The sequence below is a fragment of the Megalops cyprinoides genome, chromosome 15 (assembly GCF_013368585.1).
Source record: "Megalops cyprinoides isolate fMegCyp1 chromosome 15, fMegCyp1.pri, whole genome shotgun sequence".
Taxonomy (NCBI): Eukaryota; Metazoa; Chordata; class Actinopteri; order Elopiformes; family Megalopidae; genus Megalops; species Megalops cyprinoides.
The window spans coordinates 27,900,354-27,970,819 of NC_050597.1; the positions used below are offsets into that span (position 1 = coordinate 27,900,354).

The 70,466-nt window shown below is 40.8% G+C and overlaps 7 protein-coding genes across 7 annotated transcripts; 3 read left to right on the top strand and 4 right to left on the bottom strand.

The window, feature by feature from the left end:
- The first annotated feature begins 3,920 nt into the window (after window positions 1–3,920).
- Window positions 3,921–9,198, top strand: sprn (shadow of prion protein). Its single transcript, XM_036547073.1, has 2 exons — window positions 3,921–4,224; window positions 7,142–9,198. Exon 2 carries the CDS (start codon window positions 7,157–7,159, stop codon window positions 7,571–7,573), a length of 417 nt encoding a protein of 138 aa, XP_036402966.1. The 5' UTR covers window positions 3,921–4,224; window positions 7,142–7,156; the 3' UTR covers window positions 7,574–9,198.
- Window positions 9,199–11,003: 1,805 nt separating this feature from the next.
- mtg1 (mitochondrial ribosome-associated GTPase 1) lies at window positions 11,004–16,983 on the bottom strand. Its single transcript, XM_036546953.1, has 11 exons — window positions 16,829–16,983; window positions 16,402–16,466; window positions 15,675–15,779; window positions 15,493–15,579; window positions 15,175–15,231; window positions 14,792–14,882; window positions 14,550–14,611; window positions 14,283–14,379; window positions 13,660–13,741; window positions 13,437–13,549; window positions 11,004–11,658 (listed from the first exon to the last, which is right to left on the bottom strand). The coding sequence occupies exons 1-11, from the start codon at window positions 16,929–16,931 to the stop codon at window positions 11,561–11,563; spliced, it is 960 nt and encodes a 319-aa protein (XP_036402846.1). The 5' UTR covers window positions 16,932–16,983; the 3' UTR covers window positions 11,004–11,560.
- A 733-nt stretch (window positions 16,984–17,716) lies between these two features.
- si:dkey-275b16.2 (peroxisomal N(1)-acetyl-spermine/spermidine oxidase) lies at window positions 17,717–22,637 on the bottom strand. The gene is made up of 7 exons (XM_036546663.1): window positions 22,389–22,637; window positions 21,017–21,512; window positions 20,355–20,554; window positions 19,651–19,906; window positions 19,264–19,376; window positions 18,497–18,651; window positions 17,717–18,211 (listed from the first exon to the last, which is right to left on the bottom strand). Exons 1-7 carry the CDS (start codon window positions 22,546–22,548, stop codon window positions 18,059–18,061), a joined length of 1,533 nt encoding a protein of 510 aa, XP_036402556.1. The 5' UTR covers window positions 22,549–22,637; the 3' UTR covers window positions 17,717–18,058.
- Window positions 22,638–25,888: 3,251 nt separating this feature from the next.
- Window positions 25,889–56,568, bottom strand: rassf4a (Ras association domain family member 4a). The gene is made up of 11 exons (XM_036546660.1): window positions 56,426–56,568; window positions 43,619–43,710; window positions 43,376–43,451; window positions 33,931–34,076; window positions 32,112–32,203; window positions 30,911–31,077; window positions 28,620–28,721; window positions 28,481–28,532; window positions 27,363–27,484; window positions 26,972–27,069; window positions 25,889–26,699 (listed from the first exon to the last, which is right to left on the bottom strand). Exons 2-11 carry the CDS (start codon window positions 43,672–43,674, stop codon window positions 26,630–26,632), a joined length of 981 nt encoding a protein of 326 aa, XP_036402553.1. The 5' UTR covers window positions 43,675–43,710; window positions 56,426–56,568; the 3' UTR covers window positions 25,889–26,629.
- On the top strand, window positions 46,354–48,687 carry LOC118789922. Its single transcript, XM_036546661.1, has 4 exons — window positions 46,354–46,594; window positions 46,909–47,038; window positions 47,192–47,275; window positions 47,951–48,687. The coding sequence occupies exons 1-4, from the start codon at window positions 46,528–46,530 to the stop codon at window positions 48,051–48,053; spliced, it is 384 nt and encodes a 127-aa protein (XP_036402554.1). The 5' UTR covers window positions 46,354–46,527; the 3' UTR covers window positions 48,054–48,687.
- cxcl18a.1 (chemokine (C-X-C motif) ligand 18a, duplicate 1) lies at window positions 50,594–54,508 on the top strand. Its single transcript, XM_036546662.1, has 4 exons — window positions 50,594–50,707; window positions 50,802–50,934; window positions 52,624–52,710; window positions 54,271–54,508. Exons 1-4 carry the CDS (start codon window positions 50,641–50,643, stop codon window positions 54,344–54,346), a joined length of 363 nt encoding a protein of 120 aa, XP_036402555.1. The 5' UTR covers window positions 50,594–50,640; the 3' UTR covers window positions 54,347–54,508.
- A 6,312-nt stretch (window positions 56,569–62,880) lies between the features above and the next one.
- On the bottom strand, window positions 62,881–69,852 carry tmem72 (transmembrane protein 72). Its single transcript, XM_036546148.1, has 5 exons — window positions 69,783–69,852; window positions 67,168–67,234; window positions 64,689–64,760; window positions 63,809–63,948; window positions 62,881–63,305 (listed from the first exon to the last, which is right to left on the bottom strand). Exons 1-5 carry the CDS (start codon window positions 69,850–69,852, stop codon window positions 62,881–62,883), a joined length of 774 nt encoding a protein of 257 aa, XP_036402041.1.
- Window positions 69,853–70,466: the final 614 nt, after the last annotated feature.

The following is a 70,466-nucleotide window of genomic DNA, read 5'->3' on the forward strand; positions in this document are numbered from 1 at the left end:
CGATACAATAAGCATAGACCGTAAACCAATAGGAGAAGTGAAGGGAGAGAAGATACAATAAGTGTGGACCATGAACCAATAGGAGAAGTGAAGGGAGAAAAGATACAATAAGCGTAGACCATAAACCAATAGGAGAAGGTGGTGTGGGAATAGTTTAGCTGCAGCTTCAAAAAGGGTGGAAAAATGACAAAGCCGGACGCTGAACGGTCTTTTTAACTTTTACTGAGAGGAAATAAAAGGAATACACATAACAGACTGCTTTCAGTATCTTCATTCTGACCGTTACACTCTTCTTCTTCTTCTGTTCTAAAAAAGGTTTCTTTTTCTAACGGTTTTGTAAACACCAAACGCCACCTATTGGGAATTCTGAGTAACAACACCTAACGTTAACTCCATCAATACATGCAATAACTCAACAGTAATCACTTGCCTTTAACTGTATTTTTTTTTTTAACTCTGTTTACTATTTATCTTTTTAATCCAAATAATAATGAACTAATTAATAAACAATGAACTTAATGTGTTTTTACCAAAAAGGATACAACAGGTGGCATGACTATGGAACAGGTTGTGAAAGTGGCAATACTCATAATTTACATATGGGGTATACACTTTATCAAAAATTTTCCACCACAACATCTTTCGTGAAGTAGTTGCTGGCTAGTAGTAGCTGGCTAGCTAACGCGCCTACAGTTTACCTCATACGAAAGACCTCTAATCTACTTGTACAATAACGTCCAGACCCACCCACATAACTCAAAAATACTTTTTGTAAAACATAACATGTAATTAGATACGCATACGGCATTTAGCTGATGTTAGCTGGCAATAGCTCTAGGTTTGCTAGTTAATACTTAGGTTAATGTTCGCTATTTCGTTTCGCTGTCCTTTTGTGATTAGTGGCAAAATTGTGGCTCCATGGGCTTTGAGACTCGAAGTCCTACCGATGCCAGAGGTTAATGAAGCCAGAGATCGTCTTATTTTTGAGACACTCTGGTGCGGCGAGTTGGCTTGGGATTTGGCTTTAAAGTGAACCTATCGTAACTATATGTAGCAATATATGGGAGGAAAAAAAAAACATTAAATTCAATCTGCAAAGCCCCTAAAAACGTTTGCGGTCCATCAATTTGTGTACTGTACCACAGGGTAGCCCCCGAGACCATTACACTGCACGGCTTGTACCAGCTAGTTACTTAGCGATGTCATGGCACATTGCAGCAATGACAGTGGAAAGAAAACAAACGGACAATGCTGAGTTGAACCTGGTTGCTTTGGGATGCTGACTTTATTTTATTAAAATACATTTCTTGCAGAAACAAGCGCACACACATTATATCAGACGTGTTTTACCATTTACCATGGTCATCTGCTGACGTGTCACCAGTATTGTGACGTGACTTGCGAAATTAATTTCAAAAAGTATATTAAAAGGCGCTCCTTCTGCACAGAGCATGACTTTACTTGTGGTTACCATTCGAATAACATCGGTTGTTCTCCATTGAAATTTGTTGACTAATCTCGTTTACCATGGGTCAGAAATTTTGCAAAGGACGTAAGAAGAACTCCGTGGCACCACTCCAGGACGGTCAGGACTGTGCCAAGCCACTTTCTGAAGGTACTCGGCTTACAATTTAAGATAAACTGTCACGATTGTTACCTGAAGTCCTGATTGGTGCCCTTACTTTCAGTAACAACAGCTTTTGGGGATTAATTTTCTGTTCTGTTAAATCTAGACACTGCGTTACTCTTTCTTGCTGCTGATGAAAGAAAGAAATTAAATCAGGGAGCAGGTTCCAACGCACCCGGACCTTCAGCATCAGCGCCGAAGGGGCAGTTGGCCACAGTAGAAAACCACCTCGGTGAGGCCTCCGCTGAACGTCGCGCCATCGTTCGCTCCATTCTGGAAGCCCATAAGATCCTGGCTCCCAGACAGACAAACCTGTCGCATGGGAAGAAGGCATGCTTCCACGCTGGGGAAATCCCAGAAGCTTTTTTTGTGGGAAAAACGGAGCTGCAAGATGTTGCAGTGACTGGTATAAACCAGTCACAACAAACTAAGAGTCCGTCTGTTCAGGTGAGTTTTTAGTGTAACATTTTTCCATATTGTCTGTATAGTTAAAGAAAGGTTACGTTAAGGAACTAAACTGTATGTTGAAATTTACAGCTGCATTTCTACAAAATTACAAGAAGCATCTTCAATTTAGCGTTCTTAGTTTCAATACCAATACAACTTTTTACATTGCATTAACGGTCAACAATAGGTGTGTGATAATGTGTTATGACATCTCAAACTTACAATAACTAATTAAGTGTGACGGTGAATTTCTGACATTTTTGAAGGTATGCATTGTGGATAATTTGTGTGTGTGTGAAATGCCTCAGGCACCTGCTCAAGCAAGAGTGAAAATTCTTGTCCTTTCCCCACAGAAAGCGAAGGCACGTTTCAGGTTTGTGTGCCCCAAATGCTGGAAACGACGACGTGTCATCGAGCCAATGACATCATAGGTGGGGTCAATAGACTTCCAATAGCGCACCAAAGCCATCCACCTTGGTCACTTCCTGCATACTCCACGTGAGTCAGCTCAGCAGAGTAGAGCGGTGGCTATAGCTCTGCCTAACTGATCAATTCTTACAACAATCTAAAGCTTGTTATGTTGCTGCCAGTATATTTTAACTCAAAACTGATGGGAGTGTTAGACTTCGGAAAAGGTTCAGTCGTTTATTTAATTGACACCTGTTCTGCTCTGTTTCAGATAGAGGGCGATACAGCTTTATTCTAGAAAGCCCCAGATGGGAGAGCAGGAGGTTCTGCCCCTGCTGAAGCACCTCCTGAGCTCTTACACTAATAGCAGGGCCACTGCCATCCTGTGCAAAGCCCTGCACAGTCAGATGGAGCCCAGGCAGAAGACGTGTGCCACCCTATAGTTCCCCCGTGTGGACAAAAGCCCTCAACCAGCTGCTCAGGACCCAAGTGCATCCTTGAAAAGCCTTCCACAGCTTGCCCAGAAATACTGTCAAGTATAAATAAATTGCACTAGTTCTCTAACATAGTGTAGTACAGTCGTCCATGAGCTCGAAGGTGATGAAAATGTAAATCTTGAACAGTTAATCTTAGAATTTGAACATCAAGTTGGATTAATTCACGACAGAATTACTCTGCTGGTTTATGTCAGAATAGACATCAGGCCCCTGAGGGCTAGTGAGCGTGGTTAGTTTTAACAAAGACATCCTCGAAGGAGCTATTCAAGAATGACAGATCTAGGGTGTGCTAAATCACTAACTGGACACCACACAGGGCCGTTCTTTAATTTGTTTCACCCTCTCCTGATAATCAAGGTCAGTAGCTGTTCAAGCATAAATTTATTTCACACTATTAGGTCTAGAATAGATGTGTTAGTACTTGCAAACATGTCTTAAATGCTTTATGTGACCAACAAGGATTAAAGACAATACTCAAGGGGATGCTGCTGCACAGAAATCAATATCTCAGCAAGATGCATTTTACATTTCTACAGCTTTGGTCAGTGCAGTTTAGGAGTCAGGTAGCATAAATGTGCTGTAAATGAGTCTCTGGTAAAGAACCGTAGAGGGTAAAATTCAGTGACAGAATATTTCAATAGATTGTCTAGGATTTCTCCTGAGCATTGTCCGAGTGCACCCAAGCGGGAGGCTCTTCACAAAGCTCAGACACTGGATCAGAACAGATCCAGTCATCATCATCACTACAACCATCACCAACAAAAGCACAGATCACAGTCACCATTATCATCATTACAGGCATGCATGCACATTCATTATCTTACCAATATAGAACAGTCTCACAGGTCAAAACAAAATTATTGAGGAAAGTTGTAGGATAGCCAGATTTGTGGAGGTTGGTAAGTGGGGGTAAATTTATTAATACAATTTACAAGAAACCCGAAATAATTATATAGGCTATCGTTTGCGAGCGTTCGGGAGGTGGCGTCTTCCGTGTCACAGGGGTAGTTTTTTTTAGGTTTGGAAGGTAATCCTTACACAGTGCTCCCACAGATTATTAGAGGAGGAGTGGCATAGTTTCGGAATCCCAGATATGCTCAGGTACACGGACACGAGCCTTTGCGGTTCCAGCTCATCTCTGAGGACTCACGAATAAACCGTTTCGGGGAATATTGGCCGGATACAAATTAAATTGCCTACACGGAAGTAAACAAAACACATACGGCGAGAGCATCAAATCCAAGGGTGAGTTCTTTGCTTCCATCCTTGTTTGACGTGAAATATGCAATATTGGTTTGCATTCGATTCTAATTTGTTATTTTCATTCGAGATTCTATCTGATTGTTCAAAGGAAATATTGCGCTAAAAAGATTATGCATTGTTTGCAACCATCCATGGATTTACAACACAGAAATGGCGATCATGCCAACTAGTCTCGTCATTTCATGCAGAGAATGGGTGTTATATGTATATGCTAGGCTAGTAGAGATGAGACATTTTTAATATGAACACAGGCGTGGTTGTACAAATATCGCAAATAGGCTACAAATACGGTGGCTATGCATTGTTAGCTGAGTAAAACTGTTGGTTACAATATTAGTCCTGTATGCAGGCTCACAAGGAATTTATTCTCATCAATGGTAGCCCATAGTAACAGGTAATTTTGACAGACTGTATTAGTGCACACATCTCTTGCATAAGAAATATCAACAAGGGTTCCATCTTAGACGTAGGCTACAGAACTGTCGAATACATCTATTTCATCTTATGAATAACATCAGTGCTTTTATTGATAGCGTTTTAATGGCAATCGTTCGGCATCATGCGAGGTTTAAACTGTGTGGTAATTACTGAGTGGACCGCTTACCAAATACATCAGTCAGTCCAAGAAAGAGATTTTAACAGATTTATCGATAGCCTGATGGCCTTTTAAAAATCAGTGCTGTAATCTTACTTCCAATTTACTATTATCAAAACAAAATTTTGAAAAGCAGTCGCAATGTTGAGGTATCGTAGTCGTTAAATACCTAATTATACCATATTGAATAATGAATGAGTCTTGTTTGACCATAGCCAGACAATGCGGTTGTAATTTTTCAGCCAATGAGGTTCTTTTCTAGCATTTTGTAATACACAGCGTGCTCCCTTTACTGTGACCTATTTTGAGCATGGCTTGTTGGCACGATATGCTGTTATCCGTTTAAAGATATATTTTATATTTACCCGAAAATATATAACACAATATTCACAACATAATCTATACAGTTCAGTACACATCTATACCTTCCTCGAATGCACGCATGTAACGTTAATAAATGCTTCGCTGGATGTCAAAGTCCAGGAAGAGCTCCAGTAACCCTAACAATCTGCAACAGTTTTGGGGAATTGGAGTTATTGTAATAATTAATTGATTATTAATCTTCCAAAGCACCGTAGTGAGATGTGGGAAAAATCAGCATTAAAGCAGAACACACACACGCGCGCGCGCAAGCGCACGCACACACACTTACATGCTAAGAGTGCTCAAACTAGTGTCAGTGGTCAGATATATTACCTCTTTTGGGCCATAGATAAAATTAGCAGACAGATTATACAGTCCATGAGATATCCAGGTCAGTAAATATGAATTCCCATACAATCAACGCAATAAACAATGGCTGCAATTGATGTGGGAATAGGGGTACTTACATTTGGCCTGGGGATTGATGAAGGGATTGGGGCCATGAGCCAAGGTTGTTGACCCACCCTCGCATCAAATGGACATGATAAACAGGGTAAAGAAAGGGAGAGATGGGGTGGATGAGGGATGCCAAGGAAGAGCTGGAAAGGAGGAAATGGTAAGTGGGATTTTGTAGGCATGGATGGTACCAGTTTGTCACAGTTTGGTTATTTGTGTCTGTATTGTTTGAAAAGTTTAGTCCAAAATCTTCGTATATTTGTAAATTATACAAGACATTATTTGTTTTAATATGCATTTTTACCCTGCTCTGAAAACAAGTATCACTTCTATCTCATGTATCAAAACTGCATTTGTTTTAGTATTTGTTAAGACTGTTTATGATAACTATTATCTATGCTGTCCCAAAATGTTATATAATTGCATAATTAAGATGAGTGTTTTATTATTTAGTATTTTTTCACCATATTTCTGGCATTTAGTAAATATTATTTATTTTGTAAATATTTCATGTCTAATCAAATGTTTCAAAAATTTAGAACGTGTATCAAATAATAACCCATAATAATATAGTGGATGAAAAGATAATAATTTGAAAATCCCTGGAAAACACCACAATGCCAACCTTCCAGATAGTCAAGACCCTTAAAATGACACTAGACAGTGATCTGAAATACACAGACCACACAGCAGCAGTCAGTGGGACCTGCAGTTTCTTCCTAACAAAAGAATCTACCCCTTCTTTACCAACCCATCTCCTTATCCAAGCCCTGACTCTCTCCTCGTTACCCTTCCTGCATATGCCATCAAACCCCTGAAGCTCACTCCGAAAGCTGAGTTGATCCCTGACGTCCCCAAAGTCACCCATGTCTTGCCTCTCGTAACCTTGCATTCATTCATTGCTTTCGGAGTGAGCTTCCTGTGTCTGTCTTGACCCCTGTATGGTGGAACACACTTCCAGTTCCAGTCAAAAAAGCTGAGACACTGGCCATCTTATGTCACAGAGTGAAGACCCACTTCTTCAAGCTACACCTCAGACCCCTTATCCAAGTGTAGTTTTATTCAACTTATGTGTAATGATATATGTGTAAGTGTACTTCAGAATTTTAAGTAATGAGATATAGGGGGTTTACTTCCGAGTATATGTTAACATTGTACTTGGAATGGTATAGTCCATAGGCTGTGCACATTGCATTGCATTTACGTGTCAGTCAAGGTATGCACAATCTCAGTGCTATGTTTAGCACTAGCTTGTTTATATGTGGTTAGTGGTGTCTGGTTGGTGCAACTTCTTTGGCCACTTAATTAAGTGCACTGTGTAAGCCGCTTACACAAACGGAGACCTTTTCACAGTGTCTTTTGCAATGATCTGTAATTTACTTATCTTAAATCATGGGTCCTTCAAAAGGAGCTGTGTATGGGTATGCTATGGGTAAAAACATGGAGGAAAAAATGTTGAGATGATTTGTCATTCATTTCCCTTAGAGTCGGTTTTCCAGGATGAACAGAGCTGTGGCCACCTGCTGGATGTTTATTCTGCTATCCGCCTTCTTCTGCGAAACGGTGATGTCAAAGGGGGGGCGAGGAGGGGCCAGGGGTGCCGCCCGTGGGAGCGCCCGCGCATCTCGCACCCGGTTCAAGGCCCCCCGGCGGTACAGCTCGTCGCCGGCAAGGGTTGCTGGGGCGGCGGCAGCCGGCGCGGCAGTGGGCATGGCCGCCGGGGGATGGTACGCGTCCTCCAGGTACCGATCGGATGACAGTTCCGAGAGATTCATCAGTGACAGTCAGGGGGGCAACAGGACGGACGGTGACTTCTACAGTGCCCGAACGTCAGCCTCCGCAAAGCACGATGCTTCACTCATACCCGTCCTGTCTGTGTTGTGTTCGATTAGCTTGCTGAAGTATATCAGCCTCTGAGTATGAGTATGAAGATACAAAATAGACATACATTGTGGGTTTCTTCTTTCTTTCTTTAACACTTCAGCTCAGCATCATTCTTAGAACAAACAGTAACACTCTACTTGGGGTCTAATGTGGAAATTCATAACTTAAATACCACATAACGTGAGGCTACTTCTTGGCAGTTATAATTATATTATATTGCAATTATGCAATACAGTACTAAGAATGCTCAAGACTCCCTATTTATGAAGAAAAAGTAATTTGGAATTTGATATCTGGAGGATAGTGTTTATAATTTAGTGCAGTACAAAGTAAATTACATTCAATTCAAATGTGTGCTATGAGAGCCACTGTAAATTCACCATGAATGGGATACATTACTAGGTGTCACTAGGTTTGCACTGAGAGAGTACACAACACAACAGGCACATTGATGAATACCTATGAATTTCCACAAAAAAAACTATTTTAAGTAAATGCATCACAATTTTTTTTATTTTCATACTATACACACCACATAATTTGCTTGTTAGGTGAACAGTGCTCTTTAAGTAAACAAATGGGAATAACGTCTATTTGTAATTATGTATTTAGTATTAAGACATGTCACTGCCTACTTGTAATTTATGCCACGGTCAGATTGAATTCTGAGTATATTTGCTAAGGGGATACAGTCACTTGCTAAAAGGGGATGCCAATACCACTTACTCTCAGTCACCATTTATATGTCTGTATATATCTTTTGTATGTCTAAACCTTGGAGCTAACTTCTACTCCACTCTTAACAGCCCTTCCAAACAATCTAAATTCTGCCCTTACAGCTTCATCTCTACCTCACAATGAAGCCATGGTACTGCAGTTTGAACCTCAGCGTGGCAGGGTACATGCTTTTTGTACCCCTGGTATAGAAACTTCATTCACGTGCCCTTCAAAGGCCAGATTAACATTAATTACGTGCAGTATGTAAAAGCCAGGAGGGTGAATAATTGTATTGTATTATGCATCAGTCGACAACCTGTTTAAGACAATCTTAAATTCTTTTTTTATGGGCAAGGAGGGGTTATCCACAGCCAATCCAGTGGTGCCCAGTGGAGATCTATATGTTCCTTGTGCATTCCAGCTCAGGTCTTAATTGTGTAATCACTCATATATTTGGAAGTTGAATCACCTGTTTTTCTATGAGTCAGTCAGCCACAGGCTGAAAGGCATCTTGAAGTCCTTGAGCACTACATATCTCTGGGTCAGGGAGTGAACCCAGATGTTTAGTTGATCCCACTAAAGGCCCTCTTTAGTGTGTCCTTACCACCTTCGATCTGTTTTGTGTTTACATGTCTGATATCACCGATTACAATTAAATGTGCCAGGCTGTAACCACTGCCACTATGAAGTAGCAGCATATCATTTTGGGCCTGGTTCCCCATGCAATATTTTGTCCTTAAGTTACAATAGCAAAGTTAAGGAAAAAGTATATTGTGCTTAAACTCGGCCTTAATCTACTGAATAGCATGTTCCATACTTTATCAATAATGTCAGAAATAGGGCACCTGCTCATTGCTTGTCCTTTCCTCTGAATATTGTCTTCTAAACATTATACATGGTAGAATGCAATGAAACATCAATAAGAAGAGAAATCCATAAATCCAAGAAACCTTCCTGAAATACAGAATTTACATTAAATGTATTGCAAAATCTATTTAGAAATTTATCATAATGCTGTTTGCACATTTAGTATATCCAAACATCAAGTATATTTTGTAAGATTTACATGTAATCTATTTAGATAAATTATATATAACTTCTAATATTTACAAATAATCACATTGTAAGAAATTAAAAAGTGTTGTAAGGTGAGAGTAAGTAGTTTAAGATGACAATTGTTTGCTATTTAAATGCTTTGATTACAATAGAGCTTCGATCACCCAGTTCATGTTTGTATAACAAGAAGCCCAGTTTTGTATTTTATTCTTTTACAAATGTATTCAATTTGCCAATTTATTAATAGGTGCTCTGTTGTGGATAGAAATGATGATTTAAGATGTTGACAAGTGTGAGTTCAGTACCATTTAAAACAATTTCATGTGAACATTTGTTGTACTGTGGTCTAAATGTTTTGTAAAATACATTCTGAACCCTGGTGACATAGAATGTCCTTCCTGTCCACTTTTTCTCTAAAAAGACCACTTGATATCAAACACTTCTATCCCTACTATTAACATTCATATTATTGTTATTAAAACAAGCCTTTTAAAAACCCCAACTGTAATGAATTAAACATAGTTATATTTCAAGGCACAATAATATTTATCCCTATTCTAAGTATCTGTTTTGTCCAGGTGATTCTTATTTTCACAGCATTTTGTATATTTGTTTTGATTTAATAATGAAATGGATTCTTTTATCTGAGAGGTGTGAAGTGTTTGGATTGGTCAAAGAGGCTGTGCCAAGGCCATGTGCGACTGTCCACCTTAGAAATGACATATATTCACAGAACTACACATCTTAGTGGTTTGTACAGCCAGCCTTTACAGAGCTAAAATCATTAAAATCATCAGAACCTATGTTCACACCCTCTAGGTCAACTATGTCCCTCTCACCCAAGCCTGAATTCAGTAGATATTTGCACATATCATTGTCTTGGTGGTACACCTGGTACCTTCTTTTTGTCATTTTGGTGACTCTGAAACTTACCAAACTGTGATTGAAAAGACAAGAAAAAACACTTGCATTTAATTCAAATTCAAAGCTAAGGACAATCTGGTTGAATCCAGGGGCTAGTTTTATTTAGCAAGATTCAGGGTTTTAGCATGGCAAAACATATTACGACCAAGAATTGATTAAGGGGTTGTCAAACAGCACACAACCTCATTTTGGCATTCATTAATCAAGCATTTTATTCACAAATAAGAAAATATGTGATGTCTCTAACATAATAAACCTACCATTCTATTTTTTGCATCATAAATTGACTGACTTTGTAAGTGCTGAAGTTTGCAGTTGCCTATGCCCTAGATTTAAGAACTGCCCCTTATCTTTAAAACACACACACTTAGGACAATTTGAAGGATGGCCTGAGTAGGCAGGTACATCTGCAGTTCTACACTCTCTGTGACCCCAAAATCAGTTATAGCTTGTGAAGGTATTACAGCTCTGGGAGTGGAGAGCGAGGAACACATTCTGATTTGACTGGAAAGTTTAATCTTGGGTATCAGAATATATAATGAAAATCCAATAATCTGCAGAGCACTACACCTTACTCACACAGAATGGGGTGGAGGCAGACTTGGAAGATTCTATTCTATTACACAACTATGGGAGAAAAAAAATCATTCATGCATATTGCACTACACAAGTGCTTTAGACAATTTTTATTTTTACATGTTCACCCAATCTTTCTTTGATAAAGATCTAGAAAGAGAAAAAATGGGATTGACCTATGGCAAATGAGTAGCCCTGGGATTATTGTAGAAAGCGAGTGCCTCATATTCTGAGCAGTATTTAACCTATAAAATCAAGTATCCTCTATGAGCAACACCAATATCCTTTCACATTAACTTTGTGAAACAGCATCAAAGCCTACAAAATCTAGTGATAACACAGGCCATGGTCTGGAATAAAGATTCCCATGCTCCTTTGCATTTACAGTTTTGCCCAATAACTCAATAATACCCTTAATGAATTTAATTTACTGGACCTGTTAAAAGTACACACTTGTTGCATTTGTTTTCACTTTCCAAAGAGGTGAAATTCAGCTGTGAATATCCAAACCTGCCATAACTCATCATGGTATGACAAACTCTCCTCATGGGCCTACATCCCACACACACTGACCCGAGACAGGGTTTTATAAAAATAACACCTTTTATTATTGCACTGTGCCTCAGCGCAAATGTGTTCCGAGCACTATGTACAAGGTATTTTAATCACGTGGCCATCTCGTGCTGAATGGGGACCTTTTAATGGTCGAGTCCTCTTGCTGCTACTGTGATCAGCAGGGCAGCCCAATCAGTCCAGCATCACTCTGCCGAGCTCGCCTTTCCGGAATGCTCTGATGAAGTCGTACGCCGCTGCGGTGTAGTTTGGCATTGTGATGGTGATGTTCCCTGAAAAATAATAATAATTCCCACCTTGTTTATTTCAAATGGTGGGGTTGGGAGACTGAGTTTGTATCCAGAAAGCTGCAGTTTTCAAGAGAGTCTGGCTGCAGGCTCCACTGGTGGGACATGTCCTACCAGTGGAGGTGGCAGTCAGTGGAGGTGGAAGTGACGTAACGTGACGTGTTTTTTTTCCGTGTTTTTCATTGGTCAGTCGTGTTCGGAGGCTTGATTGGTCACAGAACAGTAGTGTTTATACAGAAAAGGGGGAAACATTTAAATCTTTAAAACCTAATTTTAATCAAAATGTATTACCAATAAAGATTACTTTTACTTATTAGCATGGACAATTGAGGAAAACATGTCAGTAATCTGTTACTTAAACACAAGCATGCAGATAATTAGGTTGTTAGCGAAACATTTGGGAAAACACAGCAACAACAATGACATTGCAAAGTTGCATTTCCCAGACAGTGCCGCTGCAATTTAATAAAGCCAATTTCTGCTTGTGGTTTTTGAAAACGCTGGTTTATGGGACTACAATTCTAGTACAGAGCGACATTTCTATAGCATCAACAATGTGGGGGCGGAGGGACGACACCATATACAAAGTGTCACTTTAACAAAAGCACGCAGTTAGTCGGCTTATTAGCTGATGATGTTTTAAAATGAAATGAAAAGAGTTGTAAGCACAAGAGCAATGACAATAATAATAATGCAACAACACGACCTTACAAATGCATAAGGCAAGCATTGCTAGGCTACCAATAGCCATTGTTAGGCTAGCGACTATGCTCCTTTTCCCCAAATTAACTGATAAAAACACTGGAGACTATCCTTCATGTCTAGCCAGCAATTACATGAGACATGACATGGCCAGTCAGGCGATCAATAGAAACTAAGCACAATTACTCTTCATCTCCGATTAAAAACATTGAAAATATCGGCTGTTACGAGGTAAACCGAGAGTCTCAAGCCTCAGAACACAACTGACCAACGAAAAACACAGAAAAAAACATGTCACGTTACGTCATTTCCACCTCCACTGACTGCCACCTCCACTGGTAGGACATGTCCCACCAGTGGAGCCTGCAGCCAGACCCTTCTCGCAGGTTTGGATACTGGGCGGAGCCCTGCTGCTATACCCCTGAGCACGGTAGCAGGCCCAGACTGCTTTAGTTAACTGCTATTTGCATGATGCATACTCCACATATGCAAAGACAATATGTCAAATACAAGGTCCATAAGTCACCACGGATAAGGGCGGGTATTGAAATAATATTGTAAAATGAGGAAAAGACGAGCTGATGCAACTTAACAGCAGAGCAACACATGAAGAAAGACATAAAGAGTGCAAAAAGTTGTGTTGGCAAGTCAGTAGGGGGTAGACTTTTGGATGTGATGTTAAACTGAGGTTCTATCTGGCCATCTAATAATCCCCCAATTTAACTGACTAAATAACTCCTTCCCTCTCTACCTCAGTTGATCTGTGGTGAACCTTCTGGTGCAAAGTGACTGCTGTGCATCACCCAGGTGGGTGACACACACTGGCGGTTAATGTGAGTCAACCTCATTCACTGTGAAGTACTTTAAGAACCTTCAAAGGTGCTAGACTAGCATCATCCATTATTATTATTATTATTATTGTTTTTGATAAAATACAGTGTGTATACACTGTGCACCCATAAGAATACAGAAAACATTTGGCAAGGATGTGACAGTTATATTGGGGACCGTGTAGGTTCAGCATAGCTGCATATGAAAGATGGACGAAGGGACTAGCTTACCTACACCTGTGATGGCCTTCACCCTCTGCGTTTTACCCAGCTTCACAGCAATGCGTTTGAGGACATTCTGAATGTCGTCGCAGGGCTCTCCCAGCTCATACTTGTCCACGTAACTGGAAAGACAGTGAGAATTCAGTTCATCAGGAATACCAGGTGTAAAGCAACACGCAACTACCTTCTAGTGTTTAAGAGTATAAGAATGTCTTCTGAGGGGAAAAATTACCTGAATTTTTCAAGTCTGTTCAAGGAATAGAGTAAGTAGTCTGCAATGATGTCTTCACCAACTAAATGATCCAATATCGTTCCTGCAAATGGATATTTGAACCAAAATGTGTCATAATTTACATTACATGACAGTTACTTGCTTGCTTACTTCCAACAGTGAGTCAGTGCTTTGGCTATTTGGGATTTGTTTCATTATTGTACATATGGAAACTGGAAACAGGAAACAGTAAACAGATTTATACTGACTGTTGAGGAGTTTCTGCAACATTGTCTCTTTTCAAATTTCAAATTTAAAGGATACATTTACCCGGGATTTCAGTGGGGTGTCATTCAAAATGTAGAGCAGTGTAACAAAACCCCATTCTAATAATACTAATTCATACATTGCATTCAAAGTGATTTCCAGAGTAGCCCTGAGCTGAGATGAAAAATACAGTAAACAATATAAGAACACAATGAAAGCTATAGTAATAAAGACACAATAAAAGCAATAAAAAATAAGAATAAAATAAAATACACAGCAGGTCACAAAGCCAAAGTGAATAACAATGTTGCATAATGTATATGTCCAATAAATCTAAAAACCAGGAACACAGGAAAACCATGTTACCAGATGCTTACCGCACAATGCTAACTTCATTCCTGTTTCTATGCTCTCGATTTTTGGAGGGAGCACTCCTGGGGTGTCGAGCAGGAACACAGGAGGCCTTTCACAGACCTGTGTGCACAATTTAGGGTATTGGTGACTCCTGTTTTTACCAACGCGGAGACACACAAAACTGACACAGCAAACCAAATGATCCCATTTTGTCCCCCGCACCATCTCCAATAGATGACACTGCAGTCAGAGATGCTTCAGTTAAGAGTTCTAAGTTTTTAAATGCTCACCTGGATTCTGGTTAAGACTGCCTTGGTTATGCCAGGTTCACCTCCAACTTTGGAAGCTTTGCCTTAAATGGAAATGTTACATGAACAACTTTATTCTCTGTACTTTGCAATGAATACATATTTATTATGAATCATTATAATTTCCAAATAAGTTAGCAGAATGTTCATTGTGCAGATTGTTTGAGTATGATGTATGAAATATGTTAGGTAAAAGGTCTGACAAAATCACTTTCTTCACATACCTTTTTTCAAATTAGTTCTTCTTAAGGCATTAATCAGTGATGACTTCCCAACATTTGGTACGCCTATCACCATCAAGCAATAATTTATGTCCTACAAAGCGTATAAACATGATATAATAACAGAACACTTACAAAAGAATGCTACAGAAAGAACAGAAGACTTCAAAAAAACAGTGTTTCACAAGTACTTACACAGTGAATAATTCATCCAACCACCCAGGACACCAACTTCCACTTGGTGTGGCTGACCCAATTATACAGTACTAATTCATAACATATTTTGCATGTGTTGGATCAAGGCTGAATGTAGAATAAAACCAGCAAGCTAATTTTCCCATCAGGGTAACTGCATCCCACAGCCTGCCCACCCAGGCAAACCTCACCTCCTCCCTGTGAAACCGAGGCCTGCTCTCGATGAGCTCTGTCACAAGGGGAACTATCTGGAAACAGAGCACAGGACTGCATGATGTTATACAGACAACACATTCAGTTGGTGTGTGGGTGTGTATGTATAAATGGCACAGTATGACCAACTGAGCACTTCCTCATTTAAAACATAATTTTCAAATGTTATCTAGCCCCTCCAGGCAACTATGTTAAAGCTCAAATCCACCATTAAATTATAATCGTATGGTAAACTGCTATTGTTTCCAGTAAATGGCCCTTTCTGTCTTTAAGGTGCTTCTCTCCTCCTGTGTCACCTTCTTGATGCTATCGTCGATCTGCCTCAGGCTGTCTGTGAACAGGACATTCTCCACACCATCTTTCTCAAGTTGTTTCAGAACTTTCTGCCAAGAGAAGGAGCATCATCAGGGCAAACATGTTTCATGCATCGTAACAGACGATGCCCACATCAAACTATGGGAAGAGTCACTATTAGTACCTGCTTGCTTGAAGGATCTGCTAGGTCCATTTTATTCAAAATCAGCAGATGTGGTCGGACATCTAAACTCTCCTGAAAGAGTGGGTTTCTCCCAGAGAATGGTATGTAGAATGTAGTTAAAGAAGCATCTCTTAGTAGGATAAGTAGGCCTATCTGCCATTCAATATTCAGTTATAATTTGGATCATTCCATGAGGAATGAAGTTTGGTCTAACATTCTTGGATACCCATACTGGGTTATTCTGTGTGAAATCAACTAGAACTCTTAAAAAACACGAATCATTTTTTGAGTCAAAGTATTATTAAGTTGCTATAGTTTACAGCTGTCCAGGCTGCCTTTCCAATATACCTTCTGATTTACTTAGTATGCAGACACAGCCCGTGTTTCACATTAAAGCTTTCGTGTTTCTCAGTGCATTTGTGGCGTTTAAGATTTGTTAGGAATATATACTGAGCCAGATACACTGAGGCATTCCAAGTCCTCCAGTATGAAAGAAGATGGAAGCTTGTAGGTACTGCGCTCGGCCTTCATCACAAATTAAAGTAACTCCAATTATCTTCTACTCTTTTCAGAACTAAATCAGAATAAAATCCTTTCACACAGAAAATGAACATTAAAAAATCATTTTTACGTGGCTAATGGAGGCGGGGAAGCTGACGACCAAGCGAAATGAATGCAAAAATTGCGAAATCAAATAGACGCTACAACGTCGTTCATCAAAGGATATTCTGGCATCGTGAATTTCTATTATGCAGTCCACTTTCTTCAGATTCGCTTTCATCTGTTTCATCCCTAAAAAAGAAAACACAAAACGACTGAATAACATTAAGACCCACTTTGTCTTGTAAACTAACTGTTACCAATGTCTTGCTTGCCTGTAACTATCCATTCATGCTTAAAAAGACATTCCGTGTCTCTATGGTGTGTTTTGCAGTGCGGACACAATGGGGAGGTCAAGAGTCAAGAGGAGCATTAGGCTCCAAAGAAACAAAATGTGGCCAAAAGAACTGCCATCTGACAATCCGCCGCCGATTTGATCACAATGTAAAACCACAGCCTTTGCCCAAACTAAATACACTAAGGTAGCCAATTTAGCTAGCTAGCTAACTGTCACTGGCTGGGCTAGTTAGCACACGCGTAAGAACATAATCTACCTTTTGCCATATGACCAGGGAACCAATGGGCAATTTCGCGGTCACCGAAATCGAAGACGGCTCTGAATTTAGAAGCATTGCGGAGTATTTGTTGTAGTCTCATTTTTTTTTATTGAGATAAAGTTTCAAGACACTACTCATGCCGTTGTCACATAATAATACTCCCGGACAACATCGTGAATTGAAAACCCGCGTTCCTTTTTAAAGTGTTCCCCTGACGTTGTCGTTTTAGCCGGAACAATGCAGCTTTCAAGGCCAAGGGTAACGCGTCGTGTATTTTCAACTACAATTCTATTATTACTTTCAAATCGCAGTAATTAAAATACTTGTGTTTTGGTCCTATTTTCTTTTTCCTCCCCCATGTAACTCTTCCAGAGTAAATGCAATGACCCACTTGTGACCATACCTCAAAGTCGACAGCCATTCAACTTGACAGCCTTTTTATTTGCAGATGTCTCTCTTCTTCAGCAAATTTCCATTGAGAGTAGTTCAACCATTGCGACTGGCAATCTTTCTTTGGCTAGCTTTAGCAAATGACTTCACCAATAGGTTTTTTGCATAATGTTTATTTCACCAGTCAGGAGATATGTTCCAAGTGCAATTGATTCAACACAGAACATACTGCAGCATGATTTCTAGACTGTTACAAGTGGATGAAATGCAATGACGATTATGTTTGCAGCAGTGACAGATCAGTTGTTAACGTATCCTGAATAAGCAATGTAAAATTATCATAAAAACCATTATAAAAATAATTTCATTTTTGACAAGACTCAGACTTCAATTACCTTTCATTCATTTATCATTTACATTTAATTCATTTCAAATCTGCAGGAAATTGTTCATAACATTGTATTAAAAATGTCAGCACACACAAATCCCTGGAATTTTGAATACTTCAGAGGAAGGACACTTTCTGAAACCTCTGAATGGGCACTGAGAGCTGATCTCCAACAAGTGATCAGTGGTTTCTCACAATTGTCATTCAGTATGTACTTCAAGCTTGAATTTCATTTAGCATTTTCCAATCAAAGTCAGTGAGCTTTTGAACATCAGGGGAAACATTTAGTTGGATGTAGTAAACACACACCAGGTAAATGACCCTTACTACTTACTTTTTTTTATCTTTTATTTTCATTAAAACCTGGATACGTCCAACTGACTATTTTCCCTGGGTTCTCTGTTGTCATTGTACCACCCTAGATGCCTTTTTAAAACAACATCCTTTGCTCACAGCTTGGAGCTAAGAGACACTGAGTAAGAGGAGGGAGTGTAATGTGAAATGAGCCTTTCTGCTTCCCTCCAGCCGGACAGCAGGGCCCCGTGAACCGTGGAGAAAAAGGACTGGTTTGTGGCCTCCCCAGCGAACAAGACCTGCAATGGCTTAAAACAGCACAGGATTCAATTTATAAGACATATGTAACACACACTGCAGTTATGTGCATAGTTTTAGGCTACTGCCTTGGGCAGCAGTGTGGTAGAGTAGTAAAAAAACAGAGCTTGTAACTGGAAGGTGACTGGTTCAATTCTGTGTTAAGGCACTTGGCTTTGTGCAAGACTTAACCCCAGTTGCCTGGGTATTTACATCAGTAAATGACATGTAGAAATTGTAACCCTCTCTGGATAAGACCACCTGCTAAACAACTGTATCGTGATATGTGATGATACCTTTGTATTCGATCCCTTCAGAGGTAGTGGCTCTGCCAGGATGTCAATGTCGTACCCTGAGCATCCCTTTGCCACATACGTGTACGAGCCGTAGGTGTAGGGGTCATGATACCACTGAGAGCGCAAAATCCGCTTTGGGGTGATGGTGGGATTTCCTGCCGCAAAAAGAAGACAAAAAAGGTGAGACATAAGTGATAAAGTTCTGGCTTGGTCTGTAAACTTTAGACTTATCGCCCTGACTGTATACTTTAGAGACATACAAATATTAGTTTCAGCTGTCTGTGTATTTAAGGGTTATATAAGTATTAGTCACAGTGTAATTTGTCTGTATACTTCAGGATTGCAAAAGTATTAGTTACTATCAGTTGTCTCAGTAATTTAGGGTCAAACAATTATTAATGAGTTTCAGTCATGATTTGTAATGCTCTGTGTTCTATTTGCACTTTGTAAGGTGCATTTTGTAATGCTCCCTGCACCTGTATCTTGAAATGCTGAATGTCATCTGTAAAGAGAGTGTCTTACAACAAAAATACATAAATAAATGAAAACAGAGAATTTTTGTACAGTAATCAAAAGCAAGTGTGGGAATTGCATTGCCACTCATCACAATTTGAAACAAACATGAATTAATAATAAATATACACAAAACGTCTAGAATTTTATCCCACTGCAGTAACACCACAAGGAGCTTAAACTAGTCTAATCAATCAAAAATGCATAATCTTGGTAACTCCTGGGGGCTAATTTGCAGGCGTTCAGAGGGTTACCTGTGAACCTGCGGATAAGCTGAGTAATTGATTGCTGCACTTCTGCCTCAGAGAGAGACTCCATGTATTCAGATTCATGGCCAGCGATCCAGCCACATAACAAGTGACCATACCTGAGGGGAGGGTAGAAACAGCAGACAGCATACCTGAATTTCTTGCCCCTTCCCTCTAATGTCACACACTCAAAGTGGCTTTGGATTCATGCCAGAAATAATGTGAATAATGTCAATATCATCTAAATATGCCAGTCCAACATGTGATAACAGCAATGGTGACATAAACAATCACAATGGAGTGTGCTCTGTTGCAACAGTGTGGATGGGAATTGTAGTCAAGCAGTAAGTGGTGCTTTCAGATTTTGGTGACTAAATAGGTCCTGACCCTCACCTCTCAGTTGGCTTGAGCACAGTGAACCCAAACAGTTTCTTAATCCAGGACGTCTGCACATCGGGCACCACGTCCACCAGGTCCGTCTCATCCTCCCACACGAAGAAGATGGTCTCACAGTCCGGGTCCCAGAAAGGTTCATTGAACTCCATAAAGATCTTGTTGTTGGTTCCGAAGCCCATCCGCTGTATGGAGTGCACTTTGTTGAGGGGAAGCGGTGGGCTCAAGAGCGTTTCCTGGTGCTTCTTCAGGTAGCCTTCAAAACCAGAAGAAAGGTTTCCAAGTTTAACCTTGATGCCAAAGGACTAGTGCTTCATGTTATAGTCTCTGCCATGAAGGCCAAAACGGTGTTATCAACATGCCTACCTGTCCGTATATCTGTGTGTGCATGTGTGTACATATTTGATGATTCAGGAGACACAAAGAACTTCTACCTCAGAGGCATCTCAGAAAAGGCTTGGATGTGATCACTCATGGATGACCATGACCTACTTTTTCAAGCTGAGAAGATCTCATGGATGCTCTGGTTTGCTTTGTGTTGTTTATTTATGGAACAGGTCTTGTCAAGACTTAACCTTAGAAAAATATAAAATAATCATATATATGATCATGAAACTTGTAGATATGTATGTATTGAGCATATGGTTCACAAGCAGAGTATGTAGACACTTCCTGAGGCGGAGGCCATGCTGCGGACAATGTACCCAGTGGGACAGTGACGATGACATGGTCCGCCGGGAACGTTTCTCCGCTCTCGCACTCCACCAGGACGGGAAAGGTCCTGCCTGAGGGACTGCTTCTTTCGACGGAGCCATTCCAGTGGATGCATTTCACTGGCTTGTTATAGGACACAATGTCCTTTGGCAGTTCTTTCATCATGCAGTGGATTAAGCCTTCATACCCCCTGAAATACAAAGAAAACAGACCATGTGAGAACAGTATTATAATCATCATTTCCATGAAGATAACAGCAAATTGCACAACACTTAACTAAATAAGTAAATATAATTACTAAATAAGTTAGCAAGAACATGGGGGGCAGCTTTGAGGAATAATTTGAAAATTAACAACCTCCTCCAGTCCTTAAATTAAATAATACCATAAAGTATTCACCAATTTCATCTACTTTTTATGCTACTGTCCTATGTTTCCCAGGGTCATCTCTCTTAACACCTTTACAATTGACCAGCTAGCATTTACTGGTCCTGGTCTGTGAAATCAACTTTTTCAAAATGGTTGTCTTTATTAAGGTGAGACTATTTTAGCAATCTGTACATTTCATTACCCCCTGTGTATCAGTCCGTCAGCATCTTAGGACTGTAAGAAACCTAATGAAATGATTTATCTTTGGGACAGTAACACTCACCCAGGGAAGGTGCAGTCCAGGCCCGGCAGGGTCTTGTACATGCCAAATGCCCCCAGGCCCACGTCATCCATGGTGTGGGTCCCGCTGATGGAGCACTCCAGCTTCAGCAGTGTGCTCATCATGGCCAGCTGGAGCGCCCTGGTGTCCGCCGGCTCGTCCCGCCACTCCTCCGCTGCGCGGTGGGGTGCCTCCTGCTTGACGTACTGCCCCACGCTGGGCACAGGCTCCTGCCCGCTTGTGTGGAACTCCTGACACTCCTGCAGAAGGCCCGTAAAGAGTGCGGAGGCGGGCCCCGCCAGCTCGGGGCTCAGCCTCTTCCCTGAGCTGGAGAACAAGTTGGGCACAAAGGGCGGGTGGCCGCCAATGTCCACGGACTGGTTCTCTTCCGTCATGGACTTCTCATCCAGCAGGTTGTACTGGCAGGCAAGGCGGAACACTGGGTTCTCCTGGGATGGACCGTGGATCCAGTTGGCGCCAATCTCCACGATCTTGTCCCCTTGAGACCGCCACCGTTGGAAAATGCATGCATTACATGGGGAACATTTTCCATGCCAGGTTACATTGCTTAAGCAGATTTATTTTACATTTTTGTTTTGCACGGTCCCTGACCTAGCCAAGATGAAATTGCAAGATAAAGTGATAATAACACTGAAACACTGAAACATGATCTGACATTCTACCAGGGCCACACACTGAACAGTCTGAATAGCTGACACTGGGCATTTCACAGGAAGCCATCAACTGTTAACCTGAAATACACTGGAGAAGGATCCTCAAAAAACCTTCGCCTCTAAGATCTTACACAATAGGCAATAAAATATTGTTGAACTTTGATCATACAATTTAGAAGACAACTGATGCAACTGATCTAAGCAGCGAACAACATTAAGCGCTTCTACCACAGCTCTTGCACAAGGCACGTTAACAGTCAGCCTTTGTGCTTAGTGTTTGCATACCGTCTGCCCACGGGCAGAGCCAAGTTAGTTTAGCCGCCTCCAACGCGAAATATAATGGTACAGCCAGAAAAAGGACTACATTAAATGAATATGTCAGCTTGAAGATATAGCCTTTGTCGATGATAGAAGCGGAAAATAGGTAGCCAGGCTAAAATAAAACCAGATCATGTCGATGTACACAATTATGGATGTAGCTAAACATGATTTTAGAACAGCCGTTAGCTAAACGGCTATCATGACTTGATCCTCACATGTCATTCGACTGTAAAACACTATATTTCAGGATTATAAATGGAAATCATTTTCTGGCACACATTCAACTCCGCGGCATGTATGTCTGCAGCAAGTGTAGAGGCTTACTCAAAATTGCCGTTTTACGTGTTCAGTTTCCATAACTCAAATTTTCGTACACTTACCCAACGAGCCTGTTCGTATTCTTCCACCGCTTCGGCCGGTTGCTTCAATTATACGCACGTTATGAAAACCATGACTTATTAGTTTCTGAGCGGCTCCAATGCCCGAAATGCCGCATCCAACAATAACGATATGCGAGTCCAAACCCTGAAGAAATGCCATGACTTTTTTTGTCACATAGAGAACAAAACTTTGCTAGTCAGCAAGCTAACTGGAAAGGAAGGATGTGACGTTACTTAAAACGATCTACAATCTGTTGCTTTTTTCGGTTAATTTTTTTTAATCTACGCTATGTACACATATCTTAAATATCGCCTTAGTCTGATTTTTTTCGTGGACTTTCAGGCCCTTTCCCAGAAGATAGCTAGCTACATTTGCTAACCACTGCTTTGCAGGGAAATAAACGCCATCACGTGACAAGATGCATGCTGTGTGTAGTCCTACGTGTACTCTGATCGACCTCACTGTAACCGTAAATTATTTGACAGAATCTATCAATATTTAACTTAGTAGGGTAATTTATGATTCGGTCATCAACATTAGGTCTGGCATATTTTTGACATTAATATTGACATAAGTCTGTATGTTACTATTGGGTGCAAATTTAACTTTAGCACTGTAAGCTTTCCTGTTTTCGAGTGATTAAAATTTAGGCTACTGCCCAAAACGAAAAAAAAAACGGCTAGTCTCTAAGAGCAGAAAAAACATACTTCATGCTCTTCCGCCTTTTGCACGACTCTTGACAAGACTATGAGAAAAGTTGCAAAGCCGACACCTTTCTGGAAAATAAACAACGTTACCAGAAATGCCGTTTACATTTAGCAATGTATCTTTTTAATTTCATCCAGTCAATACAGGGCCCTTTCATTGCTACAGTTTTGTCGCATTTTCAAGTCTTGAATACTGTGCCAAATTATAAACCTGTTTTGTTCATATTTGCCATTTGCCAGATGAGGGCGCTTTAGAGTTATTTGTGTTTACTGTAATGAAAGTTTCCTTTAATACACGAGGGAAACCATCAGGCCCGGCGCTATGGGGGTGCTAAGGGTTGCATTGCACCCCCAGTTGTCTCCTTATATTCCGATGTCTACAAAGTGTTTATTATGTAATAAATAAACGATTACGCTTTTTGAATGGAATCGAGCTAACAGATTTTGGTAGGCTAAATGACTGATGGTAGGCCCTAGTTAAAGGTGAAAGACAAGAATTGATTCAATGCTGGACAAAACCAGATCAAGTGAGGCAGGAGATTGGAAGCACCTGTTCAAGATGGCTTTAGTTCCCGGATGAACTCAGTCTGTTTGTATTTTGTGCTAATGCAAGGGTACATAGGCCTACACATCGAGACAGTTGTCTACTGCTGGGGAATATTTATTGTGTTGCCACATCAAAAAGTAATTCACACTCACATGCATTCACATCTCTTTGTGGTTTCAGAATAAAGATATTACCATATAGGAATGTGCGCTTGTAAATGGTAAAAAAAAAATCGTTGAGTTGGGTGTAATGAGTGTGGTTTTGTTACTGCCGTCGCGAGTTGGGAGAACTGCCAATCTCCTCATGTAACTGCATGCAGCCGCTGCGCTGGGAAAGCATCTTTGCCCGCAGCTATTTTTAGGCTGAACTTGAACTTAGCTATCTTAGCGCGCTCAGAGGCTTGAAACCGCATCTCTTAGCCGTTGAACATCTCGAATGTCATTAATAACAATCCTACTTTCCAATTTCTTGTACTAAATAGATATTTCCGCAAAACTGTTATTTTAGTTAATGTAAATCGACTCACTTTTGTCAAACTTTATGACTCTTAAACAGTGGAGTCGTTGGGTCCGATCATTCGGGGCTATAGCCCCGAATATTTTCGCCCTGAAAAAAGGAGGTTTATAGAAAAACAACAGACAGACCGTTGACTTGCAGCGTCCGAAGGTGTGATAATATTTATTATAAAGTTAAATATAACCTCCCCAACTGACCGATGCCGATCTCCCTTCAAAAAAAAAAAAAAAAAAAAAAGTCAAGCCCCAGGCAAACTTGACTTAGCCCCTGATCTTTTCAATAGCTAACGCCCCTGCTCCTAAACGAATGAATGTGCTCTCTGAACATAAGCACTCTCCACTGATTCAAATATTACCTTAAGTGAGTCTCATCAAGAACAATCACGATATGATACAATGGATGATGCCATCATAAAGGGCGAGTTCATTCACATAAAGTTCATTCTCTGAGAAGTCATCAGTACTCCATTTTACCTTTAAATGTATTGGTTTCAAGTTTTTTGTAACAAGGCCCATTTTCAATGTATCCAAAGAAAACGGGTTAATTCGACACTAGTCACATTAAACGTATGCGTTCATTACAATGCTGATAAATGAGTCATTCAATGTCCAACTGAACACGTAATCGGAGGTTCTCACAGAACAGTCCCAAGAGCCTTTTTAGCATTGCTGACATCGCTGCTTCCCAGTGCTGGTTCTCTGGGAACGAAAGCGACCTCCAATAATTTCTTCTTCTCAAAATGCCGCCCATTGTCTAACACTGAAAGGCAGGGCGGCAAGCAATGATTTCACCTCTTGCTTACAAAGCAGTACTCGGAATAGCTCATGGGAACCTCTTATGAGGGTCGCCTGTTTAACAATAACATTGTCAGAAACTCATTGTGGAAATAGAGGAAATAATAAATGGTAACATTCTGTGCTGGCGTAACAAAGGGACAATATGGCCCGAGATGTTGACACACAATACGGGAATAATTAGGAGAAACCCTTAGCTCATTGCGCCAATAATAAAACGGTTTAAGATCGCAATTGTTAAGCATCTATGTGAACGAACGGTTTTGGTTGGTCTCCGTACTACATACAGAACAGAACTACATACGCATTTAGTACAGATATATATTTATGAATTTAGAACTACATAAGCATTTGTTTCGTGAAAACTGTCAACATCAATTCGTCAACATTGGATTTTTGTTCACATTTTCATGTAGAAAAAGCAAAATATCTTCATTGCCCTTTTCCTTTTGCATATAAAGGTTTGCATATACATAACGGTGGCCGGTTAGGGGTATAGTAAATTTGTTCGCCTCAAGTCACACAAGAACTCCAATGACTAATTGGTTTATATGGCATCTTAAGATCTAATCAAATCTCATCATAACAAGATTAAGCATCAATGGGGTGGACAATATAAAGATTAATGTATTGTAAGGATCAGTTGTGTGTTGACATCTAAAACGCAAAGGAAGATTATATACAATGTGGAGGACATGACTTCACATAAAATCAAATTGTAGGAAATACATATCAATAAATCTTTATTTAACGATTTTCCTTAAAAAGCTATATTTACATCTGTGTAATAGATAATATATACTATATAACAACATATAATCATAGCTACAAATGCTTAAACTATACCTGTGGCTTCTCTAAGATATATATACAGACAGAACTGTAGAATATACAAGCAAAAGCCGAGAAAGACTTGTTTCAAATTTAGTGTTGATAACCATTAACTCTGTTTGCTCATTTTCGTATTAGTGCTGCAGGTAAATAAATGTGTCATGGTCATATAGGTATGATTCCATGTCATTCAAGTGCTTCGAGTTCAGACAGATAAGCTGGTGGCAATCTCCAGGGATACCCAACAGCAGCACCTTTATATTGCTCTCTATCCATCTATAATAACAACAGTGAATGTTATTGCCTCTCCTCCTGTGCATCCAATTTGCAGCATTCTTTACTGTTTAAAGTTAGTCAGAATGGATTGGGGGCTGGCTGTGTTACTGCCAGCTGAGGTTCTACATATTTAGAGGGAAGCTGTGATCACATGATGATAGACCAGAATCTCAACAACCCTTGGAGAAGAGATGTTTTAACAGCATGTCAGGGAATACTGGTCTTTTCTACTACCAGCATTTTCACTTCCATTTCAGGTGAAACATCAGGGCTTGTTTGATGATCAGGCTTTGTGATTCACCCTTTTACATCAACCAGTGGTATTTGGGACTGTTACTTTCCTCTTCACTCAGACAAGCAGTCTGGCAGTTGGTGAAAGTAAGTATTTTGGGGAAAGTAAAAAAAATATATGAACCTTTCTTAAATTCTTAAATCAGAGTTAAAGTCAAACTGCAGAGGGTAGGCACTGAATCTTCTGTTTTAAACAGTGCCAGCACACGCTCGTGCGCCATGTCCCCTGGGTTTGGCCATTGGAGCTCTGCAGATTCGCTGATTTTAGACGCGCCTCTTCACACCCCATCAGCAATCTCAGCAATGTCCTCCAGCTGCTGTAGGATCATGGACTTCAGCGCACTGTATCTGCCAAAGGAGGAGCCATAAGAGAGGGAGAGTCACCTCTTGAGGATGAAGAGGCTAAAGAGAATACTGACAGAACACTTGTGATGGCCACAATCTACAAAAAAACATCAGGTTCTGTTCTGTGTCATGTGGGGGATAGACATTTTTATGGTGTTCATGATGTACAGAGACTAAAAAAGCAACTTCAGCCAAATGCAGGCGATATTTAACCTTTATGGTTGCATGAGCAATACTGCGACTGTACAGTGCAATGTTTTAGTGCTGTGACTTACTTTCTTGTCAGTTTTGAAATTTCTCTCTCTTCTTCTTCCTTCAGCTTCTCTACAAAGCTGTCCAGCACAGGCATTTCAAACTTTATATACTGAGCAACCTGAAATAAAAATAAAACAAGTGACCATTTTCAGCTTCATGATGTAAGATACACAACCTAAAAATTAGGGAGTTTTTGTGGCAAAACAGAATAACAATAACATTCCCTTTTTACAAATACAGCAGTGTCTGCTACAACCAAAAACCCATTGTTAAAAGCCTAACAGGAAGCCATCAGCCTCAGCTAAAATTAGGTAACATCTGCATTTGGGCCAAAAAACAATTATTGGGCTACATTATTAGAATACAGTACATGCCATTTTTAGCAATGAGCTGAAGTGGCCCGATACTTACATCGTAGGTTACCTCTTCTCCTAAGTCCGTTTCCATCAAGAATATTTTGGCTATTTTTTCACAAGGGCCATGCAGGACACGAACTACCAAAGGATACTCTGTGTCTTTCAGTTTTGTCCTTTCTAGAATAAAAAAGCCAGATTTAAGGGTCTGATTCAATCTAAATGCAATGTGTTTTGTCCTTGGTGTTGAGAAACAAACTTAAGCAAGTATTATTCCTTCTGTTTCTAACAGCTTTTTTGTTCATTTCAACAGTCAACAAGCCAAAAAGAACAAAGAGCAATGTTGGCAGACTAAATCTGTACCCAGGATAAAACAATGTCCCTGTTGTACAATATGCAGAATGCTCTAAACACAAAAAACACAATAAAAATGTCCATTTATAGTTTATGTGTAAGAAATTCTAAGCAATCCTAATATACGTATGACATGTATAGTGATGAAATCCAGGCCAGAATACTCATACAGATGTGAACACAACATGAGAAATTAGTCCTATTGAGGAACACTACTGAACCAATCAGGAGCATTGAGGAACACTAATGGATCAATCAGGGGCATTGAGTAGTAGTACTGGACCAATCAGGAGCATTGAGGAACACTACTGGATCAATCTGCACGACACAATCAGCAACGATTAGATACAACCCTCAAGAGTAATATCTCAAGGAAAAATGTACCACCCAAAAAATAAAAATTTGTTTTGCAGACTGCAGATCTGTCTGGAAAGCTTTCTAAGCTCTACTCCTGGGTATACTTATCAAATAAACTGGTTTGCGTTCCAAACAATCTTAATTGAGACTAAAACTAATCTGTATTGTGAATTTGTTTATTAGGTGGAGCTGAATGAGAGTTGTAGAAACATAGTTCATCTTTTTTTCTGGAGCAAAAAAGCACCTCTAACAATGCATGTTTTTGTCCCAAAGGAACCGTAGCAGACAACTGAATTTCATTCTGGGTTTATACCTCTTGACAGTGAGCAACTGAACTGAGCCAAATTAACTGAGAAGGGCAGATGTAATTAAAGACAGCACACACAGTGGAACTGGAGAGTTGGGTCTGACAAACGCTGAGCAATGTTTAAAAAAAAAAAAAAAAAAACCTTGAATCAAGCCTACCACCAGACTCATGCACCACGTAGAGAGCAAACTCCTCCGACTTATTTTCAACCTACAGAATCAAAAAGAAAAATAAATATGGTTCACTCCAGAAATTGCAATGTCGTCATTTCAAGGTAGAATGAAGAACTGCACTCACGCGGAATTTGTTGAGCAGCAAGTTGAGGACCTGAACAGTGGTCATGGTGCTGTTGACGCGGACGTTAGTGACAGAGCCATAGGCTGGCGTGAACACAGATGTCTGAAACACAAACACAACAAGGGCATCCCTGACCTCAGTTCAGCGTCTGCTAATTTCCTCTTTTATGAATTTAAGACAAAAGTGAACAACACTAACATTTCACACATAAAGTCCTCAAACTCACTGAGGTGGGTTCAACTGAACTGCTATGGCACTTGTGCTTAATGTTGGGTGACATAATTCTGTCACTGCCAAACTCCAAAGGCAAAGACACTGCATAAGACTATAAAAATACAGTAGTTTTGTAAATTGGGCCAAAGAAAGGGACAAAGGGCTAGACTGAATACTCCCCTAAGGCTACATTTTGGGGAGGATTTATGAAATGGTATAAGTTGTTTTACACACATACAGGAATCAGACATTTAGAGCTGGAACCACTAAGGTCAGTGAAAACTGTGCTCATTCAATGACTATTTTCCAACATAAATTTTTAAACATTAGACATAAAAACACTGTAGACGTAAAAATACAGACATACTATTGCTGTCTTCAAGACAAGCAGGAAGTCTTGATGCATGACTGAAATGTTGTTGAATTTGTACTGTATGTACTACACAGTACCATTGATTGCAGAACTACAGCTGCACTGACAATGGCAGACACAAGTTTCTGTTAATCAGTGAACTTTTGTGAAAAAGTATTTTTCAGTCAATACTTAGAACAAGTATGTGAAGAAATTTTGAAAAATTGTGAAGATTTTTTTTTAAATCAGTGAGCAGATTTCAACTGATTCTCTGCTTAAGTGTCACTGACGGTCTGACATATCTTTGGGTTGTTACACTGTACTAAAAGAAATGTAGTTTTTGCTCTGAATTCCCTGTTATTATGTCAGTAAATCGGTAGTGTGCACAGTGTCATAATTCCAAGTATTGAAATGACAAAACAACACATTCTTGGAAAAACAGGGAAATTCCAGACGTTGATCGCACTGGTCTACGGTTCGGTGACTTGCACCAGCCATCAAGCTGGAACATGTGTGAGTGATCGTCTCAGCTGAAGAAACACCTGACCCTGCAGATGACACACAGTGCCATCCTCCTCACAGTGGGTGGAAACTCTCACCCAGTTAAATGGCTCAAATTGCCTGAGTCTTAACAGTAGTTTTCATTTAACGTATATCTATCAAATATCTATCATCTACACACCAACACAAACACACACTATAAAATATCAGAATGTGACATTTCAGGGTTCCTGAAAATTGTTCAGCAGTTTATCTTACAGTTACCAATAATGTATCTATTTATCATTGGGACTTTAAGTCAATGGGGACTGCTTTGCTCTAGTTGTTGATGACTATTCCTTTCTGTCTCATGTAGTGTTTTGTTAACCAGCTTGCATTAGGAAAGGCTAAAATGCTGCACTATGTCAGCGGATGCATATTATACAGGGCTCCTGAACGGCTCAGATAGTAAAAGTGCTTGTTTTAGCTGCAGACTGAGGCCCATGACCCAGCCAACAGTTACAGGGCCTACATGACAGGGAGTCCACATCAGGGTAACAAATTGGCTTTGTTCTGCCAGGAATAGGGGTGGGTAGATTGCCTGTGCTCCTTCATAGGTTTAGTAGTTGTCATTGCGGTGGTGATGAGCTGAAATGCATGATTAGGACTACTAACATTGTGTGAAAAAGGGGAAAAAATGGAAAAAAGATGTGTATTACACACAAAATGAAAATTAATATGATATCAAATTCATTCAGCTGGTCTCACAGTATCGGTAGTAATGGAGGAAGAAATGCTTATGTGAACATGGATAGTAAGCCTTATGTAATTGGCCAAATAGCTTGGGACTGACATTCCAAGGCTGCACGTGAGCAGCTGGTGGCACGTCCAACTTCCTGAACATTTTGCCGTCTGTTTCCCCCGAACTGAGAACCGCCGCTTCCTTTCTAGGCTTATTGCAAGCGCTGCAAGGCCTGCCTGCCGGCCATGCACGACCCGTGTGACCTTGAGGGCTATTAATGACAGAGGCAGGTGTCCGGGCCATTGTGCAGCACTTAGCAGTGCAAGGGAACGCCCATGCAGGAAAGAAAAAACCTATCACCCCCCGCATCCGTGTCAATCCCAGCATGCCAAGGGCGGTGAGGCTGAGGCTTCTAAAATCACTGTGGCAGCCAGCACTGGCAGAGCCTAAGATTCAGCAGCACCCCCCACCCCCGCCACACACACCTACCACGTTCGCCTTTACCTTGTGGTTGTAGAAGTGGCCGTTGATGGAGAAGCGGTGGCGTCTGACCCTCTGCTGGTCGCCGGAGCTGCGCAGCTTGGAGCGCCGCTGGACGTTCATGAAGCTGGCGTCGCTCTGCGTCCTCATCAGCTGGGGCGTCTCCTCCTCCGAGCTGCTGACATCCGAGCCTGCAGGGGCCATTGTCACACCATGAGCCCCAAAATCATACCGTATTACGCCTTTGCCTTTCAGGCACGCTTGTCTGGGGGAGCTGGCAGATTATGTTTGATGCAAAATCATTTTTGCTGCTGAGCATTTCTTTCAGCAGGTTTGTCTTCCCATATAATGCACAAGGGTAAAAGTGCAGCCTCCTGCCTTGGGATCAAATTTGTAACCTTCTGGTTACAAGCCCTGTTCGCCATACGTTATTGAAAATACTGCTGAAATAATGATGAGAGTGATGTCAAAATACACATATTATAATTCTGATAATTCATATATGTTTATCATCATGAACACTGCTTAGCTACATGAATACTGTCTCCACATAAATATCCATAACATCTCACTGACATACAACACATTCATCATCACGTAGGTGGGGTAACAGAAATATTCATGCTAATTGCTAGTTTTTCTCGTGGTACTATTGCCGTTAGGTGATAGGGGTCGACAGCAGTGTCTCTATCAGCCTAGACGCTGAGGAGCACAAGTCTATTTTTCTGCTGCACGAGGCAGCATGCCCTCCAAGTGCTTAATCCGCACAGGTGTAAAGAGCTTGACTGAAGGCTCAGACATGTTGGATCATACACGTGGCAGAGATACACATGCCGCCCACACCTCGGTAACGGACTCATGCTCGTGCATGGCCTCTCTGAGCAGCAGAGAATGCAAGTGCAGCTTGCATTCATCAAAGCAGCAGCAAAAGAAAACACTGGTTTGGTAACAACATCCCAGCTACTTCCACTGTAAATGGAACTTCCTTGGATCAAGCCACACGTCACTGCCACCTGGGGTTCACTCCCAATTACTTACCACCTTTCCAACACAAATTGAACCTAAATTTCATTCAAACACATCAGCGGATAACTGTGTAGCAACACATAGTATACTGATTAAAAAAAAAAAAAAAACAATTTCACAGATGTTAACAAGAGCCCCCACCCAAAAAAGAAAGAAAGGTGAAAATGTGAAATAATTACCGGCACATTTGTATACTTACACGTCTGAGTCGGTGAAGTTGTTTTTTCACAGAAATTGTTGTTTGATTCCAATGAGGACTGCTTTGAGAAACTTTTCTGGGTCTTTTCGTTTCTACAGACAAAACCAGAAGGTTAGAAGGTAAATATGCCACTTCCCATATACATTCAGTCTGATACAATTAAATTTACTGTGCAAACTCTATACATGACAAATACCCAATCCGGGATATGTACATATAAATTATACCAATCTACTGGCGCTTGTAAACTGTTCAGGCAGTCTCCTGTACACAGAATGATTACATGTTAGAAATGAGATGAGTATGGATAACAGATTGCAAATTTTTTGTCTGCTGGTAATTAATGATCTAAAGTAAACCCCTTCTTACAATGTTATTGATTTGTGTAAAAAAGTGCAAAATTACTACAAGTAATCAAAGACAGACTCTGAATTGTGTAAATAATGAATCCCTGATGTGAACTGAATGAGCCGAATGAACCCGTGATGTGAATTTATTTGTTTTAATTAATTTTGCGAAAAGATTTGAACAAGAAATAAAAAGAACAACTCCTGTAAAATATTTTTGTTGTGGTTAGCGTTCATTTTCCTGCCTCGCTTCACGATTCACGGTACAAAGTCTCCTAAGATGCTCAAACAACAAAGCGCTTATAGTAGATTAAAATTTTCCATGATCCATGAGCCATCCACACGTGAGGTCTACAGGGGAAGCGCAGTGCAGCTGCTCAGGCTTTGGTGCAGATCTCAGGTCAGTGGCTTTCCTCGTTCTGGAGGGTAACGATAAGTGTGACCATCTGCCAACTCTACATTCCAGATGCTCAAGGAATGTCAACATTAAAACCACAAACATAGGTTCCCAGAACAAGAACAAAATGGAAAACTACTTTGTTTATTTTTATTTGTTTTTTTTTTCTTATATTCAGGATGGTAATGCTCATCAGATCACAATCAAGACCAAAAAAGATGCTAGAGAAAAAACCAAAAAAAAAAAAACCATACAACCAAACAAAAAATATGCCGCATCTAAGTAGATTGTATCATTTTGCAACACACAAATGATTATGATGTGGTCAACCAGATAATCTGGGAGGTCGACAAAATAAATTCAATTCACCTTTTAGACAGTCCCCCATTACTTAATGTTTTTTCCCCTTTGTGCAACTGAAATTGAAGTTGTCAGTTGTACCTTAGCCTCGTCTCAATGCAGCAACCTCTGCAGTCGTGCTGAAGATGCACACATGCAATTCCTCGATACTGACAAATCGCAGGGTGCCTGAGAGCTGTGAGACATGGAAACCCTGTCCTACTCCTACTCCCAGTAGAACAAAACTAATTTGTTCCCCCACTGTGGGCTCCCAGTCATTACCGGCTGATGACCTGGGCTGTAAGGCGAACCAGGGCATCCCCAAAATTGTGTTACTCTTCCAAAAACCAAAAAGAACAACATCATTATGGGTTTTATTTGAAAATACCTAGATAATTACCTGTTAAGTCATGGTGCAACAACACCCAGGTACCTATGCCACCCCATGAATTCACGTTGTCAGAATACCTAGATGATTACCTATTCTTCTCCATCGGGTCATGGTGCCAGAGCATCTAGATGATTACCTATCCCACCCTATCCTCCACCACACCTCTCATCTCCACCCAACCTCATCCATACAATGTAGAAGGGAAATCGTTGTTCACAGTTCAGCAAGTGAAAAAAAAAAACACCTAAGCCCTTTAAATGGTATTAATGAGATAAACAGCTTAGGAGCAAACCAGGGAAGGGATGGGGCAGGGGCGGGGGTTGAAAGAGGGCGAGGCGGGCCCACCTGTTGACCCCTGTCTGTTCAGGCCTCCATGGGCCCGTGCACGAGTACTGAAACCGCTCGTTGTCATCGTGCATCTGCAGCCTGATTGGCCGCCTCAGCCCCCAGGAGATGTTGAGCAAACCCTCGATGATTAATTCCCCTTCTTCCTGCAGCAATAGAAAAATAATAATCATTAGGGTCCTGGTATCAGAGGGAGGAAATCCTGCTGGCGGGCAGCCATTCTGGCTCCGCTGCGGGCCTACGTGCTTGGAGGCAGCCGCTGGCCATGCTCTCACCATGGAGACGAGTGATGTGGTGGAAAAACCTCGGGCAGAGTCCACTCTAATCAACCTGTATACAAACCTGAGGTCACGTCTTGGGCTGGGAAGAATGCAGCACAGGACGAATCGTGCTCTACAAACACTGCATCGGGTCACGTACGCGGAATCTGTGCGATTCCCGACTGTGTGATTCGCTCTATGCCTTTATTTCAAAGTTCAAATTCTTCTTTACTGTCATTTCCACAAATTTCACAAAATGGCTATGACAGCTCACAAAAAGCTACAGTTTTGAGGATTGTGGGAAGAGTCCTCAGTACCAATATACAGTTGTGTTGCTAAGTATATGCTGTAGCCGCCATCTTGGAATTATGACATTCGTGCCTCCATTTATTCATACATTTACATTTCCTTCCAAGTATATCATAATTGATGACACTAATGAAAGACAAATGATGCAGATTATATTATTGGATTAAGAGTACAACAACTGTACACAGGAATAGCATGTAAAAGTGTAATGAGAATATGTAATTTACTGTGGATAAAGGCACCTGAAATGCAAATACACATTATGAAACTAAGCAGGAAAATGTCTGTCACTCTATTATTTGAATATCATCAACAAAATATCCACCATGCTTTTTTCTAGTGACAGAAGCTGTTACGCATGTTCTACAACAAATTCACTTTTAAATCTCTCATAAAAACTTCACTGTCTTATCTGACTGTAGCGAAGGGCGAGAGCAGTCACTCCACCCGGCCTCGAACCCGGGTCTACATGCGACTTTGACTGCGACGCCAAAGAGCCAGGTTCATTGGTATGGCAGTCAGAGCACATACTCAACCGTAGTGACAGCACTCCGTCACACTGCCCTCCTCTTCGGGAAGCGCACCCATGCGCTTCACGCACCATGGCGTCCCTAACGCATTCTCCTGCCGTACTGCTCCCATCCCAGGGTGCCCCCCGTTGGTATGGCAGTCAGAGCGCATACTCAACTGTACTGACGGCACTCTGACAATCGCAACATTGGTTTGAGAAGTCAGAACAGGTTATAACACACCTTAATACCACGGTTTCTGAAACATGATCAGCAAGTTTCCCCGACATTGTCATGACAATTACAATTTAACATGTTGGAAGTTTAAAAGTGAAAATCAAACCCCAGGGTAAGATGTTTAGTCGTACCCAGCACAGTAAATCAATAGTGCTTAGGGAGGCTAGGTTTATAAATGTTTTGCATGTCTTACATATTTTCCTTTTTTGTTTCCAGTTTTGTTTCCAAGCAGAACCACCCAAGTGGCCTTCTGTCTCCTCAGAGCCTCCCCCATGATATTTCAACAGAAAAAACAGCTGGGACAGCCAAGGTACATTTCTTATGAGCTCAATTCCACGTGTACTACCTTTAAGTGCACTTGGAAAAACTTTTGTCCCGTCTTACTTTCTGATAAAGCCGCCTTTCACCAGATGGCTTTTAATGCACAGTGATCTGACTGGATGAGAAAACTGCAGTGCTAGGCCAGGCTACGTGTTCAAGCTCGTGACCCTAATCCAATCAGGAACTAACTCAACAGATTGGATAAGTCGCTTCCGTTCCCAGGACAGGACTGTTAGACTGCTTCGGTCCTCTGAGATAAAAATACGACGTGCTGAGTCTCAGACAGAGAGAGCCCCCAACACAAAGGGACCAAAAATAGCCACCTGTGACTAGTCCCACCATTCTCTCCCCCAACTCGCATCTAATCCCTTTCCAAATATAAAACCCTCAAGATCTAAATAGCACCTCATAAAGGTGGTCAAGTTGCACTTTGCTTTACAGATGGATGCTGCTCAATTTCAGTCAGAGTATCACTTTGCCCTTTTTGTATAATACGCTGCAACCAAAGATTCCAATGTCGTCACTTTTTTACCATGTCGTTACCCTTTTAGCCTGAGCTAAAGCTGAGTAAAGTATAGTAGACCTAATTACCGAGATACTTTCATCTAACTCGTAATGTGGAATACATTCTAAAAATGTCAAGTAAGGACATTTTTAGATATGAATTGTAATTTAAGGACATTTTTATTGTTTAATTCATACGGTTATGAAATTTCTCCTCATGCAAATCGCCCCTCTTATAAGCTGCAGTGGCAACGCTCCACAGCCATTGAGTAATTGTTGTTTTCCCCCTTTATTTCTGTGAACACTCTGGGGGAAAATTCAGGTAACTGCACCTTTATTGCATTTTTGCCCTGTTGTCCCTTTATGCTAACTTATGTCCCTTATGCTAACAACTGAACGACCACTGAGATCATGAAGACAAACAGAGCAAAGGGGAAAAAAATGACCACATTAGGGTACAGGGACAACACCTCCCAGAACATAAAACACATTGTTTCAGAAATGTAAACAGTCGAGCAGCTGCTCTGATGAACCTCGGTCGGCTACCACACCAGCGTTTCCTGGACACCCTGAGCTGCACACACACACTTCCTGGTGAGAGGAGAGAGGTCGGCTCGGGGCTAAATTTAGAGCCGTTAGCCTTGGCTTATGGTCCCATAATGCCGCCACAGTATAAAAGCCCTCGCCTGTGCCGCAGGTCTTAATCACACAACACAACCTCGAGCAGGCAGCAGCTCCTGAAGTGCTGAGGTTAGAGATACTGCAGCGCTTAGTAGCATCAAGACAACCGTACACCGTCTCTTCGAAGCACATACAAAGCAGGTAGGTTTTTCTCTATGCCATTTCTTTTTTGGTAAAATTGTGGTGGCAGCAGTGAACTAATGCATTTTCTCATTTCTTTTGGCTATTTTTTATACATTTGTATTATTTTTGTGCTTTTGACAGCAAACTTGAATTAATGTTTTAATGACTCAAACAATATCTGGGGAGCCAATTCATGGGTACAACAACTATTTTCGGTTGGATATGTACTCTTACAACTTAAAACATGCTTAAATGTCTGTCATGCTGTTTTGCAACTAGGCCTAGGTTTCTCACAATCGACATGTTGCTGTCTCCCTATAGGATGAAGCCCAGACGACTACTCCTGTCCGTGAATCTGTTACCCACGATTAGCGAGACGCACGAGGATGTCTCCGCCCACGTGCCCCAGTCCATGGAGGACTACATCGACTCCATCAAAGAGCTGGCGCAGCCTGCGTGCTTCCCAGGCTGTGGACCTCTCAGGGTCCCACGGACTCAGAGGCCCCGCCTTCTCTCAAAGCACCCCGCAGCCTCCCCCGTGCCCCGCCGGCCCGCGAGGGCCCGCCGGCCGCGCGCTTCCATCTCCCCAGGCGACATCACGCTCAAATTCAGCAGCACCACAGACCCCCTGGACTGGTTGTTTGGGCAGACCGAGATTCCGTCACCGCGGGAAACCCTCCCAGCGGCTTTGTGCTAGCTGTAACCCTCAAGCCTCGCAGAGACTTAAGCCTGGAGTATGCCTAAGAGGGAGAGCGCTGAGTAGCTGTTTCTTCAACTGAGGGAAGGCAGCAGAACTGCAGTGGAGATACTCTGCTGAAGCTAAGCTTTCGGTTGTGACCGCTTGTTTGCGCATGGTGCTCTAGAGACTGAGGACTGTTGGAGAGATGGGACTGCACAGGGGGGTGAAGCAACTTTGTTTGTACTTGCGAAGCTGGATTCATATAATTTATTATTTATACATGGACTCCGGTCTTGTGCAAATGTTTACATTTTGTAGAATTCTGTTTTGTTTCCTTTGACGTTTTGCAAATTTTGTATTAAAACACTTAATGTTGAACTTGACTGTGTTTGAGCTTTCTGTAAAGCCAATCAATGAGGAATACTGGGTATTTGGACAAGTATGAGATTTTATAGTCTTTGCAAGACAACTGTTTAATCATCATTTTAAAAGCCACTATTAAAAAATGAGAGGATAACACATTAGTATTCACCATACAGGCACAAACCAGAATATTTAGCATGGTAGGCCAAGATTCCAAACACCAGAGCAGATGGAAGTCCACACTAATGAGAAAGAGGGCTATTTAACGCTCTCTCACACCTTGTCCTTTGATAAACTGTCATTACTTATGTGATTTACCTTTTTACCTTTAACTGGAGGGGCTAATAAACTAAATGTCACATAAGCAATGAAAAAAAATTGAGAATGTAAACCTAATGACCAAAGTGAAGGATAAACTCCAATGTAGGAAAAAGGAACAACAGCCTGGAGGTTTTTGTCCTGAACCAAAAGTCCACACTTGTGAATTCAACAACTCTGTTTATCATCTTGAAAACATACATTTATTCAAGTAGCCACAACTACACCAGAAATCCATCCACAGTTGTCCATAGAAAGGTCTGGGTGGACTGCTAACCGCTAATGCTAATGTCTAGAGACCAGCAAGACACACATCCCTTTGGGTGGATGAGACTGCTTGGATAAGGTTGTCTGTTTGGATAGATCTGCCACTGGTCTTTGTAGTCAACATCTACTGGTCTTTTAGGGCAGCGTTTCCCAACCCTGCTCCTGAAGGCACACCGTCCTGCATATCTTCTATCTATCCCTGCTCTACCTACCTGACTGAACTCATCAGTGGCACTTTTGATTAGCTGAGCACACCTGATTTAGTCAAGCAGGAAGGATACATAGAAGATATGCAGGACAGTGTGCCTCCAGGAGCAGGGTTGGGAAACACGGTTTTAGGGCATTCATTTGAGTCTTCTGACACTGGCTCTTGCAAATGATGCTCCCGTTCTTGGTCCCCCAGAGGAAATCACAAGTGGTTGCAGTCCACACAGAGAAGACAGGACACAGCTGATCCCTATGACATAGCCTCTCTGCACTTGGAAAACCACTCAGAATGATAATAATAACAAAAACTGTCTCCTCAATGACACTAAGAAAATAACCCCTTTTAGAGATGGATGGTCTTCATTAAAACTGAGCACTTTGGTGAAGTTCAGGATTTCCTGAACATTAAATGATATACAGCATCAATAATGGTAGCATTTCCCCTTAAAAGAGAAAAATTGGCTTACTGCTCATAGAGTTCATAAGGTTTTAGCACAAGAGGTCAGCGGTAAAACATTAATTACAGAAAGCAGAGGGAGGCCAGTTCATGCTGCTCTTTAAAAGTAATTGACGGGAAAACAAAGATCACAAAAATACATCCAAACGCTGTCACAGAGAGGCTAAAAGTATACTGCTGAGAACAGCAGTAACACAGCTAAAATCTATTCAGGTTTTTCCGCTCTTCCATATCAGTATTTTTGATTTCACCAAAACATCTGTACAGTTAATTAGGTAGCTAGTAGCACAGTGTAGCAAGGCACGTAACTGAAAGATTGCTGGTTAGATTCCCCTCTGGGGTACCGCTGCTGTACCCTTGGGCAAGGTAATTAATCCACAATTGTCTCAGTAAATATCAAGCTGTATAAATGGATAAAATTGTGAAGAATTGTAACCTATGTAAGTTGCTCTGGATAAGAGCATCTGCTAAATGCCAATAATGTAATGTAAATTCCAATAATGTAGATAATTACCATAGCTGGGTAATTTAGTGCCAGTTATGCCAAAAATGAAATACATTTCATGAAATAAAATTAAACAAATACACAAAATAACAATACAAACCAACACTAACATCTGAAACATTCATAGCATCTTTCATCCATTTTACATTGGGAAAATGTTAGTACTTTAGCATTTCATTATAATGTGCACATTCCCATTATTACACTCAATTTTACAGTTAAGAGAGAAATCAAAGTTTTACTGTAATAGTAGCCGTACTGCTGTCCAAACCCTGAGAAAGTATAAAGAGGAAGTGGAAGATGTCATGTGACACAGTAAAATACAATGACAGGGAATCACTATGCAACCCATGTAAACGTGTTCCACATTTGATATGGCATTGCTTGGCTGACTGAAAAAACTCCACCAATATGAAAAATCTGGGTCATGCATACACAGATCTTTAGTTCATTATCTTTTCAAAATGGGATAAGAATAGCACAGAGGATAAGATGAGACATCTAGATCATTTCAAGATCTTTGACCGCACAGCTTTGTCTCCAAGATTTTTGATAAGTGCTTCAGTTGTTGGAAAATTGGGATTGAATTGAGACAGTGAGTGAAGAAACAGTGAGACAGTGAGTGAATGTTTTGCAAATTAACATTTTACCTCTTGCTTATAATTTCCTGCTTCACTTCTGGACCTACTTCCACAACTGGTATTGCAATGAGCACCATTCAGAAAACAAACTCCTGCAAAGCATCTTAACTGACACAACCATTCAAATACATTTTAGTCATCAATTATAAGAAACAGTGGTGGAGGTCACACTAGTCCAAACACAGCTGTTTATGGTAATGCCTAACCAGTCAAATATGCAGCTGTTTTCTGGATCTTTTTCTTTTCTCCTGTTGGCCATGTAAAAGGATTAGCTAAGGCTAAATAAATATTGAGGATTCATATGGGAGGGTGGCTTGTTTGAGGAAACAGCATGATCGCTTTTGTGTACTGAGTGCCTCGTGATTGCCCTGAGGACCACCCCCACCCCCCTAATTCCACCCCCTTTTTCCCTCTGACCAGCAGCTGCACTGACATTGTTCTAACACCTAAGCAGGATTTCCTGACCTTCCACACAGCTAATGCCTTATCTCGCACAAACACCACACCTCACAGCCATCGTTTCTTCATCAGCAACACGACATATGGACAAGCTTTTGCACCCCTCTTTTTTTTTGGTTTTATTGGCAGCAACTGAGCAACCTTAGAAACACCACCTTTCCTCACTTACTGCCGGAGGTTCCTCCCAAGGAAGGTCAGTAGTGTTGTTTTACCACTAGATGGCGAAAGAGTACCAATGAAAGAGAACCACAAATGCTGTCATGGCCACTAAGCGGTACCTGCTCCTGCTCTTGCATTTTTTTTTTTTTTTTTTACTTTAAACAAGGTAGAACATGTTTTAGTTCAGGATGACTAACAGGATGCACAGGTGTACACAGGTGGTATTGTCCCAGATGACTACACACGATTATTAGAGGGTGAATCACCACATCTGACTAGCTCAGGTGAGAGATTACTCACCTGCTCTCTTATCTTCCCATTCACCTCACTTTCTCACAATCACCGCTGATATAGACTTACTATACATGCAGGTTTCACAATCCATTCATATCTAGAAAGCCTTCATGTCAATCCACAGTGAAAGCTAAGCTGACACTGAACAATAACAGTTAATAATGCCCTACAGTGCACTGTTTCCAGTTAAACTGGAAATACTTGAGCTAGAGCTACAGCATTTAGGGCAAACATATTTTGTCTTTGTCACTGAAGTAATTGCATCACATCACATGAGCTCAACACATATGCAACAACATCCTGGACGCTAACAAGGCAATGAAGCACAACATGCACACACAAGCCTGTTTATCTATGCTGAAGTTTGTACAAACGGAAAAAGAAAGCACCTTGTACTGGACATCTTTATCAAAACAGTGGTCTGGGTTAAATCTCAACAGTGCGCTTTGTCCATAACTTCCAATATTGACCTTAAGTGATTGTTACTTTAACAAACATAGGTGGCATTAAGTTTGGTGGCAACTTTGTTGAGGGAAAATGCTGTCTACCTGTAATAACTGAAAAAAGTAACTCATTCACTAAAGTTAAGGACAAACTTCTCCAGGATGAGTTGTTTCAAGGCAAGTGCCTCAGCTGTTCTAAGCAATTAACCATGTCTACATGGTTCATTTCAGAAATATGACCTCACAGCTAATCCTGATCAGCTCTCCTTATGTATGGTTACAGACCTGCTGGTTAAGTTATGTAAACATAAACCCACTCTCATAACTGACTCATATCCTGTGAAGATGAACGCTGATTTTATGATAAAAATGACAGTCATTTGACAATGATGCCCTTTCCACACCACAAATATGTAGGTCAATACAGAAAATGCAACTGAATCAACACTTTACAATATAAGAATGGTTGTGTGGCTTAGATATTTTGGTAGAGGGAGCTTTATTTAAATAATGAAGTGCTGTTCTGTTCTGTTTTGGCATGAAGGAAGCAGCATTCCTTTCTATGTTCTTTTGGTACAAAAGAGACCCAGGGAAACAACTTTAAAATCATTGAACTGTAGATAAGTTATCTGGGTTTAAGAACATGGTGGCTACAAATAGGGGTCTGCTGCTTCATAGATTAAACAAAAATAATGAAGGACGACCATAAAGGGGAAATGTAAGCAGTGGCTTTTTCTGGCATTTCTCACATAGGGCGCTTGGGTCAGAATAGTTCCGCCTGATTGGTTGTTCACACGGTGATTGCACAATCCGGGAAATCCCAGGTCTCCTGATGTAACTCCGTCCAAACAGCCTGCAACTCAGCACTCCCTCACACATCGTAAAGCTCTTCATAAACAAGGGAAACTTTAATCACTACTATATCAGTGCTAAATGTAGCGCTTAGAAGTCATATATATTTCCTATTATTGAAGAAAAATCCCCAAACCAGCACCTCAAGGGACAAAATAAAAATAATGCAGTGACATCAGATCTTAAGAGAATGTGTAAGAGCCATTGACAAAAAGTTGAAAACTTATTCATTCCCACTAAATGATACAATCCATAACAAAATAACAAAATTTTGAAATTAAGTCACATATGCATCTTAAATATGGAATGGATGAAAAACTAAAAGCCAACAATAAGAAAAATGTGTACCACATTTCACTCTGGATAACAGGCTTGAAAAATATCTGAGTAGAAACATCAACAGCAGTCCCATCAGCTGATTAGGAGCAAGAACTTACCACAGCTTATCAAAGAAAGTGAAGGCTGTAAATATAATGATCCAATACGTCTGGTCACAGATAGTTCATTTACAGATGTTTGAGGTGAACACCTTCATGTTGGCACATTAATCTGACACTTTACCACCCACTTAAAATGCACTGGATCAGAAAACCCACACAGCTGGCAGGTTATACCAAAGAAACTGACAATTCGTTGGACTGTGACCTTGCGTGTCCTTCGAGTTGGGAAATACCTTTTGATAAGCACTGCTGTTGCACTGCAACTGCTGATTGTTGACGGATCAGTTAGCTGTCAAATGTGCATACACAACAACTGAACAAGTACAAAATCTAACAAGTGAAACTCTGATGACGAGAATTTTAGCCATCGCTCTCCTTACACACCTGAAGTGTCAGTGTTCTCTGCTTGAAACGTACCTCTCGGCTGCGCAGCTGAAAACTCTTCCCCTCGTGGTAGCAGTTGTACGTTTTCAGTAGAGATAACAGATCCGATCTACAAGGAACCAAGTTGAATTAGTAGGTTTTTTTTCTCATTTATGGATACCGAGTATGGCTATACTCGCTCATGTTCAAGAAGCAATGGCCAAACGTGCATACTGTGTTCAGGGCGAACACATTTACATTTACACTTACATTTATTACACATCATGCAGGGCTCACCTTGCTATGACTCGATCTTCGCTGATCTTTATGAACGATGTCTGACAGCCATCCATCTTGTCTGCTTTCTAATGTGTGGCACTTTCAGACAACTTCAAAAGAGGAAGAGAGGGTTGAAGGAAGATACTTCATTGACTTCCTATGTAAATCTGTACATTACATTCATAAATGTGAACCTTCAGAGTGTTCACATAGCAGTTCCAAGAAAGTATATGAATACAATGGGCAGTGTATGCATGCATTGACGGATGCACACAAAGGCACACACAAAGGCACACACAAACACACACACAAACACACACACACACACACACACACACACACACACACACACACACACACACACACAGAGATATACTGTATATTTCATGCAACATGTCTTAATATACAGCTTGTAAAAGATAGAAGTCACATGACTTTCATGAAACATTGGCCTATTGGCACAAAAGCATGTGGCAACATGCCCCCCACAGCCTGGATGAAAGATAGGAGAAAGGAAAGTGAATGTATCTCATGACTATATGAGTCACCGGTGTCTGTATAACCTGAGGGAAAAAAGGCCATTGATTGTTCAACTGTAAATTTAGCTGACAGCTGGCTTAGACTTCAGGAAAGAACTCTCTCCTTTCAATGTTAGACAGTTTCATAGTTTTTCTTTTCGAATGATTGCCAAATGAAAGTAAATCTTAACATGTGATCCTGTTTGAAATAGGGAATTTTGGACACTGCTGCAGTCTGAAAGGTTATCCTGGGTGACAGTGTATTTGAGAAATTATCTTCTTCTAATGATTTTTAACATATTCCAGGGGACAATGTTTCTGTTTGTTTTATGTAACAGTGGAGCTAACAGCAACTGATCACAGTACATAGCACAGGTTAACAATGATATCCCACACACAATGTTATCATGACTGAGCACCCTTCAACTCCCAAAGGCTACAGTTTTGACAAATGAAGAATCAAAGCCCCATGTAAGGGTTAAATGAATGCCATTGTTTTGCCAATGCACCCCATTGCTCTTATACTTTGGAATATTCACCATACAATGTAAAAGCTTCACACTTTCCCCACGTGAGTAGTAGTTGTGTGACCTCGTTCTGGTCAGTTTTTTGTGCTTTTCCACTTTTCCAAAATATAAATAAAATAAAAAAATAAAGAGGATTTTTGTAATTGCCACTTGTATGTTTGGCTCTTCTCACCATGAGAACCTCTGCACTTGAATGATCAACCTGTAGTAGTGTGAACAAAGATGCAATGCAGACAAATGCGATCCTCACAGACTCGCAATCCACACGCACCCAGCCAGCGGCTAGTTTTGGCACTACAAGTCACATATCACGCTACAGCAGAGTGGGCACTCATTGGAGGACAGGCGCTGCTCCACTCAGGTCGTCCAAGTAACTGGCAGGCAGCTGGAGAATCACAAGGCGGCAAGCAGTGTTACAAGGAAGCCCTGGCCAACCTGCCCACCGCCATGCCCTGAACACATGCTGCCCCTGTGGGCTCTTAGTCACTGCTGCAGTCAGCATGGCTGGTTTCAAACCTGGCCAGCAGGGTTCAGGCGCCTTGCCACCTGAGTCATTAAGTTTTGTTCCGGGCGGTTTTAGTCGATGTGTATTTTATTATTTGATCCAATGAGATGCATGTCAGGCAGACAAGACATGCGAGGTGCTAAAGGTTTCAAGAAGCAGAGGGATTAAACTTTAGAATTATTTACATTCAAACTTGCTCATTTAAGCATTCGGATCGATTACTTCTACACTGCTTTCAAGGTGCTAAAAGACCAACTGAATTTTCATCAAACTGTCAAAAAAACAAAAAGAAAACAACTCAGAATTGGTACGACAAATCAGACAATGAATTCTATTTTTCCTTTTCATCCAACACCCAATTAACAGTACTAATTATGACATGCTTTCTGAGTATGTGGTGACGGCTAGCAATGAAAATGACAAATTTCAAATTGAAAGACTATGGCACTCCATTTCACTGACATCAAGTAACATCCATGCAATCATTAGGGTCAGCGAGGAACCATCATGCCAAAATACAAATTTATATTTGAACATTAAGAGTTTTTATGAAACAGTAAAAGATGCCCATTTGAAAGCAAAAGATAATTCACACTCTTCTCCGGTATCTCACAATATGAAACAAAAGTAAATGACAAATAGGAAAAACACCCCACAGACAAAATACCTTCCATTAAAGATAAATTTAACAATTACACTGTATAGCAGTTTAAAACAAATTGCATGCAGTCACCAAAAATACATTTCAAATAATATATTAAGAAAAATAAAGTATGAGTAATAGTAAGGGTAATAAAAGGGATGTATCTACTGTGCTTAATCATTAATCATGCCAAAGTGTTCCTCCTGCCAGCCGGTGCAACATCGCTGCTGCAACTGCCACCTTTTGTTTTTAATACCCATGTTGCCACTCTACCAGACATTGTTAGAGAAACGTATCTGACCAGTTTGATTAAAGAATTCATAACCCGATAAAATACACGGACACAGTGACCTAATTAAGTGCGACATGTTTGCCATGACTTTTACAAAAGACATTAGAGGTTTGCAAAGCCAAGGGAGGTATGATTAAACAACAAACCGAAGAGAGGCAGATTAACAATTAACCGTGCCTTCCAGCTGCAAAGTTATAACCGGCTTGTTTTCGAGATTTTTATTTAGTTTAACAACTCCGACTTTGGGCTTTCCTTCGCTGAGTAAGTCTCTCTGCTCAGTGGGGAAATTCCGCATGGATTCTGTTTAGTGGGAGAACGACGACAACGTGTGGGAGGCTGGAGGAAGCGGCGTGGCTTCAGAGCAGGGAAATACCAGCAGCGCGCCGCATGCTGCCTATAAAAGTAGATAGAGCGCGTTTCTTTTCCTTGCCACAGATTCACAATGAAGTCCGCACTTCATGCCTCCTGCCTCTTACTGGCCTTCGCTGTCAGCACCCTGCTCTACAAAGGTAAGACCTAAGTTATATGCGCCATGCTATTATATAAAGGGCGATAATTTTATGAGGGTCGTGTGGTTCACGTTTACTTTGACAGGTTGCCCGGTAAGACCTTCCACAAAGTCCCGCATAAAGGCTGCTTTTTTACACTTCCCCTTATAATATTAATCTCTTTTTGAAGATGATGTCTCTGAACTGCAGTATTTAAGAAACTATTTACAGACTAAGGCGCAAGGCATTGCTTAAGAAACGGAAATCTGTTGAATAGAGCATGCAAATGGAGCAGTCTTTGCAAGGTGAAAACGTTTCCTTTCCTGTCGTCACAGCTCACGATGGAGACAGCATCCATGTTCCAACAAGATGCTGGTGTCCAGAGACGACCAAAAAAGTCAGAGGCCCCTTTGCAGATTTTATGGTCATCAAAAAAGGAACACATTGCAGTAAAGATGAAATCATGTAAGTATTACCATTTTGCTTTGCCTGTTTCATTTCAACAGCACTGTTAAAATCAGTCTAGTCACAAGTTCACAAATCCCTTAGTTGTAATCTGAGAAAATCCCACATGGGTAACTGTATAATGTGGTACTTAGTTGTTTGTGGTCATTTCAGACTCACACTGAAAAAGGACGGCGGTACTGCTTGTCTGAGCCCAGAGGGCAGACAAGGCAAAACTCTGCTCAGGTGCTACGACAGGTAAGGGACTAGCCGGTGCAACACTGACACTAAAGATGAACACGACACCAAAACTCTGTGTTGTTAATATGAAGTTAATCACAAACATTCCATTAAGTAAACAGGTCTGAATGTGCAAAAATGTGGTTCTGATTAATTCCAATTCTACCATTCGGCTTGAAAGAGCCAAGTGCATTTTCAGTTATCGTTAGTTAATCAACCTGTGTCCCCTGTAAACAAGGAAAATTGTATAAGTCTTCCAGATTCCAAAATGGCATCTTCAGACCTTCTTATTAATATAAATATTGAAATATTACCACTGTTAGGCACCTTTTTGGATACCATCTTTTCAGTCTATATGAATTGTTTCTTGCAAGGAAGCCAGCTGTCACCCACACTATACATATTTAGAGGAACTACCTAAATGTATCATTGGTGTGGTTCTGGCAAAAATTTTAAATTATGCAAGTATTTCATGGTGGTTTGTGTAATTTGCTTGTACCTTGTCTAGCCAACTATTGAAACTTGGTCATGCTGTGCTTATAATATTGTTGACTCCTTATGTGGCTTTTTGTTTGTGTTATACACTGCCTTACTTGGTAAGTCGCTTTGGATAAAAGCGTCTGCCAAATGAATACATGTAAATGTAAGTATACTTGTAATTTCATGATATTAATGTGTCTTCCTTCTTTCAAGGATAAACAAAAGAGAAGGAAGTAAAAAGAGCTGCCTGCAAAGGAGGCGAAAGAGGACACAGCAGAAAAAGTCATCTGGACAGACCCCAAAAGCAACTTCCTGAACCCCCAACATGTCAGTCATGTGACTGATGGCAGAGAGAGGAATTCTGGGAGTGACATCTGACTGCATCGGCATGGTCACTCCACTGAACAGTGTCCTTACTTGAATGTTTAGCTGCTGAGGCTTCCAAGGCTCTGTACTCTACTGTGAATCCAAGAGTGAACGCAGTTGCGCAGCGTGGTGTACTGTATTTCTCTGGGACCTGGTCCTGTAACCAGGGGGTCGCGGCAGGATCGATTCCAAAACAGGGCATTGCTGCAGGCAAAAAAATACCTGCTACTTCAGTACTGCTTCTGCAAAAGTACCAAAAGAATGTAACCTAAATTGCTCTAGTACATATCCAGCACTAAACGGGTACAATGCAAGATACTTTATGTAGGGGTTTGCTAAGGTGACGAACAATGTAACATTCATAAGCATGAAGAGCAAACATTAGAATTTTTAGAATTAGAATTAGGGTTGTCTTTTTCCACTAATAATAGGCCAGTTTTATAACAAGAGACAGAAGGGAGAAGTGATACTGTACAATGGATGTAAACACTAATTAACAACAAAGGAATGACTTTTGTACTGTTTTACATTCTGAATTATTTTGCTATTCAATGATTTCACATTATTATTATTTAAAATAAATATCTGAACACAAATTTTGTGCATGTCTTGGTCCCAGTTCATATATTTACATTTACATTTATTCATTTAGCAGACACTTTTATCCAAAGCGACGTACAAAAGTGCATATAGTGGGCAAACAGGCACAGGCACAAGGGCAAGATGCATGGGCATAGGTTTACATTGGTCGGTAGGGACATGTCCCTACCAATATTTTGGGAGGACAGAATTGTCCCTACCAATATTTGAGTGAACTCGTTCGCGTTATCTTTGGAGTGAAGTCATATTAGATAATTCCAATACACCTTTGGTTGTTGTGTCCCTACCAATGTTGCGACCAAACCTACGCCCTTGGCAAGATGTGTACAGGTCATACAAAGCAGATAGTGCTGAAGCTGAGCACAAGGTCAGTGTACTGAGACAGGACTAATCTGATCTAAGGGTACATATATCAAATACAATCATTGGGACAATAAAGTACCGCTATACTACCTAGGCAAAAAACATGCTACAAATACAAGGTAAGAGATAGAGCTACAAGTACAAGCCAAGAATCTAGTTCTACAAGGTCAAAATGGCAAGGGTGTCAGTCCAGGTAGAGTCTAAAGAGGTGTGTCTTCAGCCCATGTCTGAAGGGTTGGATTGAAGGGGTTGTTCTCAGGGGTGGGGGAGTTCATTCCACCATTGGGGCAATGATGGAAAATATATTATATAAATTATATAATATAAATATAAATTATATAATATAATAATTATATATTAAATATATATAATTAATTTAATTTAACTAAATTCGTCAGATCTGCACAACTGACATGATTCTTCTCCTCTTGGTGTCATTTTAGATTACACCTATGGTTGCTCTAGAAAGAAACCAAATCCAGAGGAAGTGTTTAGTTAGCTACAAGGATTTTGAAAACCATCCTGTTAAGGCCACTGACTTAGTGTAATTGGTAAGTCCAATTAAAATGTCCAAGAGTTACAGTTTCAAATATTTCAAGACAATTCAGGTAACTTAAGATTAATTTCTATCCCTTAGCTTGCATGGATTAAACACTGTAAGGCAAACTACAATGGGGCTAGTTCCATATCAGGTTCCAAACAGTCAATCCAACAATAATAATAATAATAAAAAAAATTCTGCCACAAGAATGAATAGCTTTGCTTGAACATCTAGAGGCTCAGTGTAACCACAACCCACATCCCTTTCATTTAAGGTTTGCATTCTATGGACCATACTGTGAGAAATTTGATTATATATATTTTTTTTTTTTGAAAATGCAAAATCACATTATTTTTGGTTTACATTGCTCTGATAATTCCAGCATCCTTTACTTGTCAATACACACAGTATCACTTTTTAAAGACATTACCACCAAGTCATAATGTGTGTACACAAGAGTTTAAAATATCACTATCAATTTGATGTGACAGCACAGCAGGCTTTAAGATTTAGTTTTAATAGTGCGGTAAGAGTATAACTTATTGCACAGTAGGTATAAAGATGTACTCCATCTCAAATGTGTATGTGTGTGTGTGTGTGTGTGTGTGTGTGTGTGTGAAAGAGAGAGAGAGAGAGAAGTGGGGAGTGTGGGGTGGGGGGTCATAGTGACTATGAAAAATACCGTTGAAATCCTGGAGATAGCCATAGCACTGTAACACACAGCCACTTCTGCAGGTAAGCCATTATTAAGACATTATCTACAAAGCAACGAAAACAATTTTAACCAGGAACAACCTAGTGGAAACAGTTCTGCAAGTCGATGATTAACTCCCTTTTCTATCAAGTTATCGTTAAGCAACTGGCAAGTGGATTGTCTAATCATAAAGTAAGGGATACAACCACTGCCCGTGATTTATCGTAAACCATGTGATGACAGTTCTGGATATGGGCATTCAGGAAGTAAAGGAGTATCAGTGAGAGCTTATTGCCTAAACAGCCCGACACTCCGCCACGGCAGCCTGCAGAATCTGACATGTTTTACTATAAGCCCATCGTGTTTTTGAGCGTGTTCCTTTTCGTCTGCCACGAGTTAGGCAGAGGTAAGGCAATTGCAAAGGTTAGGATTACGACTCCCTCCGTCTGAAGTTGCGGTAAAAGCCGTAACTTTGGTATTGTATTACTTTTTATTTCCAGATCACAGGACAGCGGCCGCATCTCTGCGCGGGAGATGTGAATGCGTGAGCAAGGTCGACCAAGTACCATGGAAACGCATCAAAAAGTTCACAGTGACAGAAGGAGACCCACTTTGCGGAGAGACGTCGATAATGTGAGTAGCACGGGGTACAACTAGAAATAGTGGGATTCGGGCATCCTAGGCCATGCATGCATGGGAGAACTACAGTTGACGAAATATTGGAATTACAGGCAGTACAACCACAAAACAGCGATTGCTAGACACTTAAAAATGACAATGTAGGCTAACTGATTCAGTGTTTTCAGGTAACATCAATTAAGCCATGTTATGTTGTTGTAAATAGCTGTATTTATTTATTTTTAAAATCAGATGTAGGCTATTCTTCATTTAAATTTAAATGCCACTGTTGTTTGTTGGTGTACACGCCATATTTCGTATTGCATCTAGTGTAAATAAGACGACAGCCTTACTGCAAATAAATGGTAATTTGGTGGTCAATGATTTGCAGTGGATAATGAACTGACAGACAGTTATTTGGTCCTTTTTCCACTGCGGGCGTGTTAGGACATGCAATGACTCTCGTTCGTGGGAACGAGTCAAAGTGATCAGAACACCCACTGTAGACATGCACCTTCTTGTCAAGACAATCTGGAAAGCCACCCCACATTTTGTCAAAACACAGATCCTCGTGGTTTACAAGAAATTGCTCAATGATGTTTCAGACCAGGACTACTCAGTAGCGGTCGTGGAAAGCTGCGATCCTGCGGGACTTCCGACGTCTATCACACAGGCACCTGAGAATGGGCACTAAGGTGGTTCGAGCTCGGATATCCGTTAAACTGGATCTCTGAAATGCCCGTCTGTAATGTAAACCGATAGACACTGCAGCCCTCGAAAACGGAAGGTCAAAATCCGGGTTCTAGAACCGTTCAAGATAGTTATCGTTTTATACTTTATAGCAATCGACTATTCCGCCATCTCTGTGGCTATTCTGCACGATTGCAAAAGTTGTTAATAACAGGTTTAAATCCATACCGTCTTGCGAGCCTTAATATTATACGATTCACATAGTTGAACATATTATAAATCGAGGTCCACGTGACATTAATAACTTGACAGCATGATATTGACTTTCTGCGGTTTCTTTTTTTCCATTTTAGAAACTACTTTCTGGAATGGACTTAGTTCAGAGGCCTCAACAGTAACAAACCAAAATACTGCAAATCTTTCCTTGTTTAACATCTACTCTCGTTGTCTCCTGAGGAATTTCTTCATTTCCACATAACCACAGGCAGCTGCACCAAACAACAGCTGAACCTGGATCAGGAAGAATTGCTCAATGTGAAACAATGAGTTCGGTGTCCACGGCAGGGATGTCTCTGTCGAACACGATATGCTGCTACACATACCAAGCGTTTAAATATTTGGGAGGGTGTCCAAACCGATCCCTGGCGGTCACGGTCACAATTGAAATACTCTTGACTGCCGCAGTCATAGTGTGCATGTATATATAAGTATGCACATCCATGTGTGTGTGCATGTATGTATACACGCCATCCCAATACAATCTATATATACGCACGGCTGTCTGTCGATAACCCGGGTATTATTCTCAACCTGTACATACAAAGTTTATTTTCAAACTTTGTGTAAGCGTTTAGAAAAGACAAAACACAGTATTCCTCACCAGCCCAACGTATATTGACTTTTCAGTACACTGAATTCAGTTGCACGCACAACTCGCAACATGATCTGCATTGTACTGCAAAGCAGCGAGAATCATAACCTGCGTGAAATGACTCTGTGCGCCTTCCTCCCCAGACTCCAGATGAAACGCAAGAATGATCCCCCAGTTTGCCTGAATCCCGAGTCAAAACAAGGACAGAGACTGCAGAAGTGCTGGAAGAAGTGAGTAATTAGTTACACTGATAAAAGTTCACAACAGCTACATAACCTAATGCAAGTCATTGATGCCCCTACACAGACATTAATATGCAGCCTATACAAGAAACTTAATACGCTACGAATGTTATGGGGTTCTTAAAATGTACTGATCTCATTCATAAACACCTAATGCCTGAGTAAATATATAGGAAACCGTCATACAGACTGACATGTTGCGAAACACTCGTATCATTAATATCATGTGCAGGAATTAATACTGTCGCAGCTACAACATGAAAACATAAATGCATTATGAAGGTCATATAAAACATACAACAGTGATGTACTGGCCTTCTAATGGTATAATATATAACATATCAGACCTGATATGGAACGGAACACCTTTGAGCAACATTAAAATGATGCACAGTATCTGCAGATCATTGACATCAATATTCGGACATGTAATTATCGCTGTAGGTCTAGGACTAGTTTGGAATGGCAAACGCTGACATCTAGTGGCCAAATATTGATTTCCAACTTTTTTTGTATTGGCCCTGTATGTCTGTATGCATCTCCAGAAAGCAAACTGCCCGTTTCATTTAGAATTTTCACTCAAGGTGGACTGTGTCCATGGCTAGGTCCAACTTAAAACTGGTTTATCTGTTTCTCAAAACCAATCAGTATCTAGCGATAGAAGATATTTGTATAGATACGCTGTGCTCTTACCAACTAATTCTGATTAGAATCAAAATTGTATACTAAATGAATAGGGTTAGGACTGGAGATGGGCTATCTGATCTTACATTTGCTGTCAAGGGCAGAGAGAACTTGTAGCACACGTGAGGCACTGACGCTTTGTTAGTGTCCAAAACTGACCACCAGAGGGAGCCTTAGGGACAGTGGACCATCATCTTTGATTGCACTAAGTTTAATCTGAATTGATCTTGTTTTGAATCACCTCTAAAATACCATGTGGTAGAAATTACGTCTGAATTCCTCTCATTGTGGAGGCTGTAATTCAGCAGGTTATTCATCTCTGTCAAAACCACAAACACTGAAAACTAAGATGATTCAATCAAGACAATGGTTAGTTTGATCAGATTGTTATTGATGGGCCTCGAAGTCCAGCATTAGCACTGGAATATATAATATATCCTCTGTTGTTATTAGCAGAAATAGCATATACTGAGCAGTGTTTTTGCAGAGTGAAAAGGGGTGCATTTAGTAGTTTTCATCACTTATTTCTCAAATAGATTTTGCTCTCAGCTGAGAACTACTGTCTCATTGTGGAACTGTACACATCCTGTCCCCGTATGGTCGCTATACTTACTGTATGCACTTTTGTACGTCGCTTTGGATAAAAGCGTCTGCTAAATAAATAAATGTAAATGTAAATTTCAGATGCAGATTGCATCTCATCAACGTGGTACTCTTGACCCAAGGGACTTGACTTAGGGGCTGAGCACTAAGATGGCCCCTGTGAGGCCAAATCTATTACACTACCTTAATGCCAACAGCCTGTGTACCAGAGTGTACACCGACAACCTCTAACCTTTAACCTTTGACCATCTCACTTTACAGAATTAAGAAGGACCCTGCAAGGAAGGATGTGTGCTTAAAGCCTGGGAGGAAAACGAAGAAAGCCAAGACCCATTAATATGACCCTGTAAGCAGCAAATGGGGCACCGCAACACGCTTGTAGCACGCCATTAATCACTGCTGTTACTGCTGCCTTTTCACTAGCACGTGTGTTCTTTATATTACATGCACTTGTTATTTTTCTACCTGAATTTTATATTAAAAGAAAAACAAAAACTAACACGTTTCAGCTTATTGACTGGTTCTCCGTTTATGTCATAAATACAGTCGGTTGTTCAGTCTGTTATTTGTTTTAACCTGATTGGACAAGGGCATTTTCCACCCTTTGAAATATCATCCCTTGCTCCAGTCCATATAGTTATGCTCACCCAATCGGTTCACTTATGGGCCTTTAACACCTACAAAGCACTTCCATTTATAATGGTAAAGGAAACTATACATTCACACACGTGCATACACGTGGGCACACGCACGCACATGCACGCGCACACACACACACACACACACACACACACACACACACACACACACACACCCCCAATTACCAGGACAATGGAGGTAGCTCGATTGTGCTCACACAGCAAAAGCTCTTAGTATTCTATCAGGTTGGAAACAAAAGAATTAATAAAGGATTAATCAGACACACCACATTTACGCCATCACTGATATTAAAAATACCTCAGCAAAACCCATGTCAGAGAAGACAGGGCATAGCATTAGGATTCATATGCTTTTCCACACATTGCCAGAAGTAACATATTCAAATCTATAACATCAGCACAGGCACCTGAATATTATTTTTTCAGTGATGAGCACATCATACATTCAAGTAACATAAATAAAACATCAATTTAAGTGTTTTTTTCTTTTTTCAAACAACATACTCTTCAGTTCAGTGAAGCTACTCATTTCAACTGATTCCCACTGCCCTAACCATTAATAATTAAGTCCATGAGCATGGCCTCACATAAGCAGACTCTGTTCAGTATAAAAGCCTGCAACGGTAAATGATGAATTATGAACGCAGATGCTTTCTGTGGCAGTCTCACTGTGTGCAGAAATGTACAGCTACCCCTTCAACCTACACAAAGGGCACCACTGAATCATGCTCCACCTGTTTAATGAAATCACGCTGAGACTCCTGACCAATTACTGGACGCCAGCAGCTGCGGCCCTCACTAAAAGGACTATTAATTCTATCGGGGCCCCGCGTTTATTGAAACTGTTCGCCTCCTTACACATTATGAAACACAGCATGCATGTGGTCCTGTATCTACCAGAATGTGAACGTTGACATTCCAGGGAGTTTTCACAGGTATAACACGAGACAGGAAAACAAACATAAAACATATTACAATATAAGACAGAACCAGGTTACTCTGGTTACAATGAAAACATGAGCGAGACAGACTGAAATAATAGTTTGAACAAAACAAACGCACTGTTGTTGTGTTCCAATAACTTCCATCCCATTTAGTCGACAAAGATGAAAAGGAAATGTAAGGGGACGTGCCACACTCTGGGGAACGTAAAGTATCTCAAAGCGTAATTGTCAATTATCGTCTGTAATAATATTCAGAGTTCAAAGCACAGTGCCATTTTGATAAGTTTTATTTGTATGTTAACTGCGACTACTGACAATAATGCAACATATTCATATCCATCAGCGCAAGCCATTCTAACACAAACAATGGGCGACACCGTTATATTGTAAAACGGATACGTTTGCCGGTTTCCATTTTATTGTGACCGTATACAACTTCCTCGGGGAAAATGTATGCGTCAAGTACAGATGGTACACAAAGAAAGAACGAGAAAGAACAGAAATCATTCGAGAATGTATTGTCACTTGAAATATCAAAATCATCCAGAAGCGATTACCCCTAATAATGTTTCTTTAGCCTACTCAATGTAGTTGTTTCCCACGCACAGAGCACCTTCTCCCAGCCAGTGAAAATTGTTCTTCCCGCTTCAGATCAAGAAGCTAGTCTAACCGCCTCCAGAATAAACCACGGACACCCAGAAGTAATCTCTCGTACCAAGTCTTATTTATCCAGGCAATTTACTACGACAATCGTCGTGTTACTGGTAGCCTACCAGCAATCGTGCTGTTGATGACAAATGCGTATTTCCTTACCCATTCCCAAAATGGTTACAAAATGTGCGCTTCCGTGCCCGCTCGTCCAACAAAACTTCCACTTTCAGTAGCTTCGCATCAGTTTTGATATCTATTCTGCATACCGTTTACTTGACCCTGCTTGTCTTGGAAGACGACTGTTAAAAATCGTCCCAGTGGACAAAGAGAGTGACAGCTGTATTAGGCAACCAGGTTTGTGTGGAATGAAGGAAAACCAATCCAAGCCAACGAGGGCGGGAGTAAATTTCCTTAGGGAGACGGCGAAGGCGCAGAGGTAGTTGCCAAGGTGTACTTAGTTACCAATTATACGCACTGGCTTATGCATGTATATTAATTTATTTTGCTCTGTTTTTTTTAACATTGTGAAACTGCGAGATCAAATAAACATGAAATACTTCATATGTCGGAAATATTGTAGACAAGTTTTCACAAGCCGGGATGTAATTGTATCAGGCATTTACACAACGCTGGTAATAACTGATGCCAAAACACGTGCACACACGCACGAGCGGGCGCACACACACAGCAGCACCTTTGATTATTTTGTCCCTGTTGTATTCACTAGTCTGAACATAAACAAATTAACTCGTCTGAAATACGCCGCGGTACACTTTTTAACGCATGTCGCCTGTGCAGTCTTTTCTGACTTTCTGCATCCTGTTTTGTGACCCGTAACTCTGGAAATACCATCTAGGAAAATGTCCGTGGAGGAGCGTTGATAATATTTTCTGAGGAAGTCGATTCTTTCAGAAGCCAAGACACTTCCTCCGCAGGAAACGGTTGCTTTGCTTTAAAGGATGTGATTATGACAGTGTGAATGCCAAATAAGGAAAATTACTTATCAGGATGTGGAGTCAGGCAGAGACAGAACATGTTTATGACATGCTTTGGTACCCTATAGTGGTGCACATCATATATAATTGTGCAAGTTAATCAGACAGTAAATATATAGGATTTATGTTAAATTACTACTGACACTACAGTAAAAAAATAATGTTTCCAAAGGATTATGTTGTAATGTTGCTCATCTGACATGACAGATCCATTAAATGCCTGAATGCAGAACTTCAACATTGTCCACAAATTTACTTTCACCCCAGTTACTTTGCACAGAGAGATTCACACAGTGCTGCCATCTATTCAGAACCAGCCATTCAAGGCAGGACAATGCTACTGTAGTTATGAACCATCCTATCACTGTCCAAAAAACAAAGAAGCCTTTGGCCCAAGACTGCTGAATATTTCCTGGATTATCCATACGTGGTACTCTTGCAGCATGGTATTCTCTGCACTGTGCAACAGTAAGCAAATTTAAAATAGTATCAAGAAAAAATGAGCATCAAATTCTTATCTAGACCCCTCTTTTGTGTTTGCCTCTGTGCATTGCAAGGTTAGACCAGTGGAGTCTGTCAATCAAGGTCAGACTGAGAAAGAGATACAGCCCCAGGGGCATTCTGGGAGACAGGTTTTAATATACTAGAGTAACTGTCTAGGCTGCAGCACAGTCAGGTACTGATTGATGATGGGTGTTTCTTCTTCTATTGATTTTAGCCTTTGTAGACGATCCAGTGCATCCTAAAATGGACTCCCAAAGCAGAAACCACAAAATGCATTTCTGATGTAAGGGAGTGAATATTTGTCCACATTCAAATGAAATCTTCTCAAACATTCCCTTTAGCAGTTATAGCATTTTATTTTAACACAGTATGTTCATGTAAATATTTGTACTGTTCTCTCTGTTAATGCCTGAAATAGGAGCATCCTTGAATGATTACTGAGGGACCGCATACCAGCAGCATCTGTCATCAACCTTCCTTGAAGTGCTGGATAGAAACAGAGACGTGAATGTGTGTGTGTGTGTGTGTGTGAGAGAGTGTGTGTGAGAGAGAGAGAGATCTTTCAGGGGTGTGGCTTTTGCCATACTGAGAACAAATGCTTTCTTAATGGTGAGCGAGCAGGGTGTCTTCTTTGTGGCCTGCTGTCCACCAACAGAGGAGTTCACAGTGCTCCCTTCCTGTACATTAAGGCACACACAATACCTTTAGATAAGGCACAGGGTTAAATATTTAACATCCATGCAGGAATGGATTTAGGTTTTTTATTATTTCACCTGAATTGTCTCTTGTTAATAATAAAAGCATGCAGCTGCTCATCCTAGGATTGACAGAGTGGCTACACTCACCACTGTGCACAAGTCTGCTTGTGGCTGTAATTCCTTGGGGGTTTTGCTTTCCATGAGAATGTATAGAGCAAAGATACAAAGCGACTGAAAGCAAAAGCATATGGACAGCTCACAATCCCCTGCGAATGAGTTAAAAATAACATTCCTGAGTGCTCGGGGTGGCAATCTTTACAAAATGGGAGACGAGATGAGTAGTGCTACAGTCTCAGATACTGTCACAGATGAAATAGTCACAGAAGCAGGTGACCAGGAAGTCTGTGTCTTACAACTGATTTTGCTGGTTTAATCACAGTGACCTGCATATTTATTCATAGGCTCGTTAAATGTGAAACCTGATTTAACAAAAAAAGATCCGAAAAAATTGACTATGGAATTTTTTTTGCACAGATTTATATACATTTATATTTATTCACTTACCCATGACATTATCTTCTCCCATCGCTTTTCATACCACTTCTATGCTGATGACACTCAGTTTTTCTTGTCTTTTCCTCCATCACACACACACACACACAAGTCTCTGCATGCATTTCAGCTTGCCTGAAGGACATTTCTCAGAGGATGGTGGACTGCCACCTAAAGCTCAACCTGGCTAAGACTGAGTTGCTTTACATCCCCTCCAGATCTTCCCCATTTCAAGACCTCTCCTTCAGTCTAGACACTAAAAGCTATTTCACCGATAGCACTCCAACTGTCAGAAGCTTTGGGGTTATGCTTGACAACCCACTGTCCTTCTCTCCACAGGTTGCAGCGGTGAGTCAGGTGTGCAGATTAGCACAGTTTAGCACAAGTTAACTTGAATGGTGTCATGCTCACTCTCACTGGTTTGGGAGTGTTGTTAGCCTGGTCTGACACTGTCACTTATTTAACTTCAATGGATACACTTCTGTTCTCTTGTGCTGGATGTCGCTCTGGATATGTGCATCTGCTAAATGAATCAATGTAATGTAATGAGAGTCATGTTCATTCACAAGAGTGGGAGATCTCCCAAACAAACTGGCATCTTCAGGTTACAAAGTGTTGAAAAGTCCCATTTAAAATTGCATGCATGAATGCAGCATTCATGACAGGGCTGCAAGGAGGAAACCTGTTTTGAAAGAAAGCCATAAACAGAGGCAACTTTACCACGTTACATCCAACTGGCAACTGTCAGCATGTCCCATGGTCAAGTTAAATGAAAATTGAGCTTTTGGATGAGTCCATCAACATTATGATTGGCACAAAGGGTGAAGTTTGAACTCATGCCAACCATGATATATTGTGGGGGGTTTATTATGTTTTGAGGTTGAGTTTTATCTGCAGGTCATGGAGCCCTTATTAAGAGACAAGAAGTTCAGAATTCCAACATTTACCAGCACACTTTGGCCACAAAGCTGATTCCCTCTGCCAAGAATCACAACTTGGCTTAAACATTCCAGCATGGCAATAATTGAAAGGGTTCATCCAAATTGCCAAAGAAATGGTTATCTGAGCATAGAATAAATGTTCTCAATATCCAGACCTCAATCCAATTGAACATCTGCGGTTTGAACTCAGGAAATCAGTTCACAAATGAAAACCAAAAGATTTGAAGGACTGAGAGCAACACTTCGAGGGGGATGGTCAAAAATTCCACTCAGAAGCCCCACAACCTCATAACACTACACACAGAGCCTTATTGGTATAATCCATGTCAGAAGAGGATTTGCAAAATACTAATTACAGGGATGTGAATAAACCTTGTATTTTCTGGAATAAAACCTGTTGTTTGAGAACTGTATGACTTACAGTATGCTTACAAGCAGTAGGTGATTTGTTCATTTTTAACAGGGGGGATGGCAGATGCACACGCAGCACCCTCTGTGCTACTAACTAGGGGATAGAGAGGGGGGATGGCAGGTTAACAAGTACAACATCTTAAAAATGTAAGTAGAAATTATTTTATTTTTATAGCATGTTTTTGTTGATAATTGGTCAGGACTATTAATAAATATGGAGTGCTTTGTGAATGGAAATAGTCTTATTTTGAATAATACCGATTCTGGAAAGACCAGCATTAAATGTTTTAAAAAAATGTATTTGTTCCCCTGAAGTATTTCCTGACAAATTGAAGAAAAAAAAAATCACGTTTCAAAATTCTGATGTCTGGACATTCACTGGAAGCTTCTAGAACACCAGTGTTAATGCTGTGTATAGAGTATAAGCACAGAAGCAATCTAGCATTCATCATCATGGTTAAAGCTTGAGAGCTTTGTGAACATGCCATGCATATTACAGATTTCAGGGACAAATACCTCCACCAGCTATGCTATGAACTATTAAAATGAAACTGAAACTGTTACTGGTCACTGATACAGATAATTATCAAGATTGGTCTTTACTGTGGAGTTAACTTGGATAGAAACAAGGATAGTTCTCATATCAAAAGTGGGGGAGGAGGCACATATTGTAGAGCATCCATGCAGTATGTTTTTAGGTGGCTTTTAGGTGGCTGTATGCATTCTGACATCATTCCTTACACTTCAGTCATACCATAGACCGACTACACATGACAAATGTGGGGATTTTTTGTTTAAATATAAAATACTGCTACTATTAGCATTACAAATTATATTTACAATAACATATTAATTAGATGATTTTAAGCATTAATGATTTAATTGCTTTAATTATAAATGAATTATAATGATAATTAATTATAATGATATACACATTTGAAGCATAATTCAGCCTTAAACTATACTGCACAATATATGCACAATACTCCCATGGGAGGGGAAGAACATAAAGTGACCATTAACAACTGAGACAGGTGCCGCAGTGTGATCCAACTTAATCAAGCTGCGTGGACAAAATTCTTTTAGCTATCTTCCTCACAAGGTAAAGTAAGATACCTAATGTTTCAAACATGTAGCTCACTATATAATTATAAAGCACATGTCTAAGCAACAATGTGTAATTAAACTGAGATACTTTTGCAGTTTTTATTGTATGAGCTAGTTACCGTATTTAACAAGCAAGCAAAAAAGGCTAACCGTGGTGGCTAAAATGCGACAGTCACAGCATACTACATCCCTAATATCCGTTTCCGCTTCTGAAATGACTGTAACTCTTCTGAAAAAAGTGGGACAAAAATGGTGTCTTTCTGGGAGGTGTGAGATATGCCCTTCTTCCCCTAAGTACCTATATACAAAACTTTTTACCTTGGCGTATTGTAATCAACTCAAGGTCAACAATGTAATTTCCCTAAGAAACTCTGGAATCATCAATTCACAACCAGAATCTATAATTCAATGTCAGGTGTATGAATCTGGTTTTCAGAACTGCAAGGAGCAAACCACTTCAGAAGTCACAGCACAAAAAGGAGCAGTACTGATTTGCCAAACCACTTCTTAATCACACTTTCTTTCCTGGCTTCTAGAGTGGTTTTTCCTTGAAATGGCTATGATTTATGACTGAATGCCTGGATTTTGGAAGAACATACAAAATGGGTTGGCACAGAATCAGCACAGCATTTCTGAATGGGTCATGAATGACTCTTGTTTGACATTTTTTAGATTTTTATAGCTGGAAAGTTTTCATTCATCTCAACTAATGAGGTAGGCCATGCACTTTCATTTCTGCCAAGCATGTGCAGAAAATACGACAGCATTTCACTCGGATTAACTTCAGTTTATAAAGGTTTTTACATTTTTATTAATATTCAAATAGAGTTTAAGACATGATATGTATGTACATTATATATAAAGAAGTCAATATCAGTAAATACATATGTTTGGAGGAACAGTGGTTATGGGGAACACCATTGCATATGGCAATGTGTTACGTGAGACAGTTAAAATACAATTAAAATCTTTCCCTCAAAATTATTTCACATGAATGTATACATATGTGATTTGATGTGTTGAGACTAAAGGAAAGCAATAATCATGTTATAAATGCTTATCACAAGTTTTCCTTATTAAAATAATATAAAAAATTACCCCAAATGGGCACATATTATTTTCTTTAATGTCTTCAGCTATGATTGTCACAGTTATGGCCTAAATGATGGTGATTTTAATCTTGTATCTACATAGCAGTTTTGCATTGCTTTCTCTTTGCACACAAGACAACCTTTTTTAGGAGTGGCCCAGACTTGTCTCCTACAGCAACTGACCCAGCCAGGGAAGAGTGCATGTTGTGTGAGGAGAAAAGTGGCACTGATGTTTCCAGAGGTTGTCAGCTTCTGACATTCTAGTCATGATTGGCTAACAGCTGTCCTGCTATTACATACAGTAATGGGTTTCTATAGTTACAGTCTGATCATGGGTGCTTTGTCTGAAGTTGTCTCTTCTTGGTCCATTTCCTGGTACTCTTGCATTTCAGTCTCGTCCTGAACAGCATGCAGAGCCTTCTCTTTGAAATGCACACGTCTCTTGTCGCGTTTCCTTGCGGGCGCGTCCGCGGGGAGCGACTCCTCCAGCATCGCCTGGGAGCTGTCTTTCGAGGCCTCTCCGTTGCTTGCGCTCGGGAAATACGACAGCGAAGAGGCCCTCTTACCCGAGATGATACGGAAGAAGGAGTAGGCCCGCTCCACATCCCCGGGGTCGCCGATGGAGGTGGCTGCTGTGGGCGGGTCTTCACAACTTTCTGACGGGCTGACTGGCTCCTTAGGCAGTGTCTTCTTCCGTTTGCTCAGAATGAAGTAGGCAAAGCCAGTGACCAAAAGCATGGTCCCTGTAATCGGCACCAGAATTTTGTTCATTGGTCTCCGTTGTAAGAGAAAATGTTGTTTCAAGGTGTGAGCACAGACTGATTGAAGAGACTACATTGTTTCATTAAGAGGAAAGCTGGTGTTCCTGTCTTGGTTTCCAGTATTCAGTTTGGCATGACATGAAGCGTTGGCAGTCTGCTGGCTATTGGCAGAATGCTGGCTATACATAATGATAACTGACTGGAACTGTTTATCAAGGTCATCATTCTTAGTCAACTGCCATTAATGTGACCAGAAGGTTTTGAGTGAGCAATTTAACATCTTTGGTATATAGTTAACAGCTGTGCATTATATCTAGCTGTATAAATTGATCCATAATATGTAAAAATATAAGATGTGTAAGTTGTCTTGGATTACCCTTATGATGTCTGATAATGAAATAAATCATCATCATAATCATATTAATTCTGATGTGATCCCTCACCTCTTGTGAAAATGCTACAGATTACAATTTAAGGTGCAGTACCTGGTATGACTGCATGCCACACAAGCACTGGGTGAAGGAAGCACACCACAGACATGAGAGTGTAGTACAGGAACTTCTGAAAGCCCCCCAGTTTGGCCATCTTCTTCCACAAGATGAACACCTTCCATTTAGGAGGGCAGCTGCAGAGCAGGACAGGAAACAGAGCCACTGTTCATTTAACCTCGGGGCATATAAACACATAACAACAGAACCAGATAACCGAAAATGAGCCTGAGAGAGTTTGAAATGTTTCAAGGGCCTGCCCTCTGCTGGTCAATTACAGCGCCTTCAGGTTACAGTGTGAGGCAAATTCTCAGCAGACTGGCTGGCTGTATAGCAGTGGTTACCACCTGCTTGTTCACTAGCATGTATTCATGGCAGGTACATGTACAGTATCTTTAAATCATATGGAAATGCTAATAGCAGAAACTAAAACTGACTCCTCAGTATAAGATAAAAACAGTTTTATGGTTCAGGAGGCTGAGTGAAACTGATGCCCCGTGAACAAGAATCATCTGAAGCGCTGGGACCAGTGGCACCTGTAACAACAGGTGAATCAGCTTCCATAAAAGAAATGGTTCCAATTAAACAATTCAGAAATGAGGTACAACAAAACTCCAGTACATCTTCACTGCTGTAACGCAGTAAAGCATATCATACCATTAAATTACATTACCTTAAATTAAATTAAATGACCTACAGGAAAACATGTAAATGCTATCTAAGAGACCCCCAGTATCCCAGACTCAAATTCATTGAAATGGAGGTACATTAGGGGAGTCAAAAAGAGACTTAAAGCACTTTTTTAAAAGGGAAAGTTTTCACAGTAAGCAAAAGAGTGTATCACCGCATACCAAGAATATTCGCGTTGTGTACTTACGGAAGGCACCTCATCAGCAATGCATCAGTGAAGTAAGCCAGCTCAAATAACATCATCCCAGCTGAGGACACACTATAGAAAATAAATACAACAGGAACAGTTTAATGAAACGTGACAGAGCATGTTTCATCATCATGGTTGTCACAGATCACAACACTGTACATATAAATGGCACCAAGAACTGTTCCCCAAAAAATGTGCCAGTAGTTTACATCACAATGACTGTTAAATATGTACGTCTAATTAAAGCTTAAACATTAATTTGAAGTTTTCTTGCAGAGGTCAGCAGCTACTTGGAAATAAAGCCCCAGGGAATGTGCTCAATTGCACATACCAAACACACATGAGTTTAACTGGCCTGGGCCAGTTCCACAGTTATCCCTTAAGCCTTTAAGCCTGATTTTTTGGAGCTGGAAATAACGTTCCCCCAACACTAAGGAAGCCTCCACTCCTTAGGGAGCAAGATGAGATGGAGTGGAAAAAGCTTTCAGATAGACCCTTGATGAAAAAGTGACAGCTACTTTGGGGCAGGGACCTTTGCAACTTCATCCCTTAAACCAGCGTTTCCCAAACCTCTCCTGGAGGACCCCTTGTCCTGCATGTTTTAGATCTCTCCCTGCTCCAACACAGCTGATTCAAATGATCAACTCTTTATGAACTCCTGAAGATGCTTAATAACAAACTGATCTTTTGAATCAGCTGTGTTGGAGCAGGGACAGATCTAAAACATGCAGGACAAGGGGTCCTCCAGGAGAGGTTTGGGAAACGCTGCCGTAGACCACTGCACACTCCATTCAGTTTGACCTCCTACTCAGCAATGTTGAGCCTACTCACAGTATAAATCAACAGAATCAATGGCGAGGCAATTAAAATAATAACTAAAAACAATCAAACATATGGTCACATCAATAGCTTGTGTAACATTTATTTCATATGCTGCTAAGTGGATGCGTCATGCAAATGTATTGCCCTACCAATGCATGAAGATGAATCTGAGCACTCAAATAAATTTAAGAAATTAAATAAATTTTAAATAAATTAGAAAGTCAATGTATGATCAGCATTGTCAAAACTATGATGACAGAACATCTCCTATAGGAATTGCAATGCGGCTATGCCAATTTATAGGGTAGATGGGGCACAACCTTATGTTGATTTGGTTGTGCTACACCCAGTGTTCAATGAGGCAAAAAGTGTCTCAAAGATAATCAACAGAGATATGAACTTGATCAGCTCTGCAAACACAATCTTACTTTAGGGGACACCAGATCTGTGTGTGCGCACTTCAGCAGCTCACAGCTGTTTCCTCATGAAAAGTATCTCCACAGATGTTCTCTATAAAAAAATCTTCAGGTCATGAGTCTGTTTCATCCTCCGTGTAGGAGGCTCCACTTGGTAACAGGGTTGTGCAAGTTCCCATGGTTACTGTGGGTTGCTCTGTTTTACACCACGCCCCTTTGAGAATGTTCATAACAAGCCCACAAATTAGAACACCCGTGGCTTTATAGATAGCAGTGACAGAATTAGCAATATGGAATGCACTGAGCTCTACTATCTGTTCCATATATTAAGAATCTGTGGTATCCCTGTTCTGTGCTGTGGGCCTCCACCATGGTTGCAGGCTCGCAGTAATCCTATTTTCAACAGACAACTACTTCCGCTGAAAACAGGGTTACTTAGTGATCTTGGTGCTATAGAACCTTTGGCTTAAAGGATAACACTGGAATGCAGCCTCTGGGTCCAGATTCAAAAAGACTTGGTACATCCAACCAAACATTTTCCCTGCCTTTCATTTCTCACAGGGAGAAATGAAGGCAAGACTCCTTTAAAGTCATTGAACAGAAAAAGTATGAAATGTTGGACAGTGTTTACAATCACACTGGTTTACCATCCAAGGAGATAAGCTCTGCTATGAGATGAGTGTCTGATACTGCTCTGTATCTAATCTTTCTCATGTCATGCCATGAGGTGGGGCCATGTCATCTTTAATGCACCGTATTATCCCCAGCTCTTGCTTATACAGAATAATGTAATATCTATTTATAGCTGTTCCCCCAGTTTACATGCAATAAATGTCTCTGCTTGGCTATTCCTTGTGGACATGTCTTCCTGATGGTTTTGCTGCCTGGGCGAGCGTCTCATCTTCAGTTTGGCCTCGGTCCCAGGATGGGAGTGTAAGCTTGGCCGCCGTGCTCTCTGTGAGCTGTTCAGGGGAAACTGGCATCCCCCTCTTTCTCTGCTGAAGTGGTGAAACGCAGGAGAAAACAGACGTCTAATAAACTCTCTTATTGCTTCCTTATCTCTGGTTACAGCTCTTCCCCTCTTGCCCTGGGCGGCCAAACACTTGACCTTATTCCAGGCCTCTGCGAAAACCACCGCCCGTTCCATAAAACCACGGACGGAGACGGAGAACTCTGATGCGGGGCAAAATCGGCCTGCCCCCCCCCCCCGACCCAGGTTAGCGCTGTTGAATACTCACAGAAGGTAAACAGCCAGGCTGTGGAACTCTCCCTGGCGCAACGTCTCCACCCCCACCGCACACATCACTGTGGTCACAGACAGTTGAACAGAGATGGTTGTTACAGACACTATATTGTCTGGATTGACTCACTTCATCCTCAGTGCCTGCTATCAGCCTATCCAGATGATATATGGATTAATAACTGTTTATTCATAGGCATCAGCTCAGAGCAGGTATCAGATCAACTGATCTTTATATGTGCTGGATGAGCTGATATTGGACACAGAGGATTATATTAATGCATGTATACAGGGTTGGCATCTGGCCACATCTGCTCTATGCTGATGCTAATAAACAGGATAGACATGCTGTTTTTCTATCATGCCACATTTGATTAGTGCAACAACCCCTACCAGTTGTGGAACATGATTTGGGACAAGTATGCCAAGCACAGATTTCACATTCTTATTTAATTCAGCTTTTGCCCTTCTACAGGGTGTCACAATTCAGGACATTTACTACTATACCTCCACTTATTATATTAACTATATAATTAACTGTACTATACTACTGCACTCTGTTGCACGCTGTTGACATGCTCCACTTTCTGAAAGTTATCAAATGAGTCACTACAAGAATTTACCCACTAGGTGTCAGAGTTTACAAAAATAACTTTGTTGCAGTGTAGTTTGCATTTGATTTCATTGAAATTCTTCACCAGAGAAAGCCTTCACAAAATTTACCTTAAATATACCATACATGCTTTTTAAAAAAGCATATTGTACCTGCTAACCCCCATACAGAAATCAGTGTGAAATGCTACAGTGGAAAATGCTTGTCTCTTACGTCTTTGTATATGTGTCTGACATCGCATGGCCAAGTTGGCAAACAAATTTCCCTGTAGGGGTTAATAAAATATGCTCTATCTATCTATCTATTTGAGATATCAGAAGAACAGCACTGATAATAAATAAACCACTTTTCCTTTTGTTATCAGGAAAACAAAGACAGAAAAAAGTTAAAAACAACAGAATGTTCCTCTGTTTTTGAATCCCATCAATCAAGACTTAACATAATCTTTTAAACCATATTAAATTGAAGCTGTACTGAACAATTTATGATTGACTGTGTTTGAACAGAATTCACATGGAAATATTCATTTGACAGACCAGGTATCACAGTCTGTTCCAACAAAAACCTCGGCAAACACCACGCCAACGCTCTTTTAATTTGCTCTTTCTAAACAGCACATTAAATACCTTTTAAACAGGTTACACTGGGTGAATTCAGTATAAGCAAGTGTGTAAACAGTCACATGTGGATTAACGTGAGGTGAAAAGCTGTAATGTGTGTACTTTCTTTGGCGTCAAAACAGCCCAGAAACATGTGGAATGTTTTTGTGAGGTTTATTTATGCGGTATGGCGAAAAGGTATTTATAATGGAGCTGGTTTATTGTTTGCGTAAATTAATTCTGTTAACACTCTGCCAGTGTAAATAAGCAGGCTTATTAAGGGGTTCCACATTTGTCTCTAACTTCTGAAAGAAATGTTCCACTTATTTATCAATTCCGCCATTTACTGAAAGCCTAGTAATTAATGCTAACATGGACACAATGTGTTTGTTTGGATGCTAATTACACCTCACACAAAGCACTCTTGTTTTGATTCCTACCAGATACAGGGTAATGGTTACACAGTACACTTCTAATTACAAAACATGACATTATGTGGTAATGTGCAAAATAAGTGCATTTGCATCAAACTATACTTTTCATGGAACACTTTCTGACCATGATACAAAGTCAGACAGACTGAGGTTATGAGGTTATTGAAATCATCCAGTGTCAGTTACTAGAACTGGGCTTAAGCACCCAGGAGCAGGGGTGTGTGTCCTGGATAGACAGCTTCACTGTGTAGCATTAAATTACTTTAAGTAGTGGAGCCTTGACCAATGCACTTTGTACTGAGTGTGCCCTGAACGCATGTTCTGGGAGGATGAATGGGAGACAGAAAAAAAAACGGCTCTGCACACGGCTGTCCTAGCGGAAGGGGAGCAGTGGGGAGGCCAGTCAAGTAACTATTTCCCCCTCTGATTCATGGCGGGTGGTTGTCGACAGCAACCCGCCCTTGGACGGCGCTGCTCTGATCTCACTCGATACATATGGGGTCGGTGTGGAAACCGGGGGTACAGAGAAGGGGGAGCCCGCAATGCACTGGAGCAGGGTGATAAACTTCATACAGCTCATTAAAAACACGCAGGTTTATGCACTGTGTATGCCTCTGTGACCTTTGATGACCTTTAGATATGGGACATGAGCCATACTACGGATGTTTATGTAGGCTGATTTCCTCTTTTGTTCTTGTGAGACCAGCTCTCAAAGTGAATGTAAGTCTGCTATAAAACTCAGCAGACAGTAGCAAAAGTGGCTGGAGACGTTTGCATTCACTTACATGATGAATTCACTAACTCCCTTTATCATTGCATGCTGATGGACCCTACATCTTTTTACATTCCACACCTGACAGTTCCTCATAGACAAGATTCTCTCAATGCACCATTTTGGTAAAACACAGATGTCACTGATGCTCTGATTGTTTCAGAAATTTAAAGCACAAGGCCCGAGGATCCCTACCTGCTGCTGTCGAAACACCCAGGATCCTGCAGGCGCACTCCACCACAACCCACACGGCCGAGGTCCCCATCCTCCAATGAAAACCGTCTCTCCCTTTCAACAGCGCCTTTAGATATCCAAGAGCCTACTGCAGCGTAATCCCATTATACCGCGAGAGGGAAAAGCAGAGCAGCTCCCTGGCCCTGGGGTGTTTTTTTGGACTTACGGACCGGTGCGGGAAAGACCCCACTGCGCTGGGGACTCGGCCCTCCCGAGGTGCTGGCCCTGGCTGATCTCTCCCTGGTGCGAGTTAGGGAAACGCTGGTCATCTACCTTGCTGCCCCTCCAGCCAGGTCCTCCCGTATTACACCTCCACAGCTGGCTCAAGGTGAGAGGGGAGCGGCTGGAGATGAAGGGGGGGTTGGTTTTCAGGTCTCCGCTCACAGATGTGGTTTAATAATTGCTGGATGAGGTGGTAATGATTTGCTAATGTGGCAACTCCGATGCAACCTTGCCCCTGGGGATCGAAGTAACAACATCCTGCAAAACGTCCGTCCAGGACCGTGCCCCCCCTCGCCACATATTCCCCCAGATTAACTATTAAGCACCTCTCAACTTTAGCAGTCTGTGGAAAATCTGAGCAAACAGAGACCGCAAGGGATTACTGGAGTCTGAAGGGAGGTTAACTCCCTCAACCCCCCACCT

What these genes read in the sequence shown, in the direction of transcription:
- sprn (XM_036547073.1), top strand. Translation starts at nt 7,157, where the DNA reads ATGAACAGAGCTGTGGCCACCTGCTGGATGTTTATTCTGCTATCCGCC.
- LOC118789922 (XM_036546661.1), top strand. Translation starts at nt 46,528, where the DNA reads ATGAAGTCCGCACTTCATGCCTCCTGCCTCTTACTGGCCTTCGCTGTC. An exon ending in CAGCACCCTGCTCTACAAAG is followed by an intron (nt 46,595 to 46,908) that starts GTAAGACCTAAG and finishes CTGTCGTCACAG; the next exon opens with CTCACGATGGAGACAGCATC. An exon ending in CTGCTCAGGTGCTACGACAG is followed by an intron (nt 47,276 to 47,950) that starts GTAAGGGACTAG and finishes CCTTCTTTCAAG; the next exon opens with GATAAACAAAAGAGAAGGAA.
- si:dkey-275b16.2 (XM_036546663.1), bottom strand. Translation starts at nt 22,548, where the DNA reads ATGGCATTTCTTCAGGGTTTGGACTCGCATATCGTTATTGTTGGATGC. An exon ending in GTGCTCAAGCCAACTGAGAG is followed by an intron (nt 19,377 to 19,650) that starts GTGAGGGTCAGG and finishes CCCTCCCCTCAG; the next exon opens with GTATGGTCACTTGTTATGTG. An exon ending in TGAAGGGATCGAATACAAAG is followed by an intron (nt 18,212 to 18,496) that starts GTATCATCACAT and finishes TGCTGTTTTAAG; the next exon opens with CCATTGCAGGTCTTGTTCGC.
- cxcl18a.1 (XM_036546662.1), top strand. Translation starts at nt 50,641, where the DNA reads ATGTTTTACTATAAGCCCATCGTGTTTTTGAGCGTGTTCCTTTTCGTC. An exon ending in CTGCCACGAGTTAGGCAGAG is followed by an intron (nt 50,708 to 50,801) that starts GTAAGGCAATTG and finishes TTTTATTTCCAG; the next exon opens with ATCACAGGACAGCGGCCGCA. An exon ending in TGCGGAGAGACGTCGATAAT is followed by an intron (nt 50,935 to 52,623) that starts GTGAGTAGCACG and finishes CTTCCTCCCCAG; the next exon opens with ACTCCAGATGAAACGCAAGA.
- mtg1 (XM_036546953.1), bottom strand. Translation starts at nt 16,931, where the DNA reads ATGAGACTACAACAAATACTCCGCAATGCTTCTAAATTCAGAGCCGTC. An exon ending in CAGATCCTTCAAGCAAGCAG is followed by an intron (nt 15,580 to 15,674) that starts GTACTAATAGTG and finishes TTCTCTTGGCAG; the next exon opens with AAAGTTCTGAAACAACTTGA. An exon ending in AAGAACTAATTTGAAAAAAG is followed by an intron (nt 14,612 to 14,791) that starts GTATGTGAAGAA and finishes TTTCCATTTAAG; the next exon opens with GCAAAGCTTCCAAAGTTGGA.
- rassf4a (XM_036546660.1), bottom strand. Translation starts at nt 43,674, where the DNA reads ATGGATGGCTGTCAGACATCGTTCATAAAGATCAGCGAAGATCGAGTC. An exon ending in GAAGATCGAGTCATAGCAAG is followed by an intron (nt 43,452 to 43,618) that starts GTGAGCCCTGCA and finishes GGTTCCTTGTAG; the next exon opens with ATCGGATCTGTTATCTCTAC. An exon ending in TGCTGCTCAACAAATTCCGC is followed by an intron (nt 28,533 to 28,619) that starts GTGAGTGCAGTT and finishes TTGATTCTGTAG; the next exon opens with GTTGAAAATAAGTCGGAGGA.
- tmem72 (XM_036546148.1), bottom strand. Translation starts at nt 69,852, where the DNA reads ATGGGGACCTCGGCCGTGTGGGTTGTGGTGGAGTGCGCCTGCAGGATC. An exon ending in TTGCTGATGAGGTGCCTTCC is followed by an intron (nt 63,949 to 64,688) that starts GTAAGTACACAA and finishes CCTGCTCTGCAG; the next exon opens with CTGCCCTCCTAAATGGAAGG. An exon ending in GTGGCATGCAGTCATACCAG is followed by an intron (nt 63,306 to 63,808) that starts GTACTGCACCTT and finishes TGCCGATTACAG; the next exon opens with GGACCATGCTTTTGGTCACT.